Below are 65,919 nucleotides of genomic sequence, written 5' to 3'. Positions count from 1 at the left end.
TAATAATAAGAAACTGCAAATCTGAAAGCATATTGAGAAAAAAGCAGGAAAAAATAGTACCCTTTTAATAAGCCATTAGCTGCCACATATAATTAAACTTATATTGCATTCATTTTAGGTTCTGTACAAGCTCTGAAAATCTTTAACCAGCTTATTTTTTGCTTAGCTGTCATCTGGGTTTGTGGTTCTATACCTAAGGATCGAAAACACTTGTGGAAGTCTCTGAAATACTCTGAAATACTATGCTTCTCACTGTAATCTCATATCTCACATGCTTTAACAAACAATGAGAATCTTCAAATTTAGCAATAATATTTAAGTCTACTTGATAATATTTGGTCCTGCACCATAAAAAGTAATGGATTTTTTTTTTTTCTTTCAGTAGCTGCAGAGTAGAAAGCCTGCCCTGTTAGAGATTTTGCATTTGTCAGCCCCGGAGTATTCTGAAAACCTATGGAGTCTAGTTCTGCCTCCAGGCACAATGGTCCAGCCATTTAGAGATCTTTGTACAGTATTGAGTTTTTATTAAAAGGGCTTTGATTAATCTTTTCTTCTGAAAAAAATGATTATGATCTGAGCATATGTTTGACCTCTGGAATACTCCATTTCTTCAACTGTGTCACTGCAGTGATTCTACTGAACTGATACTGGGAAAAAAGACCCCCAATTAAATCAGTGATCCTTCACATTTATACCAGCTGATTTAAGAATGTCATAACCATTAAAAGAAGTGCTCTATTAAATTTGTTAATTATTCTACATTTTTATTAAAAAGTGATTTTTCATCTTAAACCAGACTACACAGTGTTGGGTTTATTTTCTTTTCTTTGCCAGAAAAGTATAGTAGCCGTAAATTATATATGGAAAATATTTTTAAAGAATAGTATTTTCAGGATAAGAGAACTGAGTGCAGCTGGTTTGGTATATTTTCCAAATCAGATTTCAAAATGGGAACCAGCTGCTCATCTGTTACTCTTAGCTAAAATGCCAGCATATGCTGGTTGTCGTACGATGGCCATTTTGGAAATAATATATGTGAGGAATACTGAATGTGATCCTGATGTCAGATTCAGTTGCAAATAATCCTCACCTGGTCACAGCACCACCTCCAAATGCTGCAAGCCCCTATCCTAAAGATATTGGCGTGACTTGCTTGCAAAAAATCCAAAATAAAACTAATCATGGCGTATAGCATGGGCTGTGCATTTTCAACAAGGTTTCTACCTGAATTAATCCAGTTATTTGCAGCTGTGCTGTTTGATTGCATTAGCAGACACCTCCATCTGAGCAGGCGGCTTCTGGGAATTGGGCTCCCAGCGCAAGAACTGGCCCCACTTTGCTTTTGTCCCAGGTGCCTTCTGCTTTGATGCTGGTCTTTTGCCCAGGAAGGAAAGCTGAGATGGGGATGGGAAGAGGCGGGCTACCTGGGTTTGTTGTTGTTGTTAATTCTCTGCCAGCGTGGGATCCATGTTTTTTAAGTAAGACCTGTCTTTGCAGCAGAGGTGCTGATGAACAGCTGAAGAAACCTGGCGGGACTGTTCAGTGAACAGTGCATTCTTAAGGCCTTTAATTTAGACTTGGGGCCAAGTTCATTTGGTCTGAATGCCATTTTTGTGTTTAATAACTATCACAGGGTTTTTATAGGGCTAAATATTATTTCTTTTTTTTTTCCTTAATATTAAACACCAACTGTAATAAATTGGGAAATTTTAAAAGGTAAATTTGATCAATATCAAAATATGCTGTAGCATTTCTTACTGGCTTTATTTCAAAAAGTATATGAAATATTATGGAGACACATTAAATTTTGTCCATTAAGAATAGCAACATTACAGCATATGTAAAAGAGGTTTGCTTAGAATGATTTTGAGTTTGTCTAGGTCTCCAGAAAAACCTGTTTTGGCTTTTATGTAGATTTCCAAGTGACTACTCTTTTCCCACCCCTCAGAAAGAAGCTGCCATACCTTGTTCTGGAATTCTATTCAACAATATTCCTGTTACAGTGACTTTGTAAAAAAAAAAAGTCTTGTCATACTTTTCTTGGGGTCAATCCCCACATGCCCTCGTTGAACTCAAGACACCTTCCGCAAATATCCAGCATTGGTGTAAAACCTTTTCATCCACAACACATGTTGTACCCATCATTCTGCTTCTCTGGGCTTTTGTTGTGTTACAAAAATACCAGAATAAGGGGGGTTTGTAATTGCACCTATTGTTATAAAAGCATGTTCTCGAGAAGACTTGAGAGCAGAACAAAAGGAAATAGCTGTATTTCCTAGACTCAAGTATCTGCACAAATTAGTTGTGTTTCAGAATTAGGTGCTAAACCAGGTTTTTCTACTCTGTGGTTGGGAGGAGGAGGTCAGATGGTTGAGAGCAAGGAGTTAATATGCACTTGAGCAGTTGAAAAGGTTACTGGGGCTGTAGTGTTTTCTCAGTTGAGGCTTGTTGGCAGCAGGTTTAGGAGCAGAGGCAATGTCAAATAACGGGACAAAACAGATTCTTATCACAGATTCTTATCAGATTCTTCCTCACAGTGTGTGCTCCAAAGAAAACCACTAAAGTAGTTTCAGCTTCAGTAAGTACTGCCGTACTGTACTATATAACAGTTTTTAAATGTTATCTCATTTTTATCGCCTTTCTTTCTTTGTTAGAAATCCTACTGGGATTGGAAAAATCCCAGGGAAAATCCACCTAAGTTACTTTTTTTGACTGATCAACTTAGCGATATCGCTCATCGGGCTGGGGGTTTTAAGTAATGTGCTCTGCCTTGGTATTGGTGTCACTGGAACTATTGTTTGCATATAGGTGTTTTAATGGGGTTTCAGGGATATAATTTAATTGCACTGGTATAAACTAAAAAAAGCAATAAATATATCATCAAAATTTGAAGAGACTTAAACCAAAGCCCAGTTCTGTAAGATAAAAATGAAAAATGAAGAATAACTAAACTGCCCAGGCTTTAGGTGTTTTCCACTGTGTGTTTTCTCTGGGGTACAGAAGTGACTTTGGAGCTGTTGAATCGTTCTAAGAGAAATGCTCAAGGGTAACTTGTGCTTTTTTCCCAAAGAAAAAAGTGGGGTTTTAGGGAAGGCATAAAATTTCACTCCCGTGTCCAATTTTAGAAGTCAAATATGGATGTATAGGTGTTTTTAACGTGGGCCCAAAGAAGCCGAGTTGCGAGTGCGTGCACAAACGTTGGTACATACATCCTTTGGAAAAGAATGGTTGGTTGGAATGGAAGGCAATTCCATTTTTATTGTAAGCATGTTAATGAAGAAAGAAGATCTTAATCTTAGGCAGTTTTGTATAGTACAATGTTATGAAAATAAAAGGGACTAACTTTTGGGAGAAGTAGGAGGCAGAAAACAAGTGCTAGCATGCTACCCTCCTGTCGGTTATAAAGGAAGACAGTACCAATTTGGAATTTTAGAGCAGTGCTAACATTATGAAAATGGACTTTGCTTAGATTGCTTTTATCATTGTGAGATGTCGTTCAGTTTATAGCGGTCATGAACTTAACAACCACCTGTGCTAGGAACACTCGTCATTCACAGTACCTGATGCTTGCATTCAGATTGTGAGTGTGGTTGAAGGCTTTGTTTAAATATCACATTTACAGGAACCTGTGTTTCTTCATTTCTAATAAGCTTAATGTTTGGGGTTTTTTTCTCATTCAGCTATTAGGTAATTAAGTCCAGCATTGTGCTGCTCAGAAGTGTTGCTTCAAGACTAATGCAGGCGTGACTGTTATATCCTCAAAAGGAGGGAGCGATAGGACTGGAGGAGATGGTCCTCTGCTGGGCAAAATTGGATGTTTCTTTTTTCTGTGCTTTGCTCTTCTATGTGCTGTAGGAGAGGACCACTGGTGGGGTACACTTTTTTGTGCTATTAATTGACAGCTGAGATTCCTGACTGTGGGGACCACTGTGAGTGAGTGTGATGGGTTTACCCTTGGCTGGGAGCCCACTCCACACAGCTGCTCTCTCGCCCTCCCCCTCCTGGGGATGAGGGAGAGAATTAAAGGAGTAAAAGGAAAAGAAGACTCATGGGTTGAGATAAGAACAATTTAATAACTAAAGTACAATAATACTGAAAAATAATAATATATACAAGTATACAAATGAGTGACACAGTGATACTGCTCACCACCCGATGACCAAGACTCAGCCTGCTCCTGGCAAACGATCCCAGAGCAGGGAGAGTCCGGAAACTGCACTCACAGAATGGAGATGAGAGTCTGAGTGTCCCAGATTGAGAGCTCACTGAGGGAGGGAGACGACCCTGGGAGAGGGACCACTTGAAGAGAGCTGACCAGGAGCAAGAGAGCAATTCGGAGCAACAGGGACGAGCTTCCGGAAAGCCCTCACCTATATACTGGGCATGACATGCATGATATGGAATATACCATTGGCCAGTTTGGGTCTCAATCCTAAACCTAAAATCAAATCCTAGGCTAGTAATTGGGGCTGTGCTCCCTCCCAGCTTCTCCTGCCCCTGCGGACACTGGCCCAGCAGAGAAGCTGAAAAGTCCTTGACTGCCCCGGTAACAACTATAAACACCACTGTGACCAGCTTTTTTCTCAGCACAAATCCAAAACACAGCCTCTCACTAGCTGCTGTGAAGAAAGTTAACTCTGTCCCAGCTGAAAGCAGGACAGTGAGCAAAGTACACCACCACAAAATGACTGCAGCTTCTGTCACAGCAGTGCTGAGGATTAAGAATAGTGAAGACATATATAAAAAAAAAAAAAAGTAAATTGACAGATTTTGTGGATTTAAGCATTCCTGACCCAGCAGCTGGTGGCAGAATGACTAATTGCATATTTTTTCCCCTAATATGGTCTAGACCTTAGTTAGGTTTTGCATGTCATGGCACAATTATTTGTGGTCTGCTTGCATTTTTCCTTCCCTGGGTGGGTGGAAGCTGTTAGAGACAAGAATCTTGTCTGATGTGATGTGGCTTGGATGTTCTTTGCTTAACACGACAGCACCCTACCTCACCAGTAAATGAGAAAGTCTATAGCAGACCATCTCCTGCAGCTTGCTACATGGAGTACTGGGCAGCTGTACAGTCTGAGCAGTTCTGAGCTTTAAGTCAGTTTGGAAATCAAACCTAAGGGTTCTGAAATGCCTGCTTGCATGTAATAACAGTCTGCAACTTTTCATTGACTCACTTATTCCACATTTTTTGTCTGTTTATATTTCTGGTTTTGCTTGCCTTCTGTAGCTGTCTTCCACCAGTGATATCTCATCCTATTGCCTTTCCTTCCTGAGTGACTTTGTAAGTCCCACCTCTGCTTCCTCCTTTATTGCCTGCTTCTCTGTGGAGAGGTTTGTTCAATCCCAATCCTATCTGAGTTCTTACCCATTTTTGTTCTTACCCATAATTACCTCTACTCCTTCTAGGTCATGCCTGTTCCCTCCTTCATATCCTTCTGGATTGTTGATTCCTGAGTCTGAGGTTTTCTAAAAGTATTGTGTTTGTTATTTAATGACTTCATTTCATGATTTCCTAACTTCTGCTGTCTCTGTCATGCTTTTCTGGCACCAGCATGCTCTGTGCGATGTCCCACAGCCGTGGTTCCTTGGCTGGCTCTGCCATAGCACCGATCTCACCCTTCCCAGTCTTCTTAATACGGGATAAACAGGTGATAAGCAACTACTGCTTTTCAGCTTCTTTACTACTTCCTTGCTATCACTGTCTCCACTAAAAATAAGGAAGGAATGTAGCTAAATTGTGTTAATTCTTTCTCAAACTAATTTGCTTGTATATTCGGTCTCAGGAAGGGCACAGGATGGTTTATTTTCTTTGGACCCATAGCCCTTGACGGCAGAGATTCTGTCTTCTGCCACCATCCAGCGTGGTGGAGCATCAGTTCCTTTTGTCAGCCTTGAGAGTATAAATATTTAAATAGTTTTTATAACTGTTTTTATAGATCACTGAAGCATCTCAAATTTTGCTTCTTAAGCTTTGTCCCCAATGGGGTGTAAATGAAATATTTAGTGACCTTGCTAAGTTCTAAGGACTCAGCAAGATATTATCTTTATAGTCTTATTTTAGAGTGATTAATACTTTGTATGTAAGAAAGAGGAGACAGAGTTTCTTTCCATAAACATCTGTTTATGATTTAAACTCTGCAAAATATCCAAAAAAAGATTGTGTGGTGAATACTGACTTAGGATTTTCGCCACGTATCCTACTGTCCCAAGCACTGCTCCTACACTACTATTAATTATGCTGGTACAATTCCAAATGTGTCATTCTTAGTTTCAAAATATTTGTAGTCAAATACCCTACTACTAAACAAAAATAAAAAGTGAAAACCTGGGGAGCAGTGTTGTAGTTGATATATAAAGTTACTTAAGCATTGATGGTGCAACATAAAATTACAGTCAAAACCATATGGTCGTTATCAGTGAGTTTTTGTAAATAGATCTGAAAGTATTTGAGAAAGTCAAATTTGCTCCACATGCCTTTTTTTTTTTTTTTTTTTGTATGTGTAGCTGCTCCTTTCCAGGGACAGATCTCACCTGTTTCATGTGTCACAACCATCTGGACTAAATGTCTGAAATGCAGCCCCCTTTTTCACAGCTTGCTGGGTCCCTCACAGTTAGGTCTGCTCTGGTCAAGACATACAGAGCTGACGTGTTTAAAAGGACCCAGCTAAACCTTACATTCTGTGGAGCCTTACTTCTGCACTAACATTTTGTCTTTGTTGAGAGTAGTTCGTATTTTTCACTTTATATGGTGCAATATGGTGAGGAGTGCTCGGTGTTAATGTAAGGATAGATTCTATAGTTTGTTTGTAGTGTTGCAGTTTGAAAAATTGTTGGTTTTTTTCAGACATCAGGTGTGTTCCAGATAGTCCTGGTTAAGATACAGCCTGTACTTCTAGGAGAACCAGTTGTCTCCTGGCACAAAGAGAAGGCTGTCCTCTGCAGCAGCACTTAGTGGATCAATGTTCACATTTGTATCAAGCAAACACTGCAAGGATATAATGAAAAATATGAGATCCCAGCATCTAAAAACCACTTTGATCTATTAAGGAGTCCCTTAAAGTCCTTTGAAATTACAAAAAAGGGCAGTAGGGATTTTCTTGGACTAGAGATGAAAGCTGAGAGCTAATGATGGGATTTTTGTAGGACAGAGTGAAAGCCACAATGTCACTCTTCCTCACAGAGAGGAGATTCCTTTGGGGCTCAGGTCATGGCATTGTTGCTCATTACTTCAGAAGTCTTCTAGAGTTTTTGCTGGAGACTTGAGCCAAGCTGTGGAAAAGTTTAGCTGCTGCGTGCTATACTTCAAAACCCAGCTGTGGGCACACTGGGCTAGTGCATGCTCGCCTCCATGGTGCTTCTAGCCACAGCACCTCTGGTGATGCTTGAAGGGTGAGGAACAACATCTGGAAGCTGGTAAATGGACTTCCAGAGCTGTTCTTTGTAGGGTTTCTGTGTGGGGGGCTTGTTAGTTTTTGTACTGTTCAGTAGCTTGTATTTGCTAGCCGTTGTGCTTTGGGTGCCTAAGCTGAGTTCCGTTTGCGGCGGTTGAATGATGTCACTATTTTCACAGCACTATCCGTGCTCCAAATCAGAAATCTCACGGAGGAATCCCCAGAGACAGTCTCTTCTCACTCTGCTGAGTTGTTATCCCAGAAATGATATAATATTTATGAATTTGCAAAATCTTAACGTCTGTGCTTTTTTTTTGTTTTAATAGCTCAAATAAAGGGAAGGAAACTGAAAACATTTTGGACACATCTATATTTCAAATATTCGAAGATGGGTGAAGACTTGATTATTTAGCTGAATTTTGTCAAGTTTTGAAGCACCAGCTGTCTACATTGGATGCCAGGAAGTGTAGACATTTTAAAAGATACATGTGTGTATGTATGTATAAATTTATAAAACAATAATAATTCCAGAACTATTGGCTGTAGTCCTAGTTTTTCAGTTAAAAATAATAGTAGGGGAGATATTGAGTGGAATCTCATGGCATTAAAACTGTTTTACCAGATCATTGCTAGATGCTTTTCTTATTTAGTAGACTTTAAACATTTCCAAGAGCTCATTATTCCCATCTCTAGGGAAGAGACTTTGCAGACAGCTACAGTTGTGGTACATCTTTCCTGGCTTTCTTGAGGGAAGCTGGGGGAGGGAAGCAGTGTAATGGGTATGTGTTTCCTGACCAAAATCCATCCCAGGGTCAATGTCTTTTGAACTTTTGGATGAGAAACTAAATAAATTCAACAAAAAACACCCCCTGATTACAGTAGCTAATGGCTTGGTCCAGATGAGCTTCTTAAATCATATAGGGGAGAGATGTAGAATGAGGGAAGACTTTCTTATGAGAATCTGTTAAATGGGACATTGTTAGCTTCTTGAAGTAGAAGCAGTGGTCTCTTCATTACCTTCTGCATTGCTTGGGCACACGATTGAATACGATATGTGGTTGTGAAACAGTTTTGTTTAATGGCAGTGAGGGGAGACATTTGCTATTTACTTTTTTGATTTTAATGTACAGATTATCTTGCCAGTATGCACAAATCTGATGATGTGATCACTCTGACCCTCTTTGTATTTTTAGCTACTAAAGCCTACCAGCAAATAAAAATATTAATCAAACCAAATCTTGTCTTTAACTTACAAAGATATGGAATTTGGAGACTTAGAGACCCAAGAGAAATATAGATGCAAAGCTCTAATCTATCTCGTGTAAGAAAAAAAAATGATCAGTAAGTAATTTTTCATTAAGGGAGTCCAGATGAGCTTCTTTGATAGTAAATTACAGTTTACATAAGAGGAACAGCATTTGATAGCATAGTTCTGATTATATTCAGTATGTTATGGGTCATATGCATCCACTGAACTGCAACCAGCAAGTGAGGGATGGATTTTGGGGGCCACCTCAGATGCCCCAGTGAATGACTAATGTGTGTGTTTAGATACCTGTCTGATACTGTACAAGTTGGAAGCGTTATTTAGTCTATTAACTCACGTTTCTTCATAAGGCTTCTTGACATGTAAACATTTCTTCCCAGAAGGGTAATATGTGCACGTGTGTATTTGCTTCTGAACGACTGGAAGAAAAATTATCTTCCATCTACTTTCTCCTTGCATTTCTGCAAAAATAAGCATTTTGAGACTTATCTTTTTTTACAGAGTGAGCAGGTTCATTCATTTACAGGCACCCGTTAGGGGGTTGGGTCACACAGTGCTTTTGTGGGTGTTCTGTGCTTGCTGTCCTCCCAACATGTAATGGGTTGATAGCCTTTAAAAAGATCATGTGTATTAGGTCAGTTGCAGGAAAAATAGCTTTCAGACAGGTAGCTGAAAGAAATTGATAAAATCATTACTATGGAAGGAACTACAGAAAGAAAAAATACTTATACTTTATTATGGGCTTGATTACATGCATTGCACAGGAATAGAATAGTTTGCCATATTTTTCTGACATCCACCTGTTTTTTTTCTGCAAAACCTATTAAATACCTTTTCCTTACTACAGAAGTTAAATTTCTGGCTGGCTTGAGGTGACAGGATGGGTCACCTATGCAAGCAAAATTATTTGATTTCTTCTGTGAGTTAAGACTCTGCTTTTTGGGATACGAGGTGGCCTTAGGAGTCTGGAGAATGCCACGGTATAGTTTTGTGTATGAGTAACTGTAAAGAGGAGTAAGTTATATTAACTGGCATTCTTTAACTACTCCAATAGGACCAATCTCAGTAGGTGCTGCACTGTTCTGCATACAATACCCTCAAATAATGGCTACTGGAGTAGACCAAGTAAATCTAACCATGGATGTTAACGCTTTAATACTGACCAGGAGGGCAAAGAACAGAAGTCAGATTGTTGGTTAGCGAAAAGCAATATTAACTGATCTTAAAAGGCAGATGGATCTCTGATCAATAAATCATGAACAGCTGGCTTAAATTTACTGAAGTGACAAAGGTGTATTTTTTTAGGCAATATATCCTGAATGTACCTATTAGAACAATCCAATTCTCTAAAGTCATTGCAATACATATGGATTAATAATTTTGAATGATTAGTTATAGAATTTATAAGTAATTACAAGTAACAGAAAGGTTTTTGCTTCAAACACCAAAGTAAGAGAATCTGGAATTAGTATGAATTTCTTTGCTTCATGATTCCCTGCAATCCTTCCAAAAAGGTGTGGCCTGAGTCTCGTGTCAGAAGTACTGTGCATCTTCAACTGAAGAATTCCAGCAGCTCATCTCGGAAAAAACAGTTTACCAAGACCACTAAAATGTATATAAAGTTTTTTTTGTTGGATTAATATTCAGAAATCCAAGGAATAAGTGAGTTATATGTAAAAGAGCAAATAATATAGATAGAAATAGAATTTAGAAAGAACTTAAAAAAATATTATTTTTAACTGTTTGGTACATCCTACTTTCTTAATACACCAAAGCTGCTGAGAGAGCTAATTTGAAGCGCATGGATATTCTGCAAAGTCTGAAGTCACATATGAGGATTCTAGAGTAGTTGCATTGTTCGTTTCAAAACAGCTTGAAATAAAAACAGAGAAAAACTGCATCCATTAGTGTGCTGCCTCTACAATCTAAAAATAACACGTTCAACAGCAATTTTTTACTTCACTCTGTACCAGAAATTGGGAGACCATTTGGTACACATCTGAGGTTCCCCGAGGAAGGCTTAAATAATACCGTGAAAAGGATAGATAGCATTGGGCTAGCAGAGGATTATAAACGGTTCTGAGGAGTGTGCAGCCACTTCCTTTTCTCACCTAGTCCCCAATTATAAAAGCTATAATTTGATACATTACTCCTTTGAGATCACTGGTATAATCCCCACGATCTTGAATGCTGGAAGAGACTGTGAGGAGGAGCCATCTAAAACTTCTAACCACCTGCTTAAAATGTTAAAATAGAGTTAGAACACTTCTGGGACCTTAATTTCGTCTCCAATTAACCTTTTTTCCAGTCATTGTTAATACATATTTGAATATAAGTTTACCAGTGAGACAGTTTGGACTGAAAAGTTTGAACTTTCTTCAAAGGGGATTTTTAAGAAAGCTAAACTCATGATGATAAAACGCAACCGTAGCCACTGGCACAGGCTGCAATAATATGTCCAGTGTAGGTCAGCTGAAAGCACTGCCAGTTTTTCAATGTAAAATACAATGTTCATACTTTCCCTTTCTCTCTAGGGATTTGGGAAAGCTCCTGTTTCTGCAATGAAAGCAAGAGCGGCTATTATTTCTTCATGACGACTTCTGGAAAAAACATTATTCTTTTAAATACACCTTTTTTATTGAGCTTGAGTGTTCCACTTTTGTGGCAAAGTTTATAAACATTCTTCCAATTTTTCCCAAATATAAACCCAATTAGGGGTGATTTTGAAGTTAATTCATGAAGTCTTTACTTCATTTAAATATTAATAGTGGTGTCAACTTTTGTAGTACCAAAGAGCCATTGAAAGGGATTTTGTTAGTCTTTAAGGGTTTACTCTTTGTGTGGAGGTTTGAACACTGATGTATATAAACCATATTAGTAAAGGTGTAGAAAAATTAGTCAGTAGTAATAAAATGTGAATTTCCCTTAAATTCTGGCTAATATTTTCAAAACAGTTAATTACTTGAGTATTTCAGAAAAGTATTCTCTCAGTTTTGTTTTCTTTCTTACCTTTAAGCACATAATACTGAATTTCATCAAGACAAAGTTTTTTTAAAAAAAAAATTATGATATGCTTTTGACCTCATTTTCCATGGTCATTAGTCTAAGAATGTTTTGGGTTTTTTTCCCTGTGAAATCCTCCTTTTCTGGTTCAGAATAAAGAGCGTCATCCATCGCATGTGAAATCAGAGAGCAAGCAAGCAGTTGCAACCCGGTTTTGCAATGTCGATGTGGTTGGTCAGAAAGCCACGTGTGCTAAGGGAAATGCAAAATTCTCTATATTTGAGTGGGAAGTGCTCCAGTTCTAGGCCAACTGTCACAAATCTAGGAAAATTTTTCTTAAAGGCAACTATGTAAAGCTTATGGAGCCTTTCTGAACTCTCACTAGTTGCTGTTTATCTTTAGAGAATTTCTGATCCTCTTACAATAAGCCATGATCTGGAAGCTATACCCCAGATTCTCACTGTTTTATATAAGTGCCCAAGGAAGGGCAGAAAGAAGGAAGGGTGCTGCCTGAAGAACAACAGTTACTGTTTCCAGGAGCTAGAGTTTTGCTGAAAGCATGCTTACATTCATTTTTATAATGTTTTCTGGTTTTGGGGTATCTTCTCTTTGATGTGCACTGGTAGTGTTACCTGTTTTTATTCCTGTTTAATTTCTGCTGAATAGCACTGAGCTGTAAAATTAAGTTGCACTAGCAATGCTACTCAAACAGAACCCACCCAGCTTCTGCGAGGGGAGTAACGGTACTCTCCTCACCAGGATGTGTAAGATGAATCTGATGTCGTTCCCTGAGCATAGTTCTTCTCTGTGCTTATCTTTTATTAGAAAATATTTCAAAACATTTATAGTCTTGGATAAATCTTCCTTGTGGATTGCAGTAATTTCTGGCCTTCATGATGCAGCCCTGGTTTCCTTCCAGGTGGTACAAATGCTGCTGCCAAACTCTTCTTCCTCCCCTGTGCTTTGTTCACACTTCCTCTTTACATCATGTCCTCATTGGCTGCACGTTGCTTTACTACACCAAAATAGTTTTTCTTCTTTCATGGTTCTACACAGCTTCATTGCTACCTCTATCTCATCTCTGCTTTAGATACACAGCTCTGCTACCCACCACATCGTTGGGGTGTTTTTTTCCATTTTTTTCTCAAGAGGAATTTTTAAAAATCATGTTTCATATGGAATATCTTTCCCTGTTACATCTGCAAAACAACTTTTTTTTTCACTTCCGTCAGATTGCTCTTCAAAATGTATCTTTTGTAAGTCCTTTCAACCATCCCAAAGAGTGCTGAGTGTGTAGACATAATTGAATGTTTGGAATTGTATATTATTTTAGTATTCTTCTAGCAATATTCAGATGTTCAGTGTACTGACAGTTTATAAAGACAGAAAACATTTTTTTTAAACTAGTCGAATCTTCTGAATAAAGTGGGGCACTTAGTTAGAGTCAACTGTTTTTGATATTTAATTCTTTAGTTATAGACATCAGAAATAGTTAAAGTCCTATAGCACTGGTTATACTATACTAAATATAAAGATGAGATTATCTGTTTTTGATAATCCCTTCTCTGTACAGCCCTTATTTGTGTTAACCTGTTTGGTTGTGATATTTGCTGAGTAATGGTATATGTCCAGTACCTGTAGCTTTCTTTGAAATATATCTTTCTAGACTAGAGTTCTTCATTTTCAGTCCTTGCTTTATAAATTTACACTTGGCCACACTGAAATAAACATACTTCTGCCTTTGCCCAGCTTAAAAAACAGCACCCTGTTTCATAATTTATGACAATCTCAATCTTTGTGTCATGTGTAAACTTTATTAGTAATTATTTTTTCCCAAATTTTTTTTATTATAAATATAGATTCATAGAGTGGTTTGGGTTGGAAGGGACCTTAGAGATCACTGAGTTCCAACCCCCCTGCCATGGGCAGGGACACCCTCCACTAGCCCAGGTTGCTCAAAGCCTCATCCAGCCTGGCCTTGAACCCCTCCAGGGATGGGGCATCCACAGCTTCTCTGGGCAACCTGGGCCAATGCCTCACCACCCTCATCATAAAGAATTTTTTTCTAATATCTAGTCTAAATGCATCCTCTTCCAGTTTAAATCCATTAACCCTCGTCCTGTCTCTACATGCCCTTGTAAAATATTTAGTAACATTGTGCCCAAGCATTAATTCCTACACAGCTCACGAGTGGGATAAGTGCTGCTTTCTCTTTCTTTTTGTTCCTCCCCTTCTCCTTTTATTTAGTTGCCCCTAGACTTACCATCCCATGATAGTTAGATTGTATGTAATGGAAAGCAGAGATTTAGTCTTACAGTCTAATTGTCTGAATGATCTTAAGAATGCAAATAGAGTGGACTGGAAAAGAGATCAAATGCTTAAGATTTATTGCAGAAAAACATCCTAGAGCCCATGTAGGTGGTGTTCTTGGAAAAGAGTCAAAAGAGAGATTGGAAGTTGGATGTCCTTTGGGGCTGTATCTGACACAAATTTAGACTACAGAAGAGTTGTGGCACACTGATGTAGTGTTTTCTGGAGTAATGCCATTCCTAAAGACAGTAAGATTGACTTCGGGCAATTGTAAATGTCAAGGTTATTTTTTCATATGTAAAACATCTCTGACCAGGATGGGGCAGAAACTGCATAATCAGAGCATGACTGTGAAGAATTTTAAAATCACAGAGGTTCAGGTTTTGTTGGGGCAGACGTCTCTTTCTGATGCAGTGCTGGGCATAAACCCCATGAACTATCTTGATACCAACGTAGCGGATGTTCCATGCATCTTTCTGAGTCAGAGTGGAACTGAAGAGTTTCCTGGGATGATGATCCATTCCTTCCTCTTTAGGATCAGAAAACTTCTGAGGTTCACTGCGCTCAAGGACGTGCAATTTACTGATTTTCTTAGGAAGCCTTGAATCCCATCTTTCTGGGCTCTGGTCTGTGACGTGGCTGACCTGCAGTACTGGGGAAGCTGGTAAACCACAGAGATGGAGTTTTTGCCAGTTTCCTGGTCTTCAGCATCTCTTCCAAGCATGATGACTAGAAGCTGAGGTTCCCCTTCTTCGTAAGGCTCTGAGAGGGTAGTCTGTTAAACAGGCATCCTGTAGACTGACTTCAGAAGGGAAGTGTGTCATAAGAGACCAGGCTGCCATAATTCTGTCCAAAACACAGGAGTCCATACAATCACAACTAGCATCTGAAGATACTGCTGTTCTTCTCTCCCTCTGTATGGTTGCAAGGGCATTCATTCCACAGTGCCTAGGACTATGGTATACACCCCAGGCATGAGATGTAATTCCGTCCCAGGGTGCTTAAGATGAGAAGTGACACTTTCCTTCAACCCTTGTCCATCTTCTCCTACTGAAATGTCACTTAGATCTCAATCCATGCATTTACCCATCCAGGAGGATTATTTCACGTGCCCAAGCCTCTTTCCATGAATCGGTAGTATTGGTTTTGACTGAAGGGATTCCAAATTAATTTTGAGCTTTTTTTTCTACTTCCCCAGTTTTGAAATGCCTGCATACTGAAACCAGTTTCTAGCATAAAATACCATTTCTAGACTATATTGGCTACCAATGAGTGACATGGGATATATTACAGAATTCAGTGGTTGCTGGGGCACTGAGAACTCCCAGCTCTCCTTCCTGGATGCTTGAGATAAATTTCTGTTATATGCTTCCCCTCTGTCCAAGAAATGCTTAAGGAAAATAAGGATTGACTTACGAAAAATACCGTGCTATCCAGTTAGGGTCATAGAATAATTTTCACATAGGTAAATGGTATTGTTAATGCTATGAGCTATTTTGGAACAAATCTCTTGTGTCTAAGGTAGACTGCAGTTTTTCATGTTTTTAACTAGAAATTTGAAATTAAAATAGGTAATTGTAAAACCTACAAAAACTTCTCTTGCAACCTACTTTCTCCCAGTCTTGGGGAGATAAGGGGAGAGACTTAAAGAATCAGTTTCTCTACCCATCAAGTACCATGCGAGTATCTAGTCCCAAATGGCTTCTCAAATATCCTTCCTGAAGTCCCAGGATTTTGTCTGATCCTGGCAATTCTCCATTGAAGTTGATCCTGGAATAAATGTAATAAAGGTAAATCTTTTCTACACAGTGGAATAATAGCTCCACTGTGAAGTACAGGGGTCTGCAGTTCCAGATTTTTTACATAATTGAGATTACGGCACAACGGCAGTATAGTGTGTCATGTTTGCTGTGGAGCCATTGTGGAAGAAGGAAGTCTGTTCTTCAGATCCAACCCCATGACATGTGAGGTACCTTCAACTTGAGGCATCTGCGAGATTTAAAAACACTCAACTTCTCACAGTTAGTGCAGCATAGAGAGACAGTGAAGTTGTTGAAATCCAAAGTGGGGTAAAGCTGAAGAATGCTTTAGAAAAGTAGCTGTTGTGGCTTGTAAGAATACAGAAAAAACCCCTTTCCCCTCCCTTCAATTAGTGATGTTGAGTAAAGACTAGCGTCAAGTCTAGGCATAGTAGAGTTACTGATTTTGTGTACAATAAAAGGCTTTCTTCATAAATATAGTATGGATCACCTAGATCTACTTCTAAAGACATTAATATAAATGAAAGTGGGTTTGGCACTGAAAAGCTAGCCAAATACTATCCTATCCATGTTTTCATTAAGTCTCATTATTTACATAAAAATTATTTGTCACACTGCAAAATTTGTCCTGCCTAACTAGAGTAGAAATAGGTCTTTGCATTATGTCAAATAGTTAATGCTTCCATATTCACCTGGAGTGCCGTATCCAGCTCTGGCCTCCCCAGTACAGGAGAGAGGAGATACTGGAGAGTGATGAATGAAGAGACACCGAGGTGATAGACTGGAGCATCCCTCCTGTGAGGAAGGACTGAGAGCTGGGGCTGTTCAGCCCAGAGAAGCAGCAGCTCAGAGGGATCTCATCAGTGTGTTCAAGTATTGGAAGGCGGGGTGTAAAGAGGACATATTCACAGTTCCTCAAATCAAACAGCATGCTGTCTAAATAATGCTTTGAAAATAGTAAGCTCCTTCTTCCTTAAATTCTACATTCTCCATTTCTTTGGTCTAACCTCCAATATGCTTCTTTTTTTTCAAGTGTAATTTGTGTTGCAGGTACATAAGATATTTTAATGCCTTAAAAACACCATCAGGATTTTGGGGAGGGAGAGGTGTGTTTCATGAATGATCAAACAGTACAGAGGTCATGCAGTGTATTTAATCTGTCGGAAACACTTTTAAGTATTCCTGTTACTAGCCTCCCTTTGACATTTCTGCAAGGTCATTACTTCTTTGCCTGTCAAGGTGAAGGCTGTCAGTAGTGAAAGGGAGATTTCCATCTGTTCGTTATACCTTAAGTAGCAGGGGGAAAAAACAGATGTACTGCCCTAGGCTTTGTATTAATTTGGCTATCCAACTGCATCTTTTATTATAGGGGAAATACCTATAAACTCATACAAATATAATCAAATATGTAAGCAAATGCAGACATGTTGTTTAACCTCCTAAAGCCACTTAGCAATCTTTAGGATCTGACAAAAGATAGAATATCTTTCCCAAAAAGGCATTGCATTTGCTGTAAACTTCAGGCCTGATTCAGGAAGGCATCAAAGCATGCACTTAGGTTAAAGCGAAGGAATAATCCTGTTCACCCAAGCTGGAAATCTCATATGTTTACCTAAATACCTTAATGAATTAGCCTTTATTGAAGTAGTATTTTTAAATGCTATCAGACACAGTTAAATAAATGCAATTGAAAAATTATTGTTAAAGTTTCTGGTGTAGAATTATCAGTCAAGGATCTCTTTATTTTATTATTATTTTTATATTTTATTGTCAAGAAAATAAGATGCAGCTCATATAAGCAAAATGCCGCCTTAAAGTACAAATGGTCAGTGCAAATCTAATTTGTGCAGCCGAATGGGAACCTTTACCTTTTCCACTTGCAGCTCTCATTTTAATGCAGAACTTGCCCATAGAAACATTTCATGTCCAGGTTTAGGAATCCAGGCTTCTTGGAATCGATGGTTCCACTAATCACGGTCATTATGAATAGTGATATACATAACACAGTATGTTTCATCCTAGGAGATCTATAGAGGGCTTCCCTGTGGCCGCCCTGTGCGGTTGTTGGCCGCTCATCAAGTGCTGCTGTGCTTAGTTCTTTTTGATAACTTTTGTCAAAATTTAGAACATTAAAAATCTTATTTGTAAAATGCGCAGGTGCATGCCAATGCCAATGCAGGTGCATGCCAATGCTGCACAGTGGTTGTACCAGGGAATAATATAATAATAATGGAAAACTTTTGTAGCATTATATTTCCTTAAGGAGAATGTGAATGAAGCGAGAATCTGCTGGTGGTACTAGGGTGGTTGCTAACCTCTGAACGATGGCTTTCTGATGCTTTTCTTGGCGAAGTAAAACTCCTGACAATCTAAACTAGACAGAAATAATCACTGACTTTTTGACAAAAGTTAAAAGATTGCAGTCATGAAGTGACCGGGAAACACCCATTTGAAACCAGAATCAAAGAATTTAAGCTGTGTAGGGTGAGTTATCATCCAGAGTAGTGTATTTTATATGCTCTTCTTTTGATAATGACAGTTCTTTTTTGGCTTAGTGTAAAACCATTTAATTAAAATAAAAAGGTAAGCTCGATGGGCTGACTGAGGACCACTCTATGTTTTAGGAGGGCAAGACATGACACCCATCTTTAGCTACAGCTAAAGATTCATGAGGAATAAAACTGCTCACTGTTTCCAGCTGAGATGGATTTCTTTCTCGATCCTCTGTTTTTCTGATTTCGCCTGCTCAGTCACTTGACCAATCCATCTGTTCAGTACCCTTCCCTCTCTCAGCCAAAAGCGTCACCGTGCCAAGTCTCTAAAGAAGAACTGAAGAGGCTGAAAAAAACCCCAGACCCTCTCAGATCATCTGTCTCAAATCTGCACTCATCTCTTTTAGAGTGAATATAAAGCTGAAGGTAATTTGAGATTGTTCTAAGTCCCAGTTAAAGCAGCTAAGAGGTAACACTGGAAAAAGCAGTAGAAGAGCAAGGAGAGGTAGAATTGCATTTTCAGGCTCACAGTTTTACTTCTGACTTAGGTGGGGTCAGGATCAGGTAAAGGGTGAACCAATGCAGATTCATGAGAGAGTGACACAGTAATTCAATTTGCTGTTTACTTCAAATCCACATGGAAGTTTTGTTTGTTTGGGGTTTGTTGTTTTTTGGTTTTTTTTTTTTTAAGGAGGAAAACTACGAAAATTTACAATATAGTTTTCTTCTTCTTCAGATTTAACCTGAGCATTAGCCAAGCCCACATACCTCAGTGTCTGAGGAAGTTTGTGTGGTGTGTTTTTTCATGGCAGTGATGCGGTCTGCTGAGGCTGATGTTTGTGTGTGTCAAGAACCTAGTGTAAGAGTTTGGGTCATATCTGACTTTGTGAAATTACAAAAATACATTTTATTTGTATAACATGTTATTCTGTATCTCAGTACTGTGTCATCCAGCCACCTTCCTGTTTTTTGAGGGATGGTTTCACTGGAAGAGAGAGGTGGTTTTATGTTACAAAATCTCTAAGCAAGTTTATTTTACTCAGGCAGCCTCACACCTGCGCACTCAGAGCATCAGGACGTCTGTGTCCATGTGGTCTGGCCAGGATTGCTCGTGTGCGGCACTGAAGGCAAAAGGGCCCTGGCTGTCAAGTCCTCAGTGCTTTTCTGGGCTATGGTGATGAGTGGTGATAAGCTTGATTTTATAGGGGTCTTTGATGCCTTTAGGATCCAACAGCTATGCTGGCATGGTTACTTTGCCTTAGGGTTTTGCTTACTTCAGCCTCCATACATTTTGGGCAAGTCTGCTGTCCATTTGTGTGTCCTCATGTTGAATTTCTTTAGACTGTAATATGAGTTCTTGCTGCCTGAGCAGACTAAAAATGAGACCTTTTTAATTTTACTGCAGTCAGTTTTGTCCTCTGTTATCTGTATGTGCCACTGTTTTCACCTTTGTTCTGCTGCTGCTGCTGGTGCTTTTGCATACATTTCCACTCATCCTTCATTCAGGCCAGCCTTCGTATTTCCGTCACAGGACTCTGTGCACATACACTGGAAAAGTCAAGGTTATGATCAGCCCAGTTCTTGACAACATTCTTACGTGAAATACTTTAGTACAAGTCCCTAAATCCAAAATACAATATGAGAATTTTTGCTACAAGAAGAAATAAAATATATTTGCAACAGTGGTAACTTATGATTATGTCACAGACTATAACACACAGCCCTGAAACGTCTGATAGTTAATTCAATCAGCTCTTGAAACAGAAGAAATCTCCTTCAGGTTCTCTAGTGACCATCAATATTAAACCTTTAACAGCACTTTGAAAATGCACAAAAAAAATAGAGTATGTTTAAAAGTGTTGTTGACGTAATGTTTCAGTAGGATGGACTTCTACATCTTCAATATAAAGAGCAAACAGTCCTCGCTACAAACTGTGGTGCAACCAAGCTGATGAAAAATTAGGTTAAAAAACAGACCATCTTTTTCTTGTAGTAATTGTTTTTGTTGGTATAAGACAAAAGTTTTCAGCACTGTGGTTGTGCCAGGGAATAATATAATAATAATGGAAAACTTTTGTAGCATTATATTTCCTTAAGGAGAACGTGAATGAAGCGAGAATCTGCTGCTGGTGCTAGGGTGGTCGCTAAATGCTGCCATCTCCCCTACCCCCGTGCCTAGTTTCCGTATGTACTGAGCTCACTGGGGCAAGGATTAGTTTGGAAACAGAAAACGGCTATGAAAAATACTCCTAAGAAAGTAAATGCTTTTTGTAGATAAAATAAAAACAATGGCTGCCTGCAGGGGAAAAAAAAAAAAAGAAATGTAAATAGGGTCATTCATGTGGAAAGCAGAGATGCTGACAGTTTCTATTAACTTCTTTAGAAAATCCTCCTGTGAAGAATGGCCTGTCTCTGACTTGCTGGTCCAATTCAGGACAGAGAGGGAAAGTTATCTGTAATTTGATGATACCTCTTCTGGGAAGGTGTTTGCGTCGTAGCACTGGCTAGAGCTGAGTACACCTTGGACAGATTTCTGCCCCGTGCAGCTGTAGCACATCAGGCTGTTAGGCAGCGTGAGCGGTGACATCTGCTGCAGCGTGGCTGCGGTGCTTGCTGGAGGCTTTCTCACCTTGGCCACCTTTTTCCACGGGATGTATACGTAGCAATTATTATGGAAAATTCTGTCCCCCTGGGTCAAATTTGGTTGAATGTAACCAGCAGGTTAAAATTGTACTGGAAGAGGTGCTAGGATGGATGGATGACCTCATTGCAACAGTTTAGTTGCTTTATGAAATGAAGTCAGGAGATAGCTTGGGGGAGAGCAGGAGGAGGAGGCATCCAGGTCGTAAGAGCTGTCAGGAGGGAAGTGGGACGCATCTTTCGTGAAAGCCCTGGCACAAAGAGGAGATGATAGCAGTGGCCATTATGCTTTAAATCCTGTTTTGAGCAGTGGGCTATATGGAAACGAACAAGCTTACAACATTGGGAGTGGGGAGGAGGGAGATGCATTGTGTTGTCTTCGTGCACTATAAATGGTTCTGGCTGGCGGAGCGGATGCATGACGCACAAGGCAAGGAGTGGACGCCAGTGTTGCTATCATTTTGGTTTTGCTCCTTCTTAGGAATGGGTGTCTGCAACCACTTCTAGGGCTTTTTCGGTTCCAGGCCCATATGAACAAAGAAAATAGTCAAATAGGATTTTGGAAGCTCTAAAAACCTAAAAAGCAACCACTTGTTCCTTTAGGATGGTTTCCAAAACAATGGCTGGCAGCAAGAACAAATGATCCAAATATATTTCCAGAAAAATTTCTTAGCTGTAGAAGTTAGCATAGATTTTACTGATCATATGGTTTAAATTCGAAATGATGCCCAAACTTTTATAGCTCCCACTGGATTCTTGAGGGTTTTCCCTGTTTGAGGTTCCTAAGAGCGTTGGGTTGCCAAAATGCTAGTACTGTATATTTGAGATGGTTAAAGAGCTGTGGACGTTTTTCTCCAGCCTGTTACATAAAGATATATTCTGTAGAATGATTTGAAAGATTAACATTGTTGTCACAGGCAATTGAATATAAATTTATTTATAAATGGGCAAAACTAAGCTAAAGCTGTCACATAAAATTTGATGTAAATTGGGAGAAGTATTAGAAACCGTGTTTTCTGGCAACTACACATTTTTCAGTGGAACAGTTCTTTTTAATCCATTCTCTAGTGTTTGCCTCCCATACTTGGTGACAAATCTGATGTTGCATGCTTGCCACCACTCCTGTCTGTATTTTCTGTATTTTTATTTTCTGAAAAACAAAAGGTGGCTTTAAACTTCTGTCTGGTTGGATCCTGATTCAGACTGTCTGTACAACTTGAAGCAGGAGACTACGATCCAAGTACACAAAAAGACATGTGTGACAAAACAGGAATTACCACTTTCTAGGGACAATGTTTGATCAGATACCACGGTGACAGATCCCAAACAGGCAGAAGAGAGGAATTCACAGCTACAAAACACTTGCCTGCAAGAATCCAGCAGTCCTAGCCAGGGTATCCAAGCCAAGATACTGCTATCAGTGAGTGTTTTCCAGAGCAAGAAAATAGTTAACAATTCACTAGGGCATTTGTTATGGTTGCACACTGAGGAGGAATGTCTCCCAAATTTTAATTTATTTTCTTAGTTTTGGTAGTCTAGGACTAGATCCATCATTTTTTGAGGTGTCTTGGTTAGGACGGTTGATGCCCACTGGATTGGTTCTCTCTCCTGTTTATTTGTACCACCTTTCAGTATGAACACACGTGTTAGTTACGTGTTTCTCCATTTCCTCAGTTATCCCCTATGTATCCTTGGGTCAAAGTAGTGATAGCTAGAGAAATGTTCCTGTTTTGGGCAAGCGATAAGGCGTGATGTGGTGTTGTATGTGACTCGTGCTTGCAGCATTCTAACCATGTACAATGGCTGCTTGCTCCCTTGACTCTATTGCTGGCGACACATTCAAATTAAAAGGGTTTTAGGTTACATTTTAAATGTATGTGCCTTAAAATTTCAACTAGGAAGGTGAAATTCTCCAAAGGTACGTGATGATATAGTTTAGCTACTTAGAGAAGCAGTAGCACAGGTTAACGTCTTTATTTCACACTATGAGGGTATGTAGTCCACTACTTTTAAAATGCAGAGAAGTATCTCTTACAGCATTTTCTGTCCTGACAGTTCCTTCTAGCTTTGCCTGCTGATCTTTTCCTGCCTGAAGCTGCTGGCACTCATCTGCAGGCCTTTTGCTTTGAACAGGTCCCCTGTAACAGTCAACCCCAATCATTCAATGGTGGTTTTAAATCTGCTTATTTCATTCGTAGCAAATCTCAGTTTCTTGCTTCTGGACCTAGCTGGTCAGTCACCCTGTGTCACCTGAGGAAACTGAGTGAAGTCCAGCTATGCCAGATCTGTACAAAGCGTTGATGACAGATGTTAAGGTTGTCACATTTTAGGACAGCAGGACACTTTGTTTTCTCTTTCCATCGTGTTTGAAGGATAACATGAATTACAGCATCATAGTGGTGTGCCGCTGCTGGAATTCAGGTGGTTTGGAAGGCAGAGCAGGGTTTGGTGACGTCCCATGGGCAAGCACTAAAGTGCTTGGTTCCCACCTCATCCAGCAGTCCTTTGTCTACCATACCCACCCACCCATGAAGTTTGCCGTTCCAAACCGAAAATTTGATGAGGTACAAACAAAGATGACATGCTCTTTCCTGAGGGTTGATTCAAACAGTTTCCCTTCATAGTGGAGAAACTCCAACGTAAAACTACCCATCAGAGTGCAGTAGGGGCGGAAGGTTATTGCAGGTGATACAAGGAAGGAAGTGGAACTGAGCTATTGCTTGAGCACATCATTTCAGATTTTGGCTCAACTTTCTGCTGTAAGTGATCGGGATAGTAAGATGTAGACGTCATAGAAGAACTGATGGCTGTTTTGGTGTGGTCACTGCTTCCAGAACCATGTGCCACCTTTGTAGCCAATTCCTTATTGCAAGGGGAATGCCAGAGGTTAACTATTTTGTGTTACCTCGTCTGTATGTCTGATCTGTTAGTGGTTTGGAGAATGGGAATACTCCAAGCAGAGAAACACCATGTTATTTCCTGGTCTATCGGGGTACCCAGTGGCTGGATTTGGTTCGATTTTTTTGAGGACAGACCTTAAACTTCACAAATCTTATGAGGTACTACTGGTCAGGAGCAGCACTGAAGTTTGAGGTTTTTGTCTCGGTGTCATGTGTAACACTTGCAATGAATAAGAATGCTGTTTAGAATTTTTTCTGCTAAAATACCAAAATCTCAGAGGCCCAGAATTTGACTGCCTGCATTTTTTTTCCATTTTAATTAAACAGTCATGATATCTTGCTCAGAGATATGGATAGTGTGCCTGGTATAGGATGAATGTTTTCTACAGGGACACTTGTTTGATATCATTCACAAGGAGTGTTGATCCATATCTACAAAGGCAATGGCTAAAAAAATGGAGAAAAATCAAATGCAGATGAGAAAACGGAATGTTATATATGGTAAAATAAAGAAACAGACATTGGCTTTATGACATCCAAGAAACACTTCCAACCAAGCTCCAGGATTCCAGAGTGTTAATCTCATTAGTTTCATATCCAACTGTTAGCTCCTGGAACCTTATGGAATCACAGAAATTCATGTCAGATACCGAATCAGCCCAGAAATTTAAATTAATTATTGAAAAGTAGCTCCAGTTTCTTATTTGAACTTGGTTGTGATTTACTGTACTGAATTACTGACTCACCAAACTCTCTTTTAAACAGTTGCCTGTCATTATGCTGATAAAGAAGTTCAGGTTTTTCCATAAGACCTGAAGTTGTATTTATTTTCAGCAGGGATTACCATTCCTGCCAGCAGAATCCCAGTAGTTTTGACTAATTGTAATATGGCTATAAATATATGATTTCCATGGAAATTAATTTAGTCACAGGAATTTCTGTCCTTTTTTTTTTTTATATATATTGATGGCTTTGCTTAACGCAGTTGCCAAACACATGTATGGTTTAAAGAAAAACTTGATTAACATTACAGTAGATTATTTATACTGAACTGCTCAGTATATGTATATATTGCTTTTCTGCATGAAGCAGGAACTGCTTGACTGTCTCTCTTGGATTTGTGCTGTTAGCACATAAGGAAAAACCTCCTTTGGCTCAAACAGGATGTGTGCTGTTGAGGTCTTGCCCCGTTAGCCCTAGTGGTAGTCATTTCTTAGCAACATCTTAATGCCATATTTTTTTAAATTTTTAATCAAATGGTTCCTTAGTCTGTGCAAATTGCTATTAGGCTTAAGTTTTAAATACTCTCTTTTTTAAAGAACTTTTCTCGTAATATTATTCCATTGGGGGATAATGTTTATGTGATATTTCCAGATCCAAACTTTTCATGTTTTACTGGTTTTTTCCCCATAGGAGATTGACAGTATTCAAGATATGGTTCTTTTTTTTCCTGTTGCCAGTGTGCTGAGAGCTTGAATTCAGTCTTTACGTGGTTTTTGTCTATAAACGTCTTCAGGTTTTATTGGGTTTTTGGGTTTTGTTTTGTTTTGTTTTGTTTTAAGAAAGTAATTGAAAATGCCATATGGGAATGTTAAGAAAGGAATCCAGAGACAGTACTATTATGAAATGCATCTAAGGACTGGAGGATTCATAACAGTAATATTAAATTCATTTAACTTATTATTAACTTTCATTTTAGGAGCAACCTTATTGGTGCACCAGGGCAGTTTTTCAGTTGTTAGGTATTGGCATACAAGTCTAGTGCCAGGAGGCTGGAGCTTCCGTGTTTTCAGAAAAATACTCCTATGGTCCTCTCTTTGGTAATTTTTAGATGTATTTGAGATGCCTTGTGCCTGGTGAAGTCAACATAGGCACCTAGCTATACCAGAAAAATGCTGCTGTTTGCTCCCTGTTGGTAGCAGAGCCTCGGTATGTGGTGGGTCCAAGGCGGCAAGGTACCGCAGTGAACTGTTTCCGAGCAATGTAGTGACTGGCATTGACTTCGAGACTCTTACCACCAGGTTCCCGAAAAATTACTTATCCACGCTGTTAGACTGACTTAGATAGTCATATCAGCTAAATGATAGAAATTGTTCATCTGATGCAACTGCCTGCCACTTTTTAAAAATATAGTATATACAGTACTTTGAAATCTCTAGGAGATGTCAGTTTGAATTGTTTAATTAGCCACAAGGATGAGAAAACATTGAAACGGATGATAAAATTGATCCTTGGCATACTGTTTAAGAAACATCCAGTATTCATATCAGAAAAATCCATTTTGACAATCCAGTGAAACAGTAGATGTAAGAAATGTAGATAACCTCGTTTCTGCAAAGACCCAAAGTTTCAGTGTACATTAGCCGAGTGTAACCCAATTCCAATGTGCAGCTATCACTTTCCTTCCTTAATGTGCTCTCCCGTGTTTATCACTTGTCTAGATTAACCGTGTTTCTGATCAATACCTCTTTTATAATGGTTGAGCATGGCATTGTGAGTGATGTCTTGTTGCTGACCTGCATAATGACAATCAAATCAAATCCGTGTTCTGAATGTGTTACCTTTTCACTACCTTCTTCAAAATTCTTTTTGTTCTCTAGCTAACTGCTAAGTGAAAACCTCTGTTGAGATATCCACAAAGAAGTGAAGGCCGTTGCCCGTCATCTTTTTTTCTTAACTTACAACTGCGTAAAGCATATTAGTAGTCTAATTATGCCTTCTAGATAATCAGTATTAATGTAAAGATACATAACAGAGACACTAGTAGATGGATAAATCATATTATACTTGTATTTAAAATCAGACTGCAAATGTTAATAGCTTTTTAGTATACAATTATGTATTTTTTTTATGTAATGCACAATTGTTTCTCTTTCTAGGTATGGCATGAACTGCCTCATTCAGTTTGAGGATTTTGCTAATGCTAATGCATTCCGCCTCCTGCATAAGTACCGCAACAAGTATTGCACTTTCAATGATGACATTCAAGGTAACGGATTCTCTATCTTCTCTTTGCTCTTGTGAGGCTCCCAAGCTGGAAATATGACTCTTAATTGATGTGCCGAAGGGAAAAATTGTATCAGCTTGCTTGTGATATTTGGAGATGTTCAGTCAGGGTCACATTTTGGCCATGGGTTTCTCGTGAGTTCTCTTTGCTCCTAACATTTCCCCTCTCATTTATGCCTCATGCTTTATTTAGATTTTCACTCTTCAGGGTTTTTTTTGTAGTTTAGTGTGTGAATGGCTTTCCCATATAAATTATTAACTTCAGATCTTTGGGCAAATGTCCAAGCTCAAGCCTGTATTTCCCTCAGTTTTTTGTCACTGCAGTGACAACTGCTCCACTGTTTCTCTGTGCGACAGAGTGCTTGATACATGTCAAACTTTCTTTCAGTTCTTAAACTGACAACTCAATAAAACATCTTTCTAATTTTTCTTGCAGTCTCAGGGCTGCATTTGATTTTAGGGGGAACTTATCCCCCTGACTCTGCTTTGTCATATGAATTATTTGTAGCAGCTGGCAAAAGGAAAAGACCTAGAGAGGCAAACTGGGATTCCCCCAGTGCTCGCTCTAGACAGTCTTCTTGTCCCTTCCCTCCCAAGATGAAGGGCACACAAGGCTGAAGTGGCGGATGCTGCTCCTTGGGTTGCCTTATTTCCTCTCAGGAAAAGACCACTGGACAATAACTTTCTCCAGGGCAGGATGTGCACTGGCTCCCATCCTTGCACGAGACTGGAGTCAGAAGAAGAGATGGAGAGAGGTACCCAAGGAGGGTCGTGGGCGCTCAGCTGCCTCTTACCCCCATCATGTTTCTTTGTGTAGATGGAGGTCCTCAGCAGGGACAGGATCAAAAAATGGAGTTTAACTGTCTTCAGTTCTAACCGTTTGCAGTGACATTTTAAGCCAAGCGTTAGGAACTTGAGTTTTCTGGACATCGTTCTTGGGTCATTCTTGGGACCTAGGTCTTATTTCGGTACTAGATGCATGGTGGTGGATTCAAATAGCCCTTCTCTTTGTGATGTTAAGGATTTGGCTAGCCACATGAACTATGTTTCTGTTACAAGCCTGGCAGAGTTTTGATCCTGCATCTGAAACAGATTACAGAGGACAAACTCCCAGATGGGAAATAAACTCATTATAAGATGTCATTTCCTTTTGTAAGAAGCATGGTGCTTCTTACCCTGCAGGGGTGAGTGTAGCCATGGCTACAGCAGTCCAGTACAGCAGACCAAACAGCATCTGGAAGTTTCCCTGGTTGTTTAGAGACCCAGCACCCACAGGGAATTCTCTTTCCTTGTAGGATGAAGGTCCTCACCCCAAATCAGAAAGAGACTCAACTAGAATGTAGTTTTAAAGAAACGGAAGGGAAGCTTTTCAGCAAAAGTGTACCAAAAATAAGTAAACTAAGCTGAGAAAGTCTTCAGTGTCTCCAGATGCATTTTTAAAACTCCTGCATTCTTTCTGATGCACCTTGGAAGGAGGTGTATTCACATTCAGAACTGTTGGAAAATGTCCATTTGGCTGTTGACTGAGCTGCCATAGCAGCTATCAGTCTTCCTTGGAAGAGTAGCCATGTGCAGTTTTTTCATTTATTCAGTTTCTGCAACGTAGTTTGTGTCTGTGGGTCTTCGATATTTTCATAAATGATGTCTGGGACTTTTGGGTGATCTCCGTCCTTAATGCTTGTATAGCTTCCAAGAGGTAAAAGCAGATGCATTTAGCCTGCTCTGATCTCTGTCATTTGTCATCATATCCCCATAAATACATCCAGTATCTTTTTTTGTAGAATGTCATCTTCTCCTATAACATGGCAGCCCAAATATAGATCCAGGGATCTCTTCTCCAGCTCTGTAAACCCTAAGGATCTTTCACCTGACAACTTCAATGAGGATAGATGGTGCCAACTTCTTATAGATTTTCAGTTGCTAAGTGGCATGATTTTTTCCAGGCTGCTTGAAAGAGTGGCCTTCTCTGTGTGCGAGTTGTATTTTCTACCTCTAGAGCAGTAAAGCCAACAAGTAGCATCAGGCCAATAAAAGCAAACACACACAATGTTACATGTGATTTGACATCATCTTCTGAAGATAGTGCTTGCATAATGTTTTAAGCATAGTTCCTCCTAGTCCAAATATTTGTCAAGCCAAAGCTATTTTCAGGATAGAAATAAATTATTAATGTTTCATGGAAAGGCTTGAGGCTTTTTGCATTGCCATACGATATCCAGACGAAGGATTCCTATATATCTGAGTGATGCAATGAGGACCTTGAAGTAATTCCTCTCTAAACAAACCGAATATATAATCCTGACTCCTAACAGATGCTATCAAAGATAAAGAAAATATGGCAAGCTGAATATCCATTTGCAAGTTGTAACTTGGACAAATGCAGTTGCCTTCTGTTAGCTTATGGCTGTTTGCAGGGTGTTGATATGCCCCTGATGCCACTGCAGAATGTTTAGAAAAAACTGTCTGTCTCTGATCATATAAAACCACTAAAGATTGACCATTGAGGGTCAACTGTAGATATATTCAAGAATTTCTGGAAACAGTTTTGCCTCCATCCCTGCTACAGCACAGTCACATCCTTTAGTTTGGAAAAAGCCTTGTAAGTTTTTCTACATCCCATTTCTGTACTCAAGGAATTGGGAACAAGGGTGAACAGGATTCTGACCCAACTGCTATAAATCTGTATTGGAATAAAAATGCTCTTATTTTATCATTCTATAAAGTATCTTGGTTTTTGGCTGGATAGTGAATCTTTTCCCTCTGTGATTATGATAATTTCTTCATATTTATATTTTCAAAATATTTTTTTGCAAACACAGTAGCAATAATGTTGCTTTAAGGAGAAAATAGTAACTTTTTTCCTTGGATTCTTGTTTGTTTTTATTCTGACCACAAATCAGCTTGCTCCTTTTTTTTTTTTTCCCCCCTCTCTGAAACATAGAGAATATGATTTTTGGAAATGAAAATCAATGAAAGCCTTGAGTTCAAAACAAATACTTTTACCTAGTTCTCTCTATTAGAGAGTATTAGAAAGCATTTTCCAAAATATTAGAGAGCATTTTCCAAAATTGAGGTTTTTTTGATCATAATTTTCTATATGGCAGAAATATTAATTAATATTGTCATATCAAGCTTCACAGCATTTATAAATACCTGAATTAGGTCAGGTTGCTGGCTTTGATCATATATTTAGGAAGGAGGAGTTGTAAGGACAGGGTGGAATTTTCTTTAAGATATTAGGTATGGTTTGTTTGTTTCTTTTTTTTTTTCTCTTCAACCCCTGCCTGGGAATGGACCAATGCCAGCAGGATAATTGGGACTTGGGTTGCCAAACAAAGCTGTCTGTAAGGATGGAGGATGTTCTCTGTTTGATCACTCCTGGAAGGAGGCAGGGTTGGGATTCACAGTTTAGAAGGTTGAAAATCCCCTTAGAGAAACTAACCTGTTCCCTTCCCTGCTGCAAGGATGCTGAACAAATCCTAAGACTGGTTAAAGAGGAAGTCCTAGGTAGAAGTCCAGGATTGCAGTGTCTGAAATCCCACCTACAGGTGGGATCAGCTCAGGCCATACTTGCCTGCCTCTCGTCAACCCCAGCTGGGGCAGAGCAGGGTGCCATAGCGCTCCCTTTCCACCCCCACCTTGGTTTTGGTGTCTCTGTTGAAAGGGTTTTTGCTACTCGAGCACAGCAGTGGCTTAAGGCATTTGTTTTACGTGGGTCTCTCAGCACTTACCATTGCTGACACGGATAAATGTGAGATAGTGGCATAAATTTCTCTAGCCTTGGTGCCTCTATGCAGGTCAATTATTTAAATTATTTCAATTGTTTTTATTTTTTTCCCCACCACTGTACTTCAGAACTGTCTCAATTGACAATTACAAACTTCTGCAGTATAAGCCAATGTACATAAAACGAGTGTTTCCCAGTGCAGTAGAATACTGTTTTTATTCGAGTGTTATAGCTCTATTTCACTGTGCCCACAGTTGCAATGCTTTCCCCCATTACGGACACAGAGCCTGTGTGTTATGCCAACAGAAATATTTACATGGAGAGATTGCACTGTGTTGGAATTAACTTCAGTATGCATCACGACCTTAGTTGTCATTAGTTTTTGACAGCTGTGCAGTTTAATTGCATCAGAATTTTATGAAAAGAAACAGACCTGCAATAAAAATGAAGAGCACATCTAATTTAAGAGTATTATCCCATCTTAGGTGTGTGGATTGATTTAAAGTATATGCTCAATGTTCAGCAGACCGCCATTTCAATAATTAGGAGTAATTATACCTGGAGGTTATGTTATAAGCAGTTTGATGTTAAGTCAGTGCAGCTCTCAGAAATCAGAATTTCTCTGCCCCAGTTGTCCTTTTTAAGATTCAGTGCTTTTTTAACATTAACATTGGAAATGATACATTCGGTACCTGGAAATTCCAGTTCTTGAAGTCAGATTATTGCTGTTGTGGTTGTGGTGGATATGGGGCTTCCAATTCATCCTCTGACCAGGATGATGAATGACATGGAATAGCTTGGATGTTGGTATCATACAGGTCAAATTCTGATAGCACGTGCAAACTGTAGAAAACGTCTTTCATAATATGAAGTGACAGTTGCTTCCAGGTGAAACAGACTTTGGCATTTTTACAGTAAAATAATAATAAAATCCTGTTAAGACGTATATTGTAGGACTATGTGGAGTATATTTTTCATCCAGTATGTTCAGGATGTAACCTCTCTGTCACTCAGTGGTAAATTGGCACTGAAATCAGTATGCTTTCAGGTAAATCCCTCACTGTAGCTTTTGCCTGCTTTTCTGTGTGTATTTACAAGTAGATGTATATACAGCCACATGTATAAGTATTCTTCTGTTTCATTTTATTTTTCATGATGAGTTAAAAAATGCAATCCATCCTCACCGTGTTCCTGGGCACCCAGGTGGCCCTGCAGGAGCAGGGGGGTGGCACCAGGTGACCTCCTCAGCTGCCCTGTGCTTCTGGGACTCTCTGTCCCTATTAAATATATCAACCGGTTGCTCTTTTCGACAGGCTCCATTTCTCCTTCACTAGAGCCCTTTCCCCTCTTTGCCCTGCCTGCTGCCACTGAAAAGCCAGGTTGTGGCAAGGAGAAGGAGCTCCCACCTCTTTTAAGAGGGTCCTTTAGAACCACCCACAGCATTTACCTCACTACCAACTGAGAGGACACTTTTTAGACAGTATCTTTACTCTTTTTTTCTTTATTTTTTTTCCTAGTCAGTGCAGGAGAGGGGAATGGATTTATTTTTTTCCCTGGCAGTCTGTGCCGCGGTATTTGGAAGTCTGTCTGCGTTAACATGTGATTTCTATTATGGTGTTTATTGAACAATATGAATTTTACTTTTACCACTTCCTAATCTTTTAGTCCAGAATGAATAGCTCACATTTTAGGATGTGCTGCCGAAATTCCTCCCCTCTTCTTGTTTGCTAGCTTTTCATGATGAGGTAAGGAAAATGACATACTTGGTTACAAGTTTTATTTTTTGAAACTTTAAATAACGGACAAATGCTTCAGTGCCATAAGCCATTTCTGGATAAATTAAACTACCTCCACTAACAATGAAGTTCTCATTCCTCATGTTTGGGGCTTTCCCCCTCCATGCTTTTTTCTTTGATTGTTCCATCTGCTGAAGGAAGACTCTGTGTTCCTCAGCATTTATTACGTGCCAACCCCAAAAGGCCGTGGTCTCTAGGATTTCCTTTGACATATTCCTGCTCAGTCATATAGTTTACAGTAACAAGTAAGGCTAAAGAATCTTGGACAGAAAATAAGGACTTGATAAAGAATAATGTACTTTGAAATTCCACATCTACCGTATTTTTACAGGATACGACTCGCCTTCCTGGAAAACTGTAACGCGTTTGCTGTCACAGCAGCTTCAGAAAAAATCCTCCATTGTTAAAGCTGTTGTGGTTATTCTTCTAGAAATTTGGGGACAATAGAATCAGTTTTCAAATCACATCAGGGAACAGTATCTATCTTGTTCTACGCAGAAGGGATCTAACCTGTGCTCTGTGGGAGAGGGGGGCGAAGCCACTCCTGTCCCTCCTACAGCAATGACAGGAGGAGAAGCAGAGAAATTCTGTTTCTGCTTCTGTGAGAAGCGGTTAGGCTTCGGCAGATGGATGTAAATTGCATTTTGATTCTTTTCAAAACCTCCGTTCAGTATTCGGGGTGAAATTTAAAGGTCATGGCGTTTTGCGGTTCCGGTGAAACAGCTCCGCTATTCACGCTGCCCGTCCCCCATGCAGTAGGAAGGAATAAGGGACGCTGCTGACACGGAGTGACGACAGCCGCTGCCAGCAGCAGCGATAGTGGGTTCCCTAATCTAATGAACTGGGTTATTGTGCTTTCGAGAGTCCAATGGCTGAATGAAACCAACGTGGAGTACTTTTAAAATGCCACTTTTAGAGCAGTTCTTCTGTGCAGATTGTGATTTGTGAGAAATGCAAAACTTAAGCCTTTGTAGACGGCTGTTATAACCTTCCTTCTGAATCGCCCTCATCATGAACATACAGGTAATGATAACTCACATCCTGTGTAAATAATCAATGGCAAATGTCATTGACATTCAGTGGAGCATTTGATTCATGTCTCACATCTCTTTTATTTTTCCTTAAAACAGAAGATGGTGTTGTAATAGAATTTGTGGAAGTATCCCCAGGGGTAATACTTTATCATAGTCCATTTTCCTGACTCAGCAACAGCCATGAAGATAACCAGGATCCCAGCATTCCCATTTGTTATACAGTGACGCTGTTTCATTTGGTCTCTATCACCAGAAAGTGGTTAGAAGAGCAACTTTCCTGGCTCTCTGCAGAGTCCCCTGATGAGGGAGGGCAGTGTGCTGTGGTGGCCCCAACCTCTGTCTCCAAGGGCTGGACACAGGACCTTGCGGTGCTCCAGCTCAGCTTTCCTTTCAGGAGATGAGATCGATGGTTTTAGGAATGAGCCATGTTATGGAGGCTTCCTCCTCCTGCCCCCCTGCAAGCACAGCTGTGTAGTATAAAATCGAGGAAATAATTTGGCATCCAGAGAGAGAGGATGGGACGTTTTTATTGCCGGTTATGAGGATTGTTTGGTAGAGTACCAAGGGAAACTGAGAGCGCGGTGTGACTTTCCTCTGTTGCCATTTTTGGTCTTTGCCAATTTGGCACTCGCCAGAGCAAGACTTAATTTCATCTGGGAAAGAAACTAACTAGCTCTTGGATACTGTGGGGTGGAAGTGTCTCAGCCGGATGGTTGTTGTTCCCAACGCTGTGCCTCAGAGGAACTATTTTTTAGATTTTTTTTTTTAATTTAGAAATGAGGGAGAAGAGAGTAAATTATCTCAGCTCTCGGAATAAGTAATAAAAATGACTAAATAACTAAAACCGACAAATTTGTATGGTCTAAACATTAAGTGGGCTGAGAACAAGGTGTCCTATATTTCTGGTAATTGAAGGGAAAAGTCATAATCAAAAGCACGTAACAAACTTTTCAGTTCTCAAGACACATGCTTTTGAACTGCTCAGGTAGATTTACTTCAAAAAAGTGACTTTCTAAGGGACTTTCTAACTTTAAAATATGTTGTTAAACTTTCCTAAGGGTTACCTTTCATTTTTAAAAAAGTAACCATTCCTGACACTTGGATGATCCTACCTATAAACCACCGATTCAAACGCAGCCTTCAACACCCAAGTGATGTCTTTGAAGGAGAGGTTTACCCACTACCAGGCTTCTTACTACTTCTGTTCTTTTAATTCCTTGGCCACATATATTTGAAACTTAATGGTCTCTGTGCCTGCAATATGAATGCCTGTTTTGAGCATGTTCTTGAGTTTCATGTAGAGATGAACGCTATCTCAGCTTTAAACTTCACCTTGCTTAATAGGCCATACCTATTTCTCACTTTTTCTGAATCAAAAATTAAAAGCAATGTGAATTCTCCCCTCAAAAGCAACCAGGTGGCTTGTAGACAGTTGCAGTTAGGGCTGTGGTGATCAGGAACAGAACTGTAGGAGCCAGAAGATCTCCTCTGCAAGTTCTTGCAAGCTTCTCAAAATCATTTCTGGACTCATCTTTGGTTTCCTTGGGTCAGTCAATGGCAGCCACTGCCTGGAGCAGGAAGAATTCAGTTCTTACTCCCAGAACTGAACAAGGGGGGACATCTCGGGGCCCATGTTCATATCCCTGGGGTTCATCTCTCTCTGAATCAGATAGACATCGTAAATCTTCAAAGACTGTTGAAACCCATTTTTCCATTTTTTCCACTTCCGATACCTAATTGTTAGTGGCTGATAAAGCTTTTTCAGTCCTGATGAAAACAATGCTGTCTGCTATCAGTTCTTCAGAATCCCCTCTAAAAAGACACTTTGAGCACAACTTTTCTGCTGGCATCATCTACCTCACTGCCATATCCCTGTCTGCAAGATGTCTTTATGGGTTCTGTGAACTTGCTGAAAACTGATGCACTTTCTCAGGTTTTTTTTCCAGTATTTAATGGATCCAAGCTGGAACCACTTTGACAGTGGACTGGAGTCCTGAGGGCTTTCAGACGCAGTAGAACAGTTGGTGTCTTAAATAAACTGGCCTTGCTCTTTTAGCTAGCTTAGCTTCTCTATAAATGTACACAGCTTGCTTTTCTACTCTGACAACCTCCTCGTGAGAAATAAAGTTTTATTTTAGTCTTGTACTTTACTGTGTTTTAAGTATATATCTTTGAAGAATGAGAGCTGTATCTTAACTTTCAGTATCTGGAGTCCTTCAAAATAGTTGTATCTGTGCTTTCACACCCTTTCCTTCTGAAAAAGGTCATAGTCAGAATATTTTGTGATAGTTCAAATGCCCCAGCCATTATGCCCATCTAGTGGAATCAATCAATCACATTTAATTTAATGTTACTCTGGAGATATTCCCACTTAATTTTAACTTCCATAAAAATAAAGTAGAGCAAACTCCAATTCCACTGAACTTTTTGTTACTAACCTAGGTAAATGCATCTTTTAGATGAAAGATGCTGTGGAATTATTTATAATGTATAATTATTTATAATGTAATGCTTTGTAATTATTTCCAGAATAACAAAATATAATATTTTGTTTTTATTTCAGGAACTGCATCTGTGGCTGTTGCAGGTCTTCTTGCAGCTCTGCGTATCACCAAGAACAGGTTATCAGATCACACAGTGTTGTTCCAGGGAGCTGGAGAGGTGTGTATTTTTATACATCAGGAGAAATTGTACTATGAAGATTTTTCTTAATATTTAATCAAGCTATATGTGTCCAGTTAACAAGAAGATTAAATGGGTAGAATGATCACTAACACCTGCTGGAAGTTGGTTCTTAATTCAAATGTAAACTCGCAGAAAAATCTGATCATCTGGTCAAGCCTTGTATTTTTCATAAGACATTTTACTTTTCATAAGTAAAAAGGGGAAATCTTACTTGATTCTCACTGAAACTGAATAACAAAGAACAAGAAACAGAATCAGCCCCGTCAATATGTATATATAAGTTGGTCATCAGAAATACCGAGTGGTCTGTTGGCTCATTTTGTTGCCTGTTTTTCAATCTGTTACCTGTATGGCATTTGATCTGTTGGATGAAATATTACAAAATCCAGTCAGAATGATACATATTTCAGCAAAATATTGATAAGTTAATTTTTCTTGCCCCTGCTTTTTCACTGGGAGCACAGCCAAGTCTAGAATTGCAAAACACATGAAGAGTAGGTAAAAGTAGACTTAACTTCTTGATGGACATTTTAAAAAAAGATAAGAGCAAAAAATATTTTAGGACTGCATTTTACTTTCTGGCATGCGTAGTGTGGTTTCCTTTGGTTTAGATTACAAAAAAAAAAAAAAAAACAACCCCCAAAAAACCCCCCAAAATAAAATTTCAAAGAATAAAAAAAAAATGTATTCTGAAATGATTATATGGAATAAATGTTAGTGTTAGTATTCTTCATTAGAGTTTAAACATTTATTATTCCCTCCACACTGTAAATGCCATCATAAGATTTATCTACACTATGATTTGTCTATACGATTTAAGATTTATCTATACTATATTATAGTTTCTAATTACCAAATGGTAGCAACGGTTCATTAGCATTTAAGAAAAAATAATGATTCGGTTTTATAGTTAAATAAAATGAAGAAACTTACCTAAAATAGTGAGTAGAGGAAACAAGTGAGCGGGGATTTTTTTTTAATTTCTCGTTTTGTATACTACTTTTCTTCTCTTTCCTTCAGGCTGCGCTGGGGATAGCAAACCTCATTGTTATGGCTATGAGAAAAGAAGGGATATCTGAAGATGCAGCTATCAAAAGGATATGGATGGTTGACTCAAAAGGATTAATAGTAAAGGTAATACATTATACTCATTCCTTTACATATCATGATAGTTGTGCAGTCTGTAGGTAAAGGCAAGAATGCATTCTTTGTGAAAGCAACTCCAACCATTTGTCTCTTTTGACATGGCAAGCTGTTCTTCTTTTCTGAAGTGTGTTACGTGAATGACTCCCGTGGCTTCACGGGGGGCACAGTTCTGCTCGGAGTTCCTGCTCTACTTCTATTAGGGATGAGCACATAATGAAGAGAATTTTTCAACAGTTCATTAAAAAACGCGTAAAGAAAGAAATGTTCAACTTGTGGGTTTGATATTTCCCATGTTAATGAGCCTATTATTTGTCTTGCACAAAGATGTATAGATACATTATTAGGATAGCGTTCAAGGGTTTTTTTAAAAGGAAGAAAAATATTTTTGAAGATAATATTTTCCTGTTGTTGCAAGCATGTCGTGCTTCTGCAAGAACTGAGATACATTGCATGAAATATCTCCTCTGCACAGTGATATAGCTCATGTTGCAGACGATGTGGTCTGCAGTGCTGTCAGCACTGGTCAGAATTTGAAGCTGCTGAGAGACTTCATCCGTCACCCTTACCTCATTCTTCCCACGTGCCAAAATAAAGAAACCTATGTATTCCATGTGCCAGAATAAAGAAACTGGTATGTTTTCAAAAGGTTATGTATTTAATAGGCAACGTGCTACTTAAAAGAAATGGCTGAGAGGCCAGTTGGCTTTGCTTTTTCACCTTGCCTGTTGGTTAGCAGTGGTTGTGGTCACCGTTGTTGGGACTGCACTCTCGCGCAGCGTTCTTTAGCTGTCTGATATTTAGGATCTTTTATAGTTCACGTACCTTTGCATTCTGTGGTCAGTGTCTGTGTTGGTTTATTGAACAGCATCACTGTTAAAGGGAAGATGGTGGGATCACAGGCATCGAGATGGGAGGAGTATGGCTAAGGTCATCTTGGACATCCTTTGCCAGAAAGCACAAAAGTAACCTGATCAGATACACAAGAACGCTGATATCTGCTACTATCTAAGACACTGATATTTTTCTGGTGTTTTTTTGTTTGTTTGTTTGTTTGTTTGTTTTAATGAGTGTTTTTAAGCCTTTTGGTTTTCATCTAATGATCTTAAAGGGCTTTTGTGTCCAAACACAGATGACAGAAGGTCTTCTGTGGCTGTTGAAACCTAGGGGTTGCCTAAGAAGAGGCCGGGATTATCAAAGAATACAATTGAAATAGGATCACCTCCTGGTGGTGTTAAGGAAACAAATTGACAGGGGCAAAAGTATAGGAACTTTATAACCCTAAAGCGGTAAAACAGGGTGTCAGCCCCGCCAAGGTGGTTAACCAGCCTTTTCCTCTCTCCTCCTCCTTTGCTCTTCCTGCTTCTTTGACACCTCTCGTTGCTAATTTGCTAGTCAGCCGAGAAGCTGGGTTGTTGCTCTTGGTACGCAGCGAATAATTCCTTTCACAGTTTCTAAATTTTTAGTGACTCGGTGACTGTATTCTTTCCTCGCTGCCTTCTCAGCGCTCTCAAGTGGGGCCAAAACCAATCAATGTCTCATGCAGCCTCTAAGTTCTTTCCCTCTGCTTATTCTTCTTGGTGGGGCTTTCATTTGGGCTTTGTCCAAAAAGCAGTTCACTGAATTTCATGTCCTGCCCAGAGTATATTTGTGAACTGTTTGTGATAGCCAGACATAACAGCTGTCTGAGATAGATGAGGGCTGAATTGGTGGCCAGATGTTGATGGGAGCAGCAGGAGCCCACGGTGCGCATGTCGGGTCATTGCTGGTGTTCTTGGAAGACCTGGGAGCACCAGTCTCCCTCTCTGGCCATCCTGGGGGGGCTTGAGAAGAGGTGGGTGCTTCCTGCTGCGGTGTGTTTGAGTGCAGAGCCTGGCCTTGATCTAGGGCTCTGCAAATCCTCTCTTGGCTTTCTTCTGCACCTAAATGTTTCCCATAAGAAATTTAAAAAAAAAAAAAAAAAAAAAAAAAAAAAAAGCTCCCCCCTAAAAGAAAGAAAACACAACGTAAGCCTTGTGAAGCTTATGATTTAACTCCTGAGAGGTCATATATACAGCAAGTAAATAATGAAGCTGTTCCTGATGCCTTCTTCTGGCCTGAGAGAGAATGCTGTACTTTGGGTTTGCTTAGGAAATTGTTTTGGCTTTAGCTGGTTGCAGAAAAGTGCTGCAAGACTTGAAGGACTTCCCAAACTCTTAGAAATCAGATAAGAGAAGTAAAATGAGGAGGATTTGTGAGAAAATGACAATGGGAAGGACTCTGTGGTTGGAAACCTTTTCACTACTGCAAAGGTAAGATTGGCCAAGCCACAGTATAGCTCACTAGTTAAGCAACTTTTGCATAAATGAAACTGATTTTTATTTCTTTCTACTAAGGAGGTGTATCAATGGATCAACGGTTCAACAAGCGTCCCTTAAAATTTGCCCCATCAAAATATGCCTGATCAAAAGAGTTTTACTTGAAGCACGGTGACCTTCTCCATGTTAGAAATGTTCTGATCTGTTGCTGTAGCAGTATGAGAACTAACAGAAGCAGCAGTGACTACTTTGTCCAACTAAACCAATTTTTACATCATTTTTATTCTATGCTGTCCTTTGATCATTAATTTTGCAGTGCCTGATTACAGATTTCAACATGGTTTCTCCTTTCATCTACTCCCTGTAGTATTTCAACCAGTGCAAATCAAAGAAAAATAACCTTGGAACTTTTGTTAACCCAACTGCGAACAGTTTCCACCTTTTTCTTCTTCCCCCACGCCCAAAAGCTGCCACGAAGTCACTTATCAGGCTTTTGTAGCTGATTTTTCCCTTTGTGGCTTTTTAATTGTTCAAGTGCAGCTGTGTTTTCAGTTTCCTGTTAATATTTTTTTTCTTTTCCCCTGGGAACCATCTTTTTTTCATTAAACCAAGTTTGATGACCAACTTTTCTGCTATGTTGTGGTGAAAGAGCTGGTGATGAAGGTCAGGTTTGGTATACTGCCTGTAGTTGTGTTCTCTACTTCGTTCTAGAGACCTTATAATGTTGTTCACGTTGTTTTGGGGTTGTTGAGGGTTTTTTTTTAATCCATTCAGTATGCTTTCACATTGTGAACCTATTTTTTCTACAAAGGTGGATGAGGAAGGTTTGCAGATTGCAATGTCACTGGGATTTTGCCACTATATGACTTGACTCTTTGAAACAGATATCACTCCTCTTGAAATTAAGTATTAATTAATTAATTAAGCCTGGATTAAGTATCCCAGTGCATTCAAATAGAAGTGTTCTGTAATTAAAAGACAATCCCATCCAGACTGTCAGATTGTTAACTGATTTTTCTTATATTTTACCAATAATCACTTCTAAGAAAAGGTTGGATTTCATTCTAGATACTAATTTGATGACGGTTTCAATGTTCACTTTTATATACCACTTACTGTTGTGTCTGCCTCTTCTGCTAACTTGTAATTATTTCTAGTTTTCTTTTTATCAACAGTCATCTATTCTGACTCTTCACTTTTGTCCTTGGTCAATTAATTTATGGCTAACTGCAACTGGCTAGCACTTTTTGAGAAAAAAAAATAAAACTGGTTTGCATCTTAGCAAAGATGCAATGTCTCGGCTATCTCCAAGGCACCACAATCACTTAAAGTACTTTCTGCCTTATTTTACTCATGTACTATCCCAATGAAGCAATCCTCGTTTGCTTTGTCAGTTATTCTGACATCTGGGGAATTCATTGTTTTGTTCCATTTTATTTCTGTTGTTCTGTGGGTTCCTGCCTTGCTCTGCTTCTCACATCTTATCTTCTGATGATTGTTTCACCACCTTCTCCCATGACTCTTGACCACATCTTTTTTTTTCTCTCTCCTTCTTTGTTGATGCTTTAACTGCTGTTCTCTTTGTCTTCCTTTTAACTCTGCAATAGGGAACTCACAGGAAAAAATGGAAGTAAAACATTTGCAGTTGGAAAATACTTGCATTACTTCCTAATGGGCTGCTTTGCTTTTTGGTCTAGAGTTCTCATGTCTTCAGTGGTTCTCATATCTTCAGTGTTTAAGAACATCAGATGAATGTATTAATTTGTCTGCGTACTGATCTCTGTTGCCTTGTTTCAATAAGCTGCAGTTGACACAAGCGTTTATATAAATAGATTTGTGCCTCCCTGGTTGTGAGACGGGATGAGTGCCAGCAACGCCTCTGATGGGAGACAGGGCAGCCATCAGGGTTTTTCTGGAAAGAGAAAATCTTGGGGAGCTTCCAGCCCTGCCTCTCTCACCTTGCTCACCTAACGCTGCTCTGCTCTTCAGCCCTGGTTCGTGGGGCAGCCCCAGCAGGACCAGCTCAAACAGCCCATGGCTTTAGTCTTCACACTGGTGGTATTTGTAAGGTTTGCCTCCTGTTCTGTAATATCCCATCTAGATGTCTGCTGTGCAGTCTGATCTTCTGTTTTTACAGCTGCTTTCTGTGAGTTTTCTCAGGGTTTTATTGATGGGTCATTTTTGTTCGTTATCTGAGCCTCAATTTGTTTCTATAATATGATGATGTAGTAACTTTCTGTGGAAACTGTGATGTACATTTGCTTGAAGCCTGATCCCAGTATCTCCTTTGCTTCTTGTGCTGTTGATCAGTCCCTAAAACTAAAAACTGAAGAACCCTCCCTAAAACTAAGAACTGCTTTCCGTTCAAATCCAAAATACAAGCGTTTTTTCATTAAACTATTAACCACTGAGTCCTGTTCCTTCCTTTTGCTCCTTGAATTAAAAGGTCCTGGTGTCCTGGTGTTTTACTATTTGTAATAATAATATATAATACCAAGTACTCTCATCCATTAGGGAGCATAGACATTTTAGGATTGCCAAGATCTTTCCTCCCTAATGTCACCATCAGAGAATGCTGCTATTGTTTCTTTTGCTCTGTACTTCATCTGCTGACTTAACACAGTCCACATTGTAACTCATTTGATGATAAAGAATTCAGCTCATATTACTTTCCATCTGAGGTACTACGGTGACTTCTAATATAGCAACAGATCTGTTTTCAGGTTGCTTTGTTCTCTTTTGTTCAAATCCAAAATATCCCATAAGTTTCTCGGTACAAAACGATACTGTGATAGAGGCAATACTTTTCTCCTCTGAAGTAACTTCTGACACTTTCACTGAGTCTTTGGACTTAAGGTTTATTAATCTTCCTAAGTGTTTTTACTATTCTTCACTTTCAGCACTCTAGTGAAGGTGTATTGTATAGTTCATGCAGGCAGCGTGAGTATACATTAAGGATGCTATGGTTGTCTTCCAGATACTTTGTTTGTTTGTTTGTTTGTTTGTTTGTTTTAATTCAACCAAACTTATTATAATGTCCCTAGCAAATTACTTATTCTATAAAAGATAAGGAAATAACATAAGAATACATAGCAAGACAGTGGATTTACTTAGAAGACAAATGCAAATGCGACTGGAGATGATGTTTCTGCTAAAAAGACTTCATACACAGAACCCCAGAGTCCATTCAAATTCTTTCTCTAGTAAAATGTTGCCTTTTTCCTATTAGAAGGAAAAGGGAAATAGCAGTGAGCTGTGTGCCGTGTTGGTGTTTTAGGACTGGGGAGATGTGAGCAGAGCAGTCTCTGATTTATGCCACCTTGCAGTGATCCTCTCCAGGTCGTTCCCCAGCAGCAGACAGAGTACAAAAGCTAGCCAAGCCAGGGCTGGACATGGAAATGTCAGAAGACAAGCTCTGCACTTCTGGAAGATCTTTTAGCCAGAGCAGCTCTGCACCGACAGTCTGACTGCTTTGTACCTCTCCAGTGTCAGGAGGAAAACAAGACACAAAACCACACGAATCCAGAATTGAGACTTCTGCATCTGGCTCCATCCTCTTCTCTCTGCTGGCTGTCAAAAAGTCTGTGGATTCTCCTTCCAGCTGTAGGCACTCAGGGGCAGATGTCTGGAAGCTTGTCCTAAATGGACTGGCAAGCCCTTAGTTTGAGGTTAAGCATGCACTAAAGTGAAGGGTTTCTTCCTTCCTGCAAGTCATTGCTTGCCCTGTTGGCAGGGCACAAAGGAAGGCTAGCTGTGCTCTTGCCGCTGTCTCTCTACTTTGTGGAGAGCAGAAATAAGAATTTGCCAATTTGGGGAGAAAAAATGCTATCTAAAGTACTGTCCTCTAAATTATTGGAGTTTTGTAACTGGCTTGTCTTGAAATGTTGGACACAGCTTTTAGGGGGGTGTTACGTAGCTCCTTTAGGATCACTGAATTAACACCTGAAATACATTTCTGACAATCTATTTTAAAATATATATTTAAAAACCCCTAACCATAGGCTTGCTTTTATAAGCATTTTCCAAGCAAAAATCTCTATGTACATGGCTGTTGTTATTTTTGCTAAGCCACGGAATTTAATATTTCGTTCTTAGTTCATATACTAGAAAAATATTTACTTGGAGACATGATTCATTCTGACTAATGGGATCAAGCTAATTCAGACCAAAGCTAAATACAGAAATAAATGTAAAATTGTTTGGGGGTTGTTTTTGGTTTGGAGTTTTTTGGGGGTTTGGGGTTTTTTTTGTTGTTGGTGGTGGTGGTTTTTTTTTTTTTTTTTTTTTTTTTTTTTTTTTTTTTTTACAGTGGTAGGATGCCCTGTGTGAAATCAGGCAGTAGAAATTAAGAAGTGACTCTGACCTAAGCTGACCCATCTGGCTAGCACTAGTCTCACTAGCCAGTGGCCTGGAAAGGGTTGCAGTGTATCACATCCAGCTTACTCTCTGAGCACTCCTTCACAGCTAATTAAACAAGAGTTGATCATCAGTGTCAGTAGGAAATAGGGCTTTGAATCCTTGGTGTTGCATCAATAAGTGTTTTAACAGCTCTGCCTTTATCTTAATTTTAACCATTGAAGTACCTCCTGAAAAGTCAATCGCATGTAAAACTGTATAAAGAAGTAATTCCGTTTCCTGCAGGATTCTGGTTATTTGTTTTGATTAAAAATGAAAAGAAATATCAATATTTTTCTCCGCTGTCAGCCTGACCTCTTAGCTGTTAGGCACTGTGGAAGAAGTCGGAGGTCACCTTTCCGGACAGATCTGCCCAGATCTGCAGATCCTGGAGGTGATGAGCCGCCAGCGTGCCACAGCCTGGTGCTGGTCATAGCTCTTAGAGGTGATTTCTTTTTTTCTTGGTGGCCCAGGGCAGTCTCCTGGAGGCTGGATTTTAAGACCAGATTGAAAACTGGCTTCCTCCACAGCAGCCTCGTAAGCTAATAAGGAGTGAACAGAAGCAGCGGGATGGGATCAGATGGAACCCGTTCCCAGCTCCCCAGGAAACCTGCCTCCACATCGGGCTCCACCAAGCAGCTTCATTTCAAGCAGCCAGCCAATTAGAATGAAAAGTGGCTTTTATTCTAGTATTTTGAGTTATTCCTAGCAACAAGCTTTTGGTCTGGAAGTCATAAATGTGGGTTTTTTTTTTTTTTTGGTGACCGAAAACTTTGTATTTTCCCCCTGAAAATGTTAAGAAAAATTCCTGCTTTCAAATGAGATGCCTCTAAAACACACGTGTAGACTGTGGGGACATCTGCTGGGGTCCTGGGAAATGGCAGACTTCAAAACACATATTGACGGTGAAATGATTCAGGTGTGAATGTGCCAAAAAAGTGAATTTTGCAGCATTCTCTGGAGGATGAGAATTTCACATTTTACCCACAAAGGAAACCAGGTGCCCGTATTGCAGTATTTCCAGGCTAATCGCTCTAGGAGAACACTTAAGACCCACATAAGCACATCCAGACGTAACCTACTTAATTTAAAAACTCTATTTTGGTCATGTAAAAAAAAATCTGTAGAAGAGGAGAAATCTCTGGAAATTCCTTGTAATCATGGGTGAGCAAAGAGAAGCTGGTGTCCTGCGATGCAGACAGCTCAGTCAGTCCGGACCACATAACAGCCCTCTGTGTCTTCCTGTGGTACCCTCAGGGTGGAAACACTTTTCTTGCAGCTGGAAATGAAAATTGTCCTTCCCTCCTGTCTGCCACCTCTTGCGGTGGCCGTCTGAGGGCCAGCAGAGGAGCTGTGGGAATGGAACTGGCACAGCCACCCATTGCCACATCACTGAATGGGAGTCTGAAATGTAGCGCTGGATTCCTCATTTTTGTTAAAATTAAGGAAAAATGCCATTGAGAAACTAATCCTGACTTGAATCTGACAGTATACACAGCCCTAAACTGAGCCAGAGTTCTCAAATTCATTGACTTTGGTGGAATCTGGAATGAATTCTGTTCCAATACTTCAGTATAGCCTTAATTGCTAAGATTAAGGAAACGTTCATCTTATCATTTGGAAAATAGGTGGCTGGGAGATGATACCGACCTGTTCTGGCTATTTGGTCAAGATTACATTTAGCATTCCATTTTCCTTGTGTATTTTCTTATATATCTGTATAATCTGCTGCTTCTTGTCAGAAATTGTAAGGTGTTTGACAGGCTGGCACCGTCTTCTAGATTTGTGTTTGAAAAGTGCCTTTGCAGTGCTGTTTGCTCCAAGCATGAGAATCAAATGAAAGGGGGGAGGTACCTTCATTTTAAACTCTTCTGCTGAAATTTTGAAATGTCTGTGTACAGACAAAGGTCCACATATCTAGATAACTAAGATAATTTTTGCAAATTCTGGCCCCTTCCTGCCCTGCACTCCACGTTACTTATGCCGAGCACAAATCCTGTCGATGTTACTCTATAGCCCTTTTTCCTGCATCTATCATATTCCATTTGGAAACCTTGTTGGGCATTGATGGGTGGAAATTGTCGGTATAGATCGGGGCGAAAGTTGTTTCACAGCTGAGTCAATTTTGTTAATGCAAAAACGGTGCACCGGACATCTGGGTAGAATTATTTTTATTCCATCCTTAAATATGAAAAATGTGGAGCAAAATGTAGGCTCCCCTGTAGTCTATACACTCCCCCCATATAGCCTCTGTACTTTTAGACAAGAGCAAAGATGAAAAAGCTAGGAGAAACTATTTTTTTGTTTTTCAAAGTTACGAGTCCCCCCCCCCCCCCCCCCCCCCCCCTTTTTTTTTTTTTTTTTGGAAAAAAAGAGAAACGTCCGAAGTGTTTGCTATATAAATATATTTATGGTTTATCATGAGTAACTTTAAGTGTTTGACCAAATGTTAATGGGTAAAACAGCTTTAAGAATGCTTCAAAGAAGAAATCAGTGATGCTTTCACATAATTGTTAATACAGTGGTATTCCACAGCTGCTATGAACTTAAAGTAAAAATATTGAATTTAATTTACCTACTGCTTAGAGAAATCAATTAGTCCTAAATTATCCTGTGTTAGCTGTACACCGTGTAACTTTCTCTAATATGGTATTTGCTGATGGACACAAAAGTCGAAATGAAAATAGGACATGTGAAACCAGAGATACTTTGTAAACTGATTATCCCAGGATATTAGGTTCCATTAAACTTCTAATAAATATATTTTTCTTTTTTTCTTTCTTCAGGGGCGTGCCTCGTTAACATCTGAGAAACAACGTTTTGCCCATGAACATGGTGAAATGAAAAATCTAGAAGATATTGTTAGAGATATAAAACCTTCTGTGCTAATAGGTGATTTCTTTTACTTTAAAGCAATGACCTTATTCTTTGTTGGAAAAAAAAATGGGGATGTGGCTTTGTCAGAATACAAGATCAAGTTCCTCCGAACAGAGTTTAGCTTTGTGTGTTTTTAGAAAACACTAGGTGAATAATGGACTCTATTAAGCAAATGAACAAATAGTAACTATCCAAGTATGTAACACTGCTTTCACTTCAAGCCATCCATTTCACAGAGGGAATAATCCCAGGTGGTTTGAACATCTAATGGAGAACCCTGTCACCTTCCTCAATTACTTCTGATTTCATGTGGATGGTGTCGTACAAATAACGTCAAAACTTAGACTGTGAAAACTGAGCTAAGCACATAGAAAGCGATATAAAACATAGATTTTACAAAGAACTTTTGGTTACAGAGAGTTTTTATTTTACAAAAGCTGCAGGATTTGGGATGTCAGTAAAGGACTGCTCTGCTCGCTGCAGGTTGGTTAGTATATTTCAGTTTCAGGAACTAACTGCAAGTAGTCTTAAATCTTTTTTTTTTTTTTTTTAATATGTAAAACTTGAAAATTCATCTATCTGGCTAGTAAAATAATTTATCAGATGCTGGAAAATCTGAAATGCCCCAGTGAAAATTATCCTACATTTTAAGAGCTGCCTTTTCAACTATGCCTAGACCACATGGTCCTTGCTCAGTAGAACCTGCTTTTGACAATGATCACAAATGAGGTGAATAAAGCTTATCTTTTCCTATGCTCCATAAAGATATGACTGCAAGACAGGGACCAAGTAGTCTAGAGAATTTCTTTAGTAGAACAGAGGGCTGAAAAAGCTACTGGAACAGAAGAATAGATTGAATGATCTGTGATACTTATCTAGAGAAAGGTGTGTGGATGCTTCAGGAATGTTTGCTGCCATGAAATACGAATGTGTCATTTTTATATATAAATCTATGTGGTGCTTTCCCTCGAGGTCATTTTCTGCTATCCATACTGCATAATGAAGGCTCTTGCAATAGAAGCAGCAATGAAAATGAATATTGGTTTTTTCAGTTTGGAGGACTAGTCACTCAGCATCTTGCCCTGGGCAGCAGGAGTCATGGGGAAATATGTTGATGGTCCTTCTCCCAGTGTTTTACTTATACTCTGTCTCAGCAAATCCTCTTACACATTTCACCTGTGATGGCTCAAGGAAAAGCCTTAGTTTAGCTTGATGAAATATAAGAAATTGCAATTTTAAAATGAAAAACAAAAAAGAAATAGTGAGATTGTTCAGAGCATTTTGTTTTAACTTTGTGTCTGAAGGTAGCTGTCATTCTTACAAATGGGTATCCAGAAGCAGTTTTAGAAGACAGTAAGCATTTGGCAACTGCAGACTTAACGAGAAACTAAAATGTGTAACAGGCTCTTACACAAGTGGGTCAAGATCCTGACTGCCATAACTGTTCATCAGACACGCAGTGGCCCGGCTGCTCCGGCAGAGCTTTGGCATCTCTCAGCATCCTTGTCCATTCATAGAAGGTGAAGCACAGAGAGCTCAGATTTGCAAAAAACAGTAGCATGTGGCAGAAATGTTTGAGCAAGAGCTGTTTAAACTTTGAGAGAAGAGACCGATTTGCATCAATTGAGGAGTCACCTCTTTTGTTACCAGGGGATCGGAATAAAGGAGATTTAGCCAGGCAGAAGACCAGATAGGTCTCAGACATTATTTGGCCCACATTGAGCACCTAAACAGCACCTAAAGGTCCTGTTGTAGGGTTCTTGGGCAAGCTCAACTTAAAAAATTCAGGGAAGTTCAGCGGGACACCCATGTCTCCCTGTTGAGGGCATAGGCTGTGCTTGGAGAGGTCTCTAAGATGATGCCATGCTTCATGTGCAAGCAGGCAGAAATACTCTGAGACACCTTTACAAAAGGTTAACCCTGGAGTGCGTATGACCTTCTGGCCAGCTCTGTGAGCTGAGAACCCCTTTCACCTCCCTCCAAGGACCTTGTGCTCTCCTCAGGCAGACACCAAGCTGTCTGTTCAGAGTGGGCAACGTGGGGATGCTCGTTTGTGAGCGGTTAGAGTACTGAGAGCCCCTCTCCTGGCCTGGGTTTGAATCCGTTCCTACTCCCCCAAGAGAGGGAACAACAGCTTTTCTCCTGCTGTTGAAACTTGGATGCTGTGTGGAAAGCAGAGCAAGATGCTCAGAGCAAGGAGGAGGTTACCTTCTCTACAAGCAAAGTGACATAAAGGTCCTTAGGTTTGCTCCAAGGTCTGTTTTTTATCACTGAAGGCGTGGAGATCAAGGACCTTGGATTCCCAGCTCTTGTAGGTTAGGCAGAAATACAGGTGTACTGGCATCCCAAAAACATCACACCCACCCTTTTTTGGTTGTAAGTGCAGTATGAAGAATAGAAAAGCATCTCTGGTGGGGCGGAGAGGGATGTATTCAAAAAAATTGTTGCTGCTAGGGAAGCCTTAGACTCAAAACTGGGATTATCCATCGGCTGAGGCTAGAGGTGACAGAACGATCAGCTGTAGAAGGCAGAGACTTTAGTCGTCCTGTCAGAAAAAAATGAAACCTGACACACTGAATTTTGGAGAAACTATCCAGTCTGCGTGAAACTTCAGGAGACAGAGCTATACCTTTCTGTTCCTTACTGGACTTACCTGCAGGTTAGGTGATGCCAGAGAAGTGAGAAATTCACCACACTACAGGGGTGAATAGCTTCTGCCTTATGTTAGGGATAATATTGAAGTTTCACTGCTGCAAAATCTTTTCTACAAAACTTCATTTTAACCACATGTTAGGAAAAAGCTTGAACTCCATTTTAAAGAGGGAGGTACGCAGTAAAAGGAGCTCTGTTCTTTTAAATGTGACACGCGTGTCTCACCTTAAACTGATTGCATTTGTCTGCTTGTTATGTGTGTGTTTTCTCTTCTTTAGGAGTTGCTGCAATTGGTGGTGCTTTTACTAAACAAATTCTTCAGGATATGGCTGCTTTAAACGAACGCCCTATTATTTTTGCTCTCAGCAATCCTACCAGTAAAGCAGAATGCACTGCTGAGCAGTGCTACAAATACACAGAGGTAACCGAAGATTAATGTCTTTCCAGTATATGCACTGAAAAGTAAATCTGAAATATAATTTAAAATGAGAGGAAGGCGGAGGGTGGAGTAGCAAGTCCTTATCATGTCTCTGTGTGTAGATAAAATTAGTTAAATTAAATAATGTGTTTTTCAGATTTCATCAACACAATTTCAGTGAAGTCAATACATGCTTGCACCTTCATAAAAACATTTCATAGCTTTCATTGGTGTCGAGCGAGACTCATTTTATTATAACCAAAGCATTAGTAACCGTCAATTCCTATAGCCTTAAGCCTGTTTTTGAACTGTATTGTATACACACAGTGGCATGCTTTCCATTTGAGATTTTAGAAATACTCTTTGGGGTAAAAAAAATACTTCAGTACAGGAAACAGAATCTTTAAAATAATTCTTTATTATAAACTGGTGTAATTGACATCTTTTACAAAGATTTCTATTATGGAAACACAGGTGAGAATAAAAAGAACTGTGCTTCCTTATTTATTATGGTATTATAGAAGTGCTAACGAACACATTATCCTGTAATTCAGTCTAGGATTTGAAACGTATGAGTGCTTGACCGTACGTGTTTCAGAGTGGATTGTGTTTGGATTTCTTGTCAAAGACAGGGCAGTTGGAATGACAGTCTCACAGTGTTTCAAAGCCAAATTTAGCGTGCCCGTTCCCCGCCGCACAGCACACAATTACAGCGCGAGGCAAGAGCCAGGGAAGTGACCTACGTGAAGGGCTGGTTATAGCTGGTAATGACATCTGGTAGGCAGAGCAAAAGACACGCTGGAGTATTTGATCTGTCACCAAAACGTATAATAAGCGGGCCACGATAATACTGCATGACACCAAACCAAAGGGAATATTCTTCTGAAGAGACAAATAGCAGCAGTGGCGTATTTTAAAATGCACGTTTCCAGTTCTCTAAAATAGGCATCGATATTTCTGTATGTAACAGTGACATTTACCACTTCAGCAGTGCTAGCATAGCTAAAGGCAAGCTTTTCTTCCCCACCGCTTAAATTCAAGGGTGCTCCCTCCCCAGCAAGGCCAGAGCTGGGGGCCTTTGGGACACCGAGCCCCTGCCGTGTCACTCCCCTCGTTAGTCCCAGCCTGCACTGACCGCTGCAGAAATTGCTTCTCTCTTGCTGTGCGTCAGGAGCGATCTGGGGAGAACCGGGACAGCAGAGCTGCAGGTGAGTCACCTCCGAGGTGCCTCTCCTGCCACCCCCCCATGGCACTCGGTGCTGACATCTCTGCCTGCTGGGGGTTCCTTGTCCCAGGGGACCTGTGGGACTCCATCGCGCTCACAGCTCCCGTGCAGCCCATCTCCTGGTACTCCGGAGGTATCGCGACTCTGTGTGTGCTGCTGAACGGCAGCGGGGCTGATATTCCTCTTAGCTCACATTCAGCTGTTAGCAACATGAGTGCTGTCAACCCATCTGGGCCACCCCACAGGCTTCTGTCCCCCCCACAATGTGTGCCGTGTGCCAGCGTGGAGCTATGCCCGTGGCTGGGTCCTGGGAAGAGATTCAGAGGTCCCATGTGAACTGCAACATGAGTTAGAGCCTGTTCTCTTGTCTGCAGGACAAGCGATACGGCGTAAATTGTATCTGTACAGCTAGATTCTCTAGTTCCCCAGAACAGGCTTGGCATTGCCCAGAAATCTGCTGGAAACATCCCAGTGGTTTGTCAGTATGGGACGACCACACAGCAGTGCCTGCGTTGATGCCCTCACCCTACCCAGCATAGTACAAGGTCCCAGGAGAGGAGGTCCCATCACCAACTTGTGCTATGGGTTGACATTCCTGGGATAGAGCTTGCACCTCTGTCATTCTGATGAGCTGTGGAGCGGGCGCAGGGGCCTGAAGAGAGACTGGGAGGAACAGAGAGTTCTGTCTGTCCCCACTCAGAAATTGCCACATCCAAAAGTGCAACGTTTAGTGGCCTTAGTGCCATTTTTGTGGATGACCTGCTGTTGGGAAAAAATGCAGCAGCAGCATCACCCATTGCTCCCGTGAGAGTATTGTTTGCTTTGAGTTTTACAGCTCCAGCTGTGTAACTTCTTCCCATGTACCCTCCTTCTGGCATAGACACACAAAGTGAACGATGAGTGTTGGCTTTTGCGTTCTCCTCCTCTGAACTGTGCTGCTAGCTCTCACCCGAATAAGGCAGCTGTTGCTCTCTGGCATCAGACAGTCACAGAGAATTGCCAGTGATCTCTAGGATCCGCATCATGATGCTCTTGAGACATCTTCAGTTAAGTATCTCTGACGCCCTCTCAGAAGAGATACTCAATGACGTAACCCAGCTTCCACAGTGGTGGATATTTAAAGGGAGATGTGAAATACTTCAACAGCATCCTCGCAGCTAACGTGCTTTCTTTTGCTTTCTTGTTCCAATTTAGGGACGTGGCATTTTTGCCAGTGGAAGTCCTTTTGATCCTGTCACTCTTCCAAGCGGACAAACTCTCTATCCCGGCCAGGGTAACAATTCCTATGTGTTCCCAGGAGTTGCCCTTGGTGTTATTGCATGTGGACTGAAACATATTAGCGAGGATGTGTTCCTCACAACTGCTGAGGTATTGTATTAAAAATTATTTAAATTCCTTCATTTAGTAACCTGGTAATTACGAACAATTAAACAGAAATAGTGAAATATTATCTTTTAAACTGGAAAAATAGTGTTTTCTGTGTAAGGTCTTTATTTGCAAGGTATGTTGTTTTTTATAAATTCTATTTGAACAAGTGGTTTTTAAAAGGTTAACACTTGGTCCAAAAGTCATCTAACAAACACCTTCTGTTGGCAAGAAAAAAGAGAAAGACTTCAGCACTGTGTTATCACAGGTGAGTGCACATCTGTGCAGTCTGCATACATATGCACATAGGTTTGCTTTGAGATTGAAAGGAACTATATTTTGATGTGGGTGTTTTACTTACAAAAATTATTTGAATTTCTTCTACATTTTTAGCTTTTTGCCGTTTTTTGAATAGAGCTGTTGCCATCATTTTTTGTGGACCTCCCTTGCTGACAGCTGGTGAAAGTGCTCCATCGCCTTGTGGTTCCTTGCACCACAGTTTGACACAATTGCTGTGTTATTCTTCCCATTTTCTTTCTTATCTTTTTCTGCATTGGTTCTTTTCTTTCTTCAAGCCATTTTTTATGATCTTGGTTCTGATATTATCCAACATGTGATCTCTCCTCCTTTATCTCCATTCAGTGGGCAAGAGATGAACAGAGAGCAAATGCTTGGTTCTAGGAGTCATTCACCACCTCCTTCCAGGGATTGTTCAAAATCTGCATCCACTGTCTTACAGTAGGACATCATAAATGCACAGGATTGTATCTTCAGCATGTATGGGAGAAGAATCTGGCCTTTGTTATTTTAGAATCCCTTATTCAATCAAAATTGCCAGCAGCGCTTGAAATCAAATGCTTAACACAGTTGTTTTGTTTTTCTTTATTTTTTACAAAACACTAAGTCTGTCTTTCTGTAGCTGTTTCTCACTTAAGAAAACTGTAAGTTTCTGTGCTCTTCTGGGTGCAGCATCTTTGCTCCTCATCGACTATAGTGCCATAGTGCCCTTACCACTCCTTCCTCCGACCCTTTTCCTCTCCCCCCTTCCTGCCCTCTCCTGGAGTTCCTGTCTCCTCCGTTACCTCTGTTGGCTCTGCTCTTGCTGGCATGAAGAGCAACATAAGGAGCCTTACAGGACTCAGCTTCCTTCCACTGCGTGATGCGGCATCCAGTGATGCACCAGCTCCTGGCTGCTCTGCTCCCAGGACTGTGCTCCCAAGCTCATCCTGCCCAGAGAGAGCCCGGACTTGGTACAGGCAGTGATGAGAGAGCCCTAAGCAGTGTATGATGGTCTGACCGTGTCCATGCAAAGGCATTAAAAGCCTGATGCTTTTTGTGATTTTTTTGAAGGGTATGGATATAAGGAAGAAGGCTAGCCTCGGTTTACCAGGTTAACTCTAATTAACCTAGATGCAGTTCAGTGGTAACTTCTACCTACTCCATTTCATATAAATTACAATCCACAGAACTTCATCAAAGTGCAGCATCCTCATCTTCAAAGAAGCTGTGTAAGCATGCTTGGAAATACATGGGTAGTGTAGGTAGCACACAGAGGAAGCCTCAAAGCAATGCAATTAGCAATTAATATGGAACAATTGAAAAAAAAAAAAATTGCCCCAATTAGCAGAAGTGAGAATGCCTGGCTCAACTCTTGCAGCTTCTCTAAGGGATGCTGCACTCCAGGATTCTTGCTCCTTGTGTCCTCTTCATGGATTAAAGGGAAGAAAATGGCCCTTTCCTATCACGTGGAGACAACTGGTACGCAACGTGCTCTGTGACTGGTGGTGTGTGGTAGGAGGCTTTCCTAAAGGGTGAGCACTTGCACACTGGCCTTGCTGGATTTCTGAAGGTTTTTTTTGTTAAGGTGCATCCTAGGCCATCTTTAAAACAGTTGCCAGCAACTTGCCCTCTATAAGAAATATATTCACAATTTCCATCTTTAAAATTAGTAAAAAGCCCAGACTGTCTCCACTGGCTTTAACCATCTTAGGAGGGCAAAGATCCATTTCGTAAGTCTCTGGATAATTATATCCTCCCTTTAAATCCTCCCCTGTAATTTCAGTTGGAGAGGGTGATCCTCGCTCGCTGGTCTAAGCTGCTGTGTTAAACAGTTGTCTTATTTCATTCGAGAAGTTGCTTCATTTTGGCTTGGGTGAAATGGTTCCTATATATAGAGTGCTGATGGATGGAGGTGACACATAGGTGGATTGAAAGATATTTGAAGTGGCAGTCGACTGAGTCAGAAAAAAATCTGAAGAAATTTAACCGAACAAAGAAACGTAACAGAGAAATAAAATTATATCAGAAATTGCAAAGACGCTTTTAAGTTCTCTCTTGAGGTACAGGTTCTCTCCTGACTCTTCTTTCCTGGTAAAGAAATCCTGTAGTAAAGTCCTAGAAAAGTTGGACACGTAAAAATGTATTTTTTTGTTCTTGCACAGAAAGTCTCTATTGGCGGCAAGGTCAATGGAGAGCTGCTCGCCTTAGGGCTGGAGCCAAGAGCAGTCGCGTCTGGGCTCCCTCCGTGGGTGCGAGGCAGCGTGTGACCGGCGCTTGGGCAAGCTGCAGCCGCTGACCGAGCAAGGTGACAACGGATGGATTTCAGAAAAATAAAGCACCGAACCCCTACATTTTAGACAGAGGGACCTTCTCAGGTTGTAGGGGTAGCTTAACTGAAAAAAGAAAGTATAAAAAGCAAGCAGCCCAGGCTGCGTGTCTGCACCTCCTGTCTTCTTGCTTTGCCACTTCTCCAGTTAAATCTGATAAAAGTCACAAATAGCTTATTGTAACTACAGGAAATTCAACTTTCAGTGTTCTTTTCTTCCAGCCAAGTGAAATAGAATGTAACTTTGATTTTGGACAATAAACCTAAGGCACGGTAAGCTGTAATACCTCTTAATTGCAGGCAATTGCCCTGTGATGACAAGGGACATTACCTATTCTTCTAAGTCCTACCAAACACAACAAAACGGACAGAGAATTTTGAACTAATGAAATATTCTTGGCATGTATGACCTACAGTTAAGTTACTCCAGAAATAATCCTGTTAAATCCTTTCATCAGAGAGAATACATCCTCCCAAAGCCACGGTGGCCCCACTTGCTTTATGCCGTGTGTCCTGCCTCGTCTGCCTTTCCTTTAGGTTCTGCAATAAGGCTTAGCTAATTTCCCTATTACAAACTTGAATTAATTAAAATTTCAAACATGAAAATAGCCATACTGGGTTGTACCTAAGATCCAAACAGCTCAGTATCTTCCTGTGAAAGTGATCAGTATCAGAAGCTGAGAAAAAGAGGATAAATAAGGGGAAAATACAGAGTGACCCTTCTGCTGACATGGCTCCTCAGCTTCTGGCAGGCTGTACTGTATGGCTGGAGCTTTTATCCCGGTATGGATTTCTCTTTCGTAAATGAACCTAGTGGCTTTTTAAACATGTTTATACGTTTGAACATCTTTTGACAATTAGTGTCATAATTTAATTGTGACTTCTGTGGAAAAAGAAACTCTCCTCTTATGATTTCCTGCTCTCTGGTGATTTGGGTTTCCTGGAGTGCCGTGAGAAATGGTCACCTTCAGTTGTCTTTTGTATTTTCTTTCTGTCTTCTCTGGTTTTCTCCCAAGTCTATTTTATTATATTTTGTCTCTTTGCACAAAAAAACAACCTTTTGATCATCCCTGCTATTCTTCATACCTCTCATGACTCTATCCCATTCTTGCTGGAAGTAGGTAGAGCAAAAATACGCACTGTTCAAAGTGACGTTACATTGTGAATTCACACATTGGTATAGTTACATTTTCTGTGTCGCCTCTTATTTTCTTAATAATTCCAAATGTTGACGCATTATTTTTTCCCCTGCGACTGAGCTGGTATTCTCAAGGAGCGTGTTTCGGAGACCACATGAAGAAGGTGTCATTCTCTCTGAAAATGCTTGTTTCTGGTTTTGCACAGTTTCAGTGCTGTTACACGAGTATGTCAGAAGGATTGCCATGGCCTCTAGAGAGGCACATCTCATTTTATCAAAGGGCTGCGTATCATTTTTAAATAACCTAGTTGCTATTATGGAAAGCAAAAACCAGATTTTCTGTTGTCTTAGCTCCCCCTACTGGGTTTTTATCTCTGCTATATTTCTCAATATTAGATCAAAATGTAAACAAATAATTTTCCTTTACTCATTATACTCAACAGGACTATAATCTCTTGTTGTTCTTGATAGCATTTCCACTCTGAGTGGAAAAACTTACTACACCTACCAGCATGCTGGGTGGATTGCAGAAGAGAAGGGTTTCTCTTTGAACCTGGAGTTACTACAGTGTTTTCTCTTTAATTCAAACTATTTACCTGCTTCTGCCAGAAAGGAGGAATTAATGATAGCCAGGCATCTCTTCTGACGCAGTCCTCGTTGCTTGCAAGCAACATTCCCGTTTCCCACATGCAGCAGGGACTGTAAGAAGCACTTGGTGCTCTCTTTCAAGTATATTTCTAGTATGTTCCCTCAAAAGTGCACTTCTTGCTTTCTCTTTGGGCTGTGTTATCAGTTTCACAGTGTTTCCTGGACTTCCCTGGTGTTTTCAAAACCTCTTGCTGGGTCGTGGCTCCACCAGAACTGTCCAGACCAGAGTTTTCCTTCCATCCACGCACCACGCCTGCAAGTCACATCACACAGCAGTATTTGGTGACTGGTGGTTTGGTTCTAAGCTTTAGTTATCTAAGCTGTAACTGCACAGAAAGGTATCATTTCTCCTGATGGAAACACTAAGGGTGCCTCTACATTACTCTTCTATTTTGCATCAGAATGGTCTCCTGGAGCACACCTCCCTGGTGTCCCCACATACCCCACCCTGGTCCACGGTCTTGGGAGGAGAGGGGTCCTGGTTTCCCTTTGGATGAAACTAAACAGATTGATATACTCCAGGGGCAAACCTAATGTGTTAATAAATATCAGTGGAAACTGCTTATAAACTGCAACGGATTTAAGAAGTCTGAGCTTGCACTGTAGAAAGAACCTCCTTTCCTTCTGACTGTTACGAGTCTCCAGCTGTTCAAAGGGCAAGGGACATCCCCTCCCCAGAGTCATTTCCTTTCTGTCCCAAAGCAAGACAGAGAAATTTGGATTCTGTTGATGCAAATCTCTCTTAATGACTTTTAATACTTTGTTTTGAGAATTGTAGTAGAGAATGTTAGTGAAGGTAGCTATTAGAAACTGCACACAGTCAGACCGTTTTTGTAATGAATTTTGTGCTGAATTTGCTTAGAAGAGATTTAGATTTGGTTCTGGCTGGCAGCTCCCTAGAAGGTACAAAGGTGGGCAGTTAAAGAAATGAAACTTTCAAGTCCACCAAAGAGATTAAAAAGTAGAAGAGGAGTTAAGATCACGGAGTAATGAAGCTACAGCTGCATCTGCGTTTCAAGTTAATCATATCTGCTTCATTTCTAGGTAATAGCTCAGCAAGTTTCCGAGGAGAATTTACAGGAAGGTCGTCTGTACCCTCCGTTAGTCACTATTCAGCATGTGTCGCTGAAAATTGCTGTGAGGGTAAGTCATTTCAGTCTTTGTGACTTCTTTTCTCTTTGATTTGATTGACTAACACACCTTCATACTGTTTGAAGTTGGATTACATCAATCAATCTTGGACAAGCAGCAGTTTCAAAATTAAATTTAAATTCATAAATGTAATTCGAATACAAGAAGGAAGGAGGTGGAACTCTAGCAAGCGCTGATGTCTGTAGAGCCCAGGCTGCACTGTCCCCCAGTTAGGAGCAGGTTCCCGTGGCAGCTGCGCAGCGGAGGGCTTTTGGCCCTGCCTGATTAGCAGCTGCCTGTTGCGAGAGCAAATGTCACCCTGTGTCCAGGCACTAGTCCCTTTTGTTGCCATCCTTACTCTGGCCTATCAAAATAACTAACTACAGAGGGTGCTTGTTGCTAATGGCTCAGGTCTGGGCCAGGGGTTGTTCGGCTGGTTGGGTTTTACTGGTAAATACTGCTGCTGATGGATTTTCAGTAACTGACCTAAACCCACAGTCTCCCAAGAAATTTGGCTGCCCTGGAGAGAAGAAGAGGAATCTTTCAAATAATGTATTTATTCCAGTTCCTCCTTCGTTCTGTTTTTTAGGGGGTTTTTTCAGCATTTTAGTAGGTTATTTTGCTAGTCTCCTGTAACCTTTTTTGCTCCAATTATTGTTTTCTCTCTTGGTCACCTTACTGTGAATAATTCCACTTATTGCATATTCTTTTGAAAGAATAACAAGGAGCCCTCATGCATGAAACAGATCCCCTAGCTTCAGTCATTCTGTATATTTAAACAAAAAATCCTTCTCACGATTCACATCTTCTTAGGCAAGTAATAACTCCGTTCTGTAGATATCCAAACGTTACCTAAATTCCTCAGGCAGAGTCAAACTGCCCGTGTGTTTGGCAGAAACACCGTGATAGAAATCGCTCCTCCACGTGTGCGTGTGATATAAAACACACACAAAAAAATCTTACCAAATGATTCTTTCCGCCTGATCTCTGTTGGAACTTTATTCCTGCAAATACCTGTTCTGGCTTATTACAGCCCAAGAGGTTTATCGATGGCCTCTGCCTTTTCCAAGGGAGGAATGCTCTCAAATTTTTGTGGAATATTAAACATGGAGTATAAATTAAGATCTTACTCAACCGTGGTGAGGAAAAAGCAAGCAAATATTCGTACTTCTCGCAGCTATCTCTAGAATCAATCCTGTGTGCTGTGTAGAAGTAATTTTTTATAATGATTTACCTTTAAGAAATATATTATCAAACTATGACAAATAATCAACTTCTCTAATATGCAGGGAGCATGGAGCTTTGAACAAATCACGTTTTTCTTACAGTGCTTTGGAGAAGATGGTAAATCAGGGTAACCTGATGATAGAAAAGCAGAAATTGTATCTCGGCGCTTGAGGTCTGTAGAATATTTTATCCACTGCTGCACAATAAAAGCTAAGGTATTACTGGACGAGGAGGAGCACTGTATTTGTAACAGCAAGGACACATAATCCTGTCTGAAAGCAGCATGAGTCAGACTCACTCAAATGCAGACATCATCCTATTCCTCGTCCTATCCGCTATCTACGAGCCGGGATCCAGTATAAGTATAGGTGGCTGTCAGCACCGCAGAAGATGACATCTCATCTTGATTTTGAACTAATTCCTACTTTTAAATCCTGTTCAATGTACTCAAATAGTTCATGAACACTAATAAAGATTTTAATGCATCCTTCTAGATCGCAGAAGAAGCCTACAGGAATAACACTGCCTCCACCTATCCTCAGCCTGAAGACCTAGAAGCCTTCATCCGCTCCCAGGTTTACAGTACCGATTACAACAGCTTTGTGGCTGACTCTTATACTTGGCCTGAAGAAGCCATGAAAGTGAAACTGTAAATATTTAATGACAAGTGAACAAAATAGCAGCAGTTAAAAAGTATTAAAATATTCAGAACATTTCTGCCTAGGAAGCCTGAGAATAGATAATTTTTTAAGATGGAAAAATCTTTTTTCTAAATTGTAATATGTGGTTAAAAACTCAGATTAAGAAATCATATTAATTATACATCAGAAAATAAAAATCTGAGAAATGTATTTGTGGTGTTTGGTTATTTCGATTGTTATTTTCCTTCAGATATCCTATACTATAGTTTTACAGATCTTTCTGTTATCAAAATAAGGGGAAGAGAGTTTGAGTTGAGAGTTTTCTCACAAATGTCAATGAGAACTTAAGCAAACAAATGGTACCATCAGTCATCTGGCTAGTAGTAGGCTGTTTATGTGTTAAACCTTAGAAATTCCTGTAGTATTTGAGGCCAATTGATTTTTAATCACACATCATATGTGGTCAAGTATTATTCTTTGTAACAAACTTCCAAATCACCCAGCTGACCTCTATTAGAAGAATAATTATTATGGGGAAAAGAGTACATCATTATGAGGGGAACAAACACTTTTTATTAATTCTCTGATATTTACTGAATATTTCTCATGCTTGCTAGTATCTGAATGATCTGGTTAGCTCCATTTCTTCAGTATGGTCTTTTAGCTTTTAAAATTCAGCACTCTGAGTATGTTCACCTACATGCTAATTTCAGCTCAAGACATCTTACTTTTTTTTACCCTTTCTCCTCTGTCAACCAGTTATCAAAAGTGACGCCTGGCAGTGTCCCTTATTCCTCTGCAAAAAAAAGTGATTCCCTCTGCAGACCACAACGGACGCATCCAGGGACACTGCTCGTGACATGCATTATTCAGGAGACATAATTAGCATTTCCAGAAATTAAAGTCCCAAGTCTGTGGTTTCCCTTAGAAGGAGACATGATTGGATTGTACTATCAGTGGCTTCTTCCTTTAGAAAAAGTCATGCTCAGAATAAAGATTGAGACAGCACTATCTCTGAATTGTTTGACCACCCTCCTGCACAAACTTTCTGCCCTATGCCACTGTTGCCTTTCCCATTTCCTTCTGGTTGAAATCTCGTGCATAAGGCCTATTTCTAAACTAGTTAGTTTTGCTACTTTAAAGGAAAAAGATTATCAGTTGGCAGTTTCCCAACAGGAACAAATGCAAATTGTTTTGTTTTTGAGTCATGATCATGTGGAATCTACACTGATACACTGATAATTCTAAAAAAAGCCCCCAAAATTATTGTTACAGAATTACCACTCCTAGAAAAATGTACTGACAGTTCTGGAAACAGAGTGCACTTGAACATTTTTTTTTTTTCTGCTCTCATGCTATAGAGTTATCTCTGCAAAACCAAAAATGAATTTTATTTGTCCTCAGCTCTGCTGCAGCCACAGACTGCAGGTCCTGAATTCACAAAGAGGCACTTTTTCCCTCATTGCATAATGGGAACCTGTAAATATTTTTCGCCTTACTGTGCTTTTGGCCAAAGTTATGCTCATACAAACAATATACTTACCACAGTGAAGGAATGTACGTTAATCATTATTCTGAGCAACCAGAAACACATCCTCTGTATTTCAATATATTGCCATTGTGAAAATACTACTAAAACACTTCCTTGTGTTTCATTTGTAATAAAATTTTTCAGTCATCAGCCGAGTGTACTGAAACACAGTCTTTACATAGCTGCTGTGGAAATGGCCTGGGTTTAGATTTGAACAGCCAAACCCCTACAGCTCAACACTGTCTGCTTTTATTGCTCAGCATGTCTTTTATAACAGGAAATATATGATTTCCTGTTACAAGCTACTAGAAAATTGTCTCTCGATACTAATTTGACACAGAAAAGACTGATAAAGTTATAGGTATTTTTATTTAATGTCTAATATATAGAGAGGGTTTTTTTCTTTTTTAGATATTTTACATAAATTTCCTTATGTAATGTAGGGGAAAAAAAGAGGAAACACTGAACTTTGTCTAATCTTACACATTGTAATTTCCAAGGTGCTTGGCCTAACAACGTAAATATAAAATGCCATGTGTTGAGCACCTGAAAAATTACAATCATAACAGTAACATAACCAGACTGTAATGAGATGATGGGCAGAGGACTGTGAAAATGGTGGCACTGGCAATATAACTGTGTAGGTACTACCCAAAGGTACTATCAATACAAGGGATGGGTGATGTGGGCTTCTTCCTCCCTCCCATTTATTTAAAAGCAAAACTTGGTCCTGCGGTTGGACACAAACCTTTGCATTTCATGGATGGGTTAAGTGAGAGCAGATGCTTCATGAAGTAGTAAAAGCCATTGCATGCACTAATGCATGAATGTAGAAGTGAGATTTACTTGAGGTGGGTGTGCTTTTGTTTTGTAAACCACATTAATTTGTGACTGCAGCCACTTTGGTATCCCCACAACTATATGCAGAAGTTAACTACAGGTCTGCACCTCAGCCGAGTGACATACAGCACAGTACAGATGAGGAAACAGAAGTAATTCAGGATGCTACAGGGTGGGATTTTTATCACCTTGCAAGCACTTTGAGGTGTGGCTCATAGTGACAAATACAATTTTAGAGTCTCAGAAAATAAGTAAACACCTCTCAAAAAAGATGGGGCAATTCAGAACAGAAGCCAAGATTAACTACTTGAACCATTCCTCTCGTCTGTTAAACAGTTTTCCTTTTCACAGTAGCTATAAGGCACAATATTTCAATGTTAGCTTCATTCCTTGCTGTCAAAAATTACAACTCCTTACAGAGATTCTCTTATTTGTCTGGAAGTTTGCCTTCGACACCAAATAAAATCTGAAAAATATGTCCACTTTGATGTTGTTTCAGGAATTCTAGGAACTGGCCAAGATCCATGTGATAGTCATTCCTCAGGCCATAATCACCATGTGCTTGAAACTGTAGGTCTTCAAAAGCATGAAAGAGACGAAGATTATCGATGCTTCCCTCCGTTTCTATATTCTCCACGTGCTTGCATGAAATATGCTTCCAGTTGGGATATCTAATAACACGCCAAAACTCTTCACAGTTTTCTCTGAGTCCCTCCACGCAGATGACGCCGGGTTTCCCTGTCAGGCAGAAGCCAGTCAGATTTAACTTCTTTGCACAATCAAAAATCTTTTTCCTCAGTTCCTGCCTATATATATGATGGCTATAGATCCACATGCGATGCAATGTTTCTTGAACTCTGACTTCTTCTGAAGCACTTCCAGAAGAAATCTTACTGTTTTCCAGGTACGACAGGCTGTTTTCTTTCACCCACTGCACAGCTTCATACACACACAGTTCACCTGAAGCCAAAGAGCTGATGTGAGAAGCGAGACCAGTGTTGAGCTGCAGCTGTTGCTGTCTGTGCAGTGCATCTGACCTTGCAAAAAGCTGAGGAGCTACATGAGGATACATATGAGGCAGCAGTACCTGCAATTCCACTTTTGCCTTAAAAACAGAACACAAAGAAAATTAATTTTGCAGCTACTGAAAGACATGCTAGATTCTTCCTCCCTGTCAAAGGCAGATAATGACGAGATGTAATTAAGATGCTTGTGACATCCTAAAGGATGGAATTACTTCTGCTTTCTTTTCGTCTCCTCCTTTTCTTTTGTTGCACCATGCTGGGACTTTCCCAACATATCTAACATTTCTGCTGTTTACAGAAATAATGCCGTGGCTTGAAAGAAGGTACAGTTACCCTCTAGGGATATTTCTATTGCATGTTCTCAGTACATGCTCTGTTGCCACAGCGATAAACTACTAGTCTGTCAGACTCAAGGGGCAAGTGGCTTTTGAGACTCTTGTCCCTTACCAAATGCACATCTCATCCATGAACTCAGACCAGTTGCTGCATCTACCCCAGGAAAACAAGGCCAAGGCCAAGGCCAAGAGTTACACAAAACTGTCTTTGTCATTGTACATACTGTATATAGGGGCACATGGCAGGGGGGTTGGAACTAGATGATCTTTTAAAGTCCTTTCCAACCCAAACCATTCTATGATTCTATGCATTATTATTACTTTAAGCAAACATTCACTCTAACAGACAAAGTATTCTCAGGATCACAGGGGATAAAAAGATTTATGCACATTTTAGGCCAGGGAAATGTCTAATTATCTTGCCTGATCTCCTACAAACCACAGGCTGTTGAACTTCTCTTGGTAATTCCTACAGTGTCTTAAAACGAAGCACCTAAGTTCTTTGGAAACTGAACCCTGCCTCTGGTCCAAGAGCAGGAGAGGATTCATGTGTCTTCAGCACTTGAGACTCTTGTATATCTTTAGGAGACTTTCACTTTAGTATACAATTGTGATCAGTCCTGCAGAGAGAAATGAATCTTGAAATGACAAATTTTCTAAGTTCCTTGACAATCTGACATGGAAAAAAAATTCTTCCTGCAGAAGCCCTCCCTACACAGTTTCAGCTTCTCTGCGGTGCCAGTGTCTGCAGGGGCAGGAGAAGCTGCGAGGGAGCACAGCCCCAGTTACTAGCCTAAGATTCAATCTTAGGTTTAGGATTAAGACCCAAATTGGCCAATGGTATATTCCGTATCACCCGTCATGCCCAGTGTATAGGTGAAGGTCTGTCTGGAAGTGCTCTCTCTCGCTTGGCATTGTCTCCCTCTGGGTCACCCTGCTCTCAGGGTTGTTGCAGCCTCTTGGACACTCGCGAGCACAGCCCCAGTTACTAGCCTAAGATTCAATCTTAGGTTTAGGATTAAGACCCAAATTGGCCAATGGTATATTCCGTATCACCCGTCATGCCCAGTGTATAGGTGAAGGTCTGTCTGGAAGTGCTCTCTCTCGCTTGGCATTGTCTCCCTCTGGGTCACCCTGCTCTCAGGGTTGTTGCAGCCTTTTGGACACTCGCGCTCTTGTCTCTGTCCCAGGATTGTGGTTTTGGGACTCCCTGCTCTGGGATCGTTAGCCAGGAATGGGCTGAACCTTGGTCATTGGGTGGTGAGCAGTATCACTGTGCATCATTCATTTGTATGTTTGTATATATTGCTATTATAATCATTATTACTGTCAATATTATGGTAGTTTAGTTATTAAATTGTTTTTCTCTCAACTCAGGAGTCTCTTTTCTCTTCACCCCTTTAATTCTCTTCCCCATCCCCAGGAAGGGGGAGGGTGAGCGAGTGAGTGGTTGTTGTGGTGTCTGGCTGCCAGCCTGGGCCAAAACTAGGACACTTCTCTCTGAAGGCTGGTGAAAGGGTGCATGTAGAAAGATACCCAATCCTATACATAAGTTTCCAAATAATCATAAGGCCACCTCCTTACCCAGTAAATTGTTCTAATGTTTAACTATCCTCATTCCTAGGAAAATGCATATACTTCTAGGCTGATTTTGTCAGTTTTAAATTTTCAGTCATTGCATTATTATATACTCAGACCTACAATAATGGCAATGTTCTCTGTGCAAGTACTCACATCGCTTAGTTGCCATACCTAACCTTTCCTTCAATTGGATAAACTATTGGAATTCCTTAACCCATGAGTTTGGGGTTTTGTATCACAGGTTATAAGCTGGTTTTGCTTTAGTGTGCGTGTGACTCTTCTTAATAGTATTCTGCCATTTGGGATTATTTTTACATTAGGGGCAAGGAGTGAAAGAGAGAAATAGCACGGTGGTGGTGGTGTTAAAGTCCAACATATGTATTGCCATGAGCGGAGCATTGCATTTATAACACACAACTCTTTGTAAAACAGTAAACTGTGAATACCGTGTGTGCCACTGATGTCGCCTGTCTATTCCTATCTGTGATTCTATTAACCTTCCTTGCCCTAAACCAAGTCAAGACTCAAATAAATAATTAAAAAACAAGAGTTTTTTGTTATTCTTGACTTTTGAAACAGCAAAAGGAAATTGAGGGGGTGGGGGGGGCAGTTTCCTCCCTTTTTTCAGTGCAGAGTTTTTAAGCGTCTGCCGTAGGAGTAAAACAAACAACCCTTGACCACATCCAGGTGGAATTCCTCACCTTTGCCTCCCCTCCATCCACAGCGACCGAATACTGGAGCTGCGGGGGCAGCGCTCCGTCAGCCTTCCTCAGGTAGCGCCGCACGCTGGGCACAGCGTCCCCATCCAGATGTATTTCCCCTTTTTTTGGA

At 40.1% G+C, this 65,919-nt stretch overlaps 2 protein-coding genes across 2 annotated transcripts; one reads left to right on the top strand and one right to left on the bottom strand.

Annotated features, from left to right (window-relative positions):
- The first annotated feature begins 26,645 nt into the window (after positions 1-26,645).
- Positions 26,646-59,986, top strand: ME1 (malic enzyme 1, NADP(+)-dependent, cytosolic). The gene is made up of 8 exons (XM_010086720.1): positions 26,646-26,755; positions 35,893-35,990; positions 37,035-37,148; positions 46,636-46,741; positions 49,657-49,799; positions 52,216-52,389; positions 57,822-57,920; positions 59,630-59,986. The coding sequence occupies exons 1-8, from the start codon at positions 26,653-26,655 to the stop codon at positions 59,786-59,788; spliced, it is 996 nt and encodes a 331-aa protein (XP_010085022.1). The 5' UTR covers positions 26,646-26,652; the 3' UTR covers positions 59,789-59,986.
- Positions 59,987-62,574: 2,588 nt separating this feature from the next.
- Positions 62,575-65,912, bottom strand: RWDD2A (RWD domain containing 2A; the record flags this gene model as incomplete). Its single annotated transcript, XM_010086719.1, has 2 exons — positions 62,575-63,252; positions 65,790-65,912. Coding segments are annotated over 2 exons (801 nt in total), but the record flags the coding sequence as incomplete, so codon positions are not given.
- Between the last annotated feature and the right edge of the window lie 7 nt (positions 65,913-65,919).

The sequence above is a fragment of the Pterocles gutturalis genome, unplaced genomic scaffold (assembly GCF_000699245.1).
Source record: "Pterocles gutturalis isolate BGI_N339 unplaced genomic scaffold, ASM69924v1 scaffold18621, whole genome shotgun sequence".
In the NCBI taxonomy this organism is placed as follows: domain Eukaryota; kingdom Metazoa; phylum Chordata; class Aves; order Pterocliformes; family Pteroclidae; genus Pterocles; species Pterocles gutturalis.
This window is presented reverse-complemented; position numbering and strand designations above follow the sequence as displayed.

What these genes read in the sequence shown, in the direction of transcription:
- ME1 (XM_010086720.1), top strand. Translation starts at nt 26,653, where the DNA reads ATGAACTGCCTCATTCAGTTTGAGGATTTTGCTAATGCTAATGCATTC. An exon ending in TGTTCCAGGGAGCTGGAGAG is followed by an intron (nt 35,991 to 37,034) that starts GTGTGTATTTTT and finishes TCTTTCCTTCAG; the next exon opens with GCTGCGCTGGGGATAGCAAA. An exon ending in TGTTCCTCACAACTGCTGAG is followed by an intron (nt 52,390 to 57,821) that starts GTATTGTATTAA and finishes CTTCATTTCTAG; the next exon opens with GTAATAGCTCAGCAAGTTTC.